General features: G+C 43.7%; 2 protein-coding genes across 3 annotated transcripts in view; both read right to left on the bottom strand.

The window, feature by feature from the left end:
- The window catches only part of SPP2 (secreted phosphoprotein 2), a 12,593-nt gene extending 6,716 nt beyond the window's left edge, over positions 1 to 5,877 (bottom strand). For both annotated transcript variants that reach the window (XM_075094143.1, XM_075094142.1), the window contains exons 1-6: positions 5,767 to 5,877; positions 5,538 to 5,662; positions 4,109 to 4,231; positions 2,467 to 2,577; positions 777 to 831; positions 283 to 390 (exon numbers count right to left, since the gene is read on the bottom strand). In XM_075094143.1, the coding sequence (XP_074950244.1) occupies positions 293 to 390; positions 777 to 831; positions 2,467 to 2,577; positions 4,109 to 4,231; positions 5,538 to 5,662; positions 5,767 to 5,815 (561 nt within the window). In that variant the 5' untranslated portion in view covers positions 5,816 to 5,877 and the 3' untranslated portion in view covers positions 283 to 292. The remainder of the gene's footprint in view (positions 1 to 282; positions 391 to 776; positions 832 to 2,466; positions 2,578 to 4,108; positions 4,232 to 5,537; positions 5,663 to 5,766) is intronic.
- Positions 5,878 to 24,080: 18,203 nt separating this feature from the next.
- On the bottom strand, positions 24,081 to 71,854 carry TRPM8 (transient receptor potential cation channel subfamily M member 8). The gene is made up of 25 exons (XM_075094140.1): positions 71,750 to 71,854; positions 70,042 to 70,115; positions 68,344 to 68,500; positions 63,422 to 63,599; positions 62,898 to 63,070; positions 61,592 to 61,766; positions 60,466 to 60,533; positions 55,199 to 55,396; positions 52,676 to 52,778; positions 51,575 to 51,693; positions 50,947 to 51,237; positions 49,709 to 49,804; positions 48,686 to 48,815; positions 46,086 to 46,231; positions 45,246 to 45,358; positions 42,867 to 43,083; positions 39,907 to 39,998; positions 38,786 to 38,927; positions 36,970 to 37,141; positions 36,552 to 36,729; positions 33,936 to 34,126; positions 31,452 to 31,551; positions 30,153 to 30,186; positions 27,893 to 27,979; positions 24,081 to 25,944 (listed from the first exon to the last, which is right to left on the bottom strand). Exons 1-24 carry the CDS (start codon positions 71,846 to 71,848, stop codon positions 27,929 to 27,931), a joined length of 3,297 nt encoding a protein of 1,098 aa, XP_074950241.1. The 5' UTR covers positions 71,849 to 71,854; the 3' UTR covers positions 24,081 to 25,944; positions 27,893 to 27,928.
- Positions 71,855 to 72,089: the final 235 nt, after the last annotated feature.

Raw genomic sequence — 72,089 nt, 5'->3', positions numbered from 1 at the left:
AACTGATGAGACCCTTGTTCTGAGAGACCTCCTGTAGGCACCAGAGGTTGCCACCCCATCCACATTTGTCGATGGTGCAGATAGTGCTGTTTGCACTCTGTGTCACTGAGTTTCCGCATAAGCAAGTCCTACAGACCCCCAGAGTAAAATGACTTTTAACATTCTCGCAGCCAAGAAGCACATTCCCAAAGAGGTCCTTTACCCTGAGCAGTCACTTCCCCACCCTGCTGCAAAACCTCCAGAACTAGGGTGCATAAAAGCTACACTTCGAATTGTACTCACCCAAACCATATTATTCAATCTTGTCACGACTGGAATAGCTGGGTTTATGCCAGCCTCCACGGCCACCACCTCTTCCCCTTGAAGGGAAGGCTTCAGGAGCAAAGACATCTTTTAAAAAAAGAACACAGAGACATACATGAGTGTTACGTACTTTCAAACATGTGTTTATTCAGCATTCTACACAACATCAAGACAACCTCAAGGATGCACACAAGCACTGGTTATGAGAGCACAAATCTGGCAATCCAGAACATGCTTACACAGAGTATACAAACCTCTGCATTGCCCTAACTTTGAGGACTAATGCCCTCACCACTTCCTCAATGAGGCCCCTGTCTGTCCAGGAGGAAACAGCTGGGCGTGACCCAAGCAAACTGTTGGCCTTCCATATTTTCTTCTCCCTCAGATGGATGACCTTCAGAAGGTCCAAGCAGATGATTCAAAGGGCAAACTAACATGTGCTAGGACAGTCTAGCATGGCAGAAATGGCTTACCTTCTCTGTGACTGCTGCCTCGCCTGTTGGGATTCATTATCGGCACATGCATCATCTGTAAATTAAAGACGATTCTTTAAAAAGCTAATCTGTCAAGAAGTCAGCTTCTCCTTTTTTCCTCAGGTACTATGTGATCAGAAGTAATTCCAGACTCCATTATTAACTTCTCTGAAACAAGATTACTGCTGATACTATTGCAGGAAGCCTGCAGTTGCAGGTAGGTTCTCAGGTCAACATCTTTCATATTTAATACTTCACCTGACCTTCCTGTAGTGCAGATAAAACCAGGAGAGCAGAGCCTGGAGAGCAGAGTTATTCTGTTGTGGTTACGCAGGGCACCTCTTTACTCATTTATCCCGAATTACTCTTTTAGAAAAGTTCTCTAGACTCTTTTTTTGTGGCCTCTATCCCAGTAATGTGATCCTAGCATCAGCCAATTTTAATTCCTTCTTCTATCCAAATGCTACCAGCACTACAGGAGCTACGCCAACACCATCCACAGTGAACCAGGCTGAGATCTCTTGAACTGAGTTACAGCTCTAAATCAAGATCTGCAGTGCACTTGCTGCAGCCCTCTGCAGAAAGAAATACTTTCCTTTTCATGTGCAATAATTCCCTTTGGCATTTATTCCTTATTAACATTGCAGGAAATATATTCCCCAGCAGGAATATTGGCAGCAGTACCGAATCTTAAGCGATGGTTAAAGATGACTTACAGGAAGATATCTGCTTGTAAAAGTAAGTGTTTATACCGAGTATCCTATTAAACAAGAGGTATGCCTAACCCACAGAGGACAGACTGAACATCCAAGACTACCTTACTTATTTCAGTACTTCACATGCAGTCTTTCTGCTCTGCAAATCAAGACTTCCTGTGGTGCATTCACTAGCTAGCTCTGAATAGATATTCTGAGCAAAACAAAACAAATTGCAAGCTAATTTGGCAATTGAAACCAAGAGAAGGTGACACAGAATCCTATTTGCTTCAAGTTTTTCATTTAGTCACCTGCACTTTCCAAAAATAAAAGCTGTCCATATCCTCTGGCACCTTGCTTATGAAACTATTTTTGGTCCCTGCATACAATCTTTGAGCACAACACCCACTGCAGATCTGTGCTGTAAGCACAGGCACCCAGTTTCAAATGCTAGTTAATGGAAAAAGTGGACACTGGCGTGATTTGAAAACAGCTAGCAGGAATTCACTGGTTGGGTTGGCATTTAATCACACCTTAAAAACGAAGTAAGAGCTCAAAAAAGGGAACACAAATCTCAGTAGAGCAACTGTTCTTCAGCTATACTGTGATTACATGCTCAGCTGAGAGCTGAGTTTGGTAACAGTGCCAGAGTCATCAGTATTTGTTTCTGTCTAAGATGTGCTAATCACTGTTCTCCAGGCACATACTTTATATGTCAATGAAGAAAGAGTGTCGGAGTTGTTGGATGTGCCGGACTGCCACAGAGATTCACACTCTCCCCAGGCATCCATCAAGCAAGGTCAGAGCTCTCAGCTGATGGAAAGCAAAGCATTACAGGAGATTGTGGATTTCAAACCACATTCAGTTTTCTGATCAAAACCTCCAACTGCAACAGGAGTCACTGTTTACACATATACACCTGACTTATCCTTAAAAGAAGATGAGCAGGATTTTTTCTCCCCCAGGCAGCAGAAATCAATTTTCCCCTTCCTTACCTCCTCACTGCTCATTGATTCAGAGCTGGATGTGCCACGATGGCACTGCACGATAATGTTTGAGATCACCTCATCGGAGACTTCCACAACACTTCTGCAGAAAGCTGTTGGCTGTAACAGATCAAAATAGAGAAAATATTGTAGAGCAAAGCTATAGGGCAAACCCTATCATGGGAGTTTGACTGGGGGTGGAAGCCTGTACAAATTCCAAAAGGAAGAAACTCAAGCAAGATTATACACCTTAAAAATTATTGGAGCAGACTGCAGCCAGATGAATATATTCTGGCACATACAACTACAAGTTATTGCTCCACAATTGCATGTTAGCTATATGAAGCCTTGAACCTGCTCAAGGTAGAAGAAAATCTCCAAATCCTTTTCGTGGCTCTGGCATCACTAAGCACAAACAGGAGAGCTGTGCAGGGCTATGCTGATGGCAGCTCCAGCTCTAGAAGTTAAACTACTTTTAAAAAAGTTGTCTCTACTGTTTGACAGAAGCTCCAGCAAAACCTGCAACCAAGTTTGGAAAACAGAGACCCTTGTTCTATATTTCATGACATATTACCCCAAGAAGAAAAGAGGAGGGATGGTATCTGTTTAGGATACAGTGATAACTTCACAGCAGCCAACCCTTGGGTCTTTAAAGAAAACCTAGCAACAACCATCAATTCCACATTGTCTCACCTAAACACACACAAGCTGCTTAGCTCAAGAGACATTTAACCCCCACCCCTTCATGGAGTAAATTACCTCCTGAGGAAGTAGCTATGAGGGAAGCCTTTGTGCTACCTGTTCAGTGCCTCCCCAGAATCCCTCCTCTTCCCTAAAGACTGTTCTCAGGAAGGACAGATAAGTGTGGTAGCCATTCACAGAGGAAAAAGACACGAGAAGAGCTCAGCTTGGAGCAGCACAAAGAACCAGAGATAATCTCAGTGGAACTCTGACACACAGTATGGCATCATTGCACACAGGGATTTAAGAGCTACTCCACATGCTTTGTAAGATATGTGCAAGCGGTTAGAACATAACCACTCAGAAGCTTGCAATGGGAGCCATGTTTCATCAAAAATAACTGTCTGGAGAAGTCCAGATTCAAAGATTATGTATTTACACCAAAGCTGGTCACCTATGAATCAGAGTGCAGCAAGAGCTGTATCAGGAGTGTGATCCATGTTTCTTTCAAGCTGAAAAGAGAGTTGAAAATCTGAAAGATTAGCACTGTCAGCACAGAGTGAGAATCTGACTATATAGGAAGATGAGCCTTTATCTGGTGCCCAGATGCATGATAGACAAAAGCACGTCAAACCTCAGTATTTCCACACTCTTATCTTGGAAAAGAAGCCGCACCTTCCTTACAGGATTTGGTCCCAAAGAACACAGACACTTTCACTACATGCTGCTCCAGGACACTCATCCTCTCTTTTCAGCTCCGAGCAATTTCTCTATTCCCCACTGACCAGGCAGAAGAGCTTCCCAGCAGTGACCCTTCCCATCTAACACCTAATCCATGATGTAGGTTGTATTTGTTTGGGTTTGGTTTTGTTTTCATAAAGCCAGTCATTCTTCAGCAGTAGTGTTTCAACATGCCCTGAGAACATCCTGCATGGAAGGGGGGTTTCACATTCACACCAGATGCACTTACCACAAAAGGCCCAATTTTGAAGTCACATGTGAACGGGTCTCTCCCTGAAGCTTTTGTGCACACAGTTTCACGGATGCTGAACTGCAGCTCTAGTCTATAAGCATTGCTGTTCCACATGTCAACCTGGTAAAAGGAAGGTCAACGCAACATCTAATTAGTGCCTGTCATTCTTATATGCCCACTACATGGTGATCTTGCTTCTTTGTAATGCAGAAGTAAGACATAAGGGCACTGTGGCTCAGTGTCCAATTTAGAGCAGATTACTGCATGTGAGAAAGGGTATTTTATTGTGGTCAGGAGTAACTCTTAGGCAGATTTGGTAACAGCAACATAGAACAGCTTTCCACAGGAGTTTCACTGAAACCCCACAGCCCAGTATGGGATCCTCCTACTGCTCAGAGTTAGTTGAGGGGACTATAGCTGTCAAAGGTAGATTACTCATGCATGCTACCCCCTCTTCTGTGGGAACCAGGGTGCTAACAGCTCTGTTTCGGATATCTAGGCTGCTGGGAAGTCTATTGCAAATACATGACTTGGAAAGTAAATCACGCAACTACAAGCAACTGAATTAACACAGTTTATAGAGTCGTCCCTGTCAGGTCGAGTGCCTCAATGAGCAGCGTGCATTGCTACACTGCAAGCTTCAGAGAGTTGCTTTTGTTGACACAGGATTTTCTTCTCTCCTTCTCTAATCCAGATGGGAGACTCAACAAAAAAATATAAACCACAAAACCCCCACTGCTTTTAAGCACATTTTTTTTCCAAACTAGATCAATCCAAAAGTCATCTTGTCATTCATTCTTGCAGAAGACGCCATCTATAGAAACAAAATGGTTCTGAGGATGCTCAGGAACATGGACATGCTAACTTTAAATTAGGAAGCTTTAACTCCTTAACTCTGAGCATGCAATATAATTCATAGCAACACAAATGGATAAGGGTTTCCTGCCTGCATTTAGACACTAGTAGATTCAAACCAGAATTGATGTGTAGAGAGAGGCAGATGATGTAAACACAGATTAGAGAAAAGAATCCTAAAGCTGTCTGTGGTGGCATTTAATTAACAGTGCAGACATTCAGCTGAGACCTTCAGATAAACCAGGTTACTTTATGCCCAAAGCAAAGCTGTTAGCTGGAGGTATTTAAAAACAGCAGTTTTGAACAAAATCTTACAAGACATTTCACAAAGTTTTCTACTCTAGAGGTGCAAAATTTGAACTCCTCAATAATTTTTTAATTACAAACCAACATACAAAGAATGTTTAGGTTCCTAAAGCGATAGCTTCAGACAATGCCCCAAACCCACCCTCATCCAAGCAACATCAGAAAACCCCAACTAAATCTGGGTTTCCAGGGTTGGGTGAAAAAGAGTTTTGCACCACAGCAAAGCATACTTCAGGTAAAGGATCTCCGTTGTCTGCGCACTTACTCTTGTGACATGGCTCCTGACAACACCGTACAGGTTTGTCCCCCAAGACTGAGAATTGACCCTTGCAATGGAAGCATTGAGAGCCTCTTCTGTGACAGGGAGTTCGTAGTCGTACACTGGAAACCCTGAGACAGAGGCATAGTTCCATTAGAAGTTTGGTGTAGTCTTGTACTTTTCCTTCCTAAACCATCGTAAGAAAGAGGATGTGGTTCCATTCTAAGCAACTTACCTGAACACGAGAAAATGCTCACTGTGAGGACAAAAATTAAGATACTCATGGCGTGACTTTCAAAATCCTCTGGTCTTTTCCTTTTCTAAGCTAGGGTTTCCAGTGCATATTCCTCTGGCTTTATATAAATGCAGCCTTGATCCTACACCTGACCTTCCTGTGTTCAAGCTCTGCTACAAACATTGCACTTTAAACAGAATTGATCTGAGAGTAAATATTTGCTGTCAGCTTTTCTCCATTTAGAGGTAGTTCTCTGATAAGAGATGGGCTGCAGTGTTGTTTTCCTGATATCTCCATAGCCAAAGGCAAAACCTAGTTATTTTGTTCATTGTTAGCCATTAGTTATACTTTTAAAGCTGGTGAGTGAACTCCTTCCTTAGCACTGGACTGGTACCTTTGTGTCTTGGAAGCAACTGACAGCACTTACAAGCTGGCATTCCCCGAGGAGGGGGCGATTCCCCGGCATGGAATGGGAATCCACCCATGTGGACTGGTCTGACACCACCACCCTGCAGGCTCAAGCATCCAGCAGAAGCCCCCCTGACACAAGGCACACAGCAGACCATTGGGTCACCCCAGGTCTCTTTGTCTTGCAAGCTCCTGGAACCTCTGCTGTTTGGTACAAGCCAGAGAGCTTGTACCAAATTGCTTTGGCTCTTGCCAAGGCTGAGCCCAGCAAACCAAACAAGTGAGTGGCTGTGGACACTTGGTTTCCCCTGTCAGATCCCCTTGATGCTCAAGCTTCAGTTTCAGCACAGAAATTAATGGGATTTTTTGGAAAATTACAGCATGACTACAGTACTGAAAACATCATAAGGATGAGCTGGACATGACACCTCAGCACTTAGCTAACCAGAACCAGACTGCAATGGGGCAAAGTGTTCGCTATACCCTCTCCAACACACAGCACTTGCTAGTCTTGGTTTCCAGATACAGGCAGCCTACCTTATTGCTCTACCACAACTACCCCACAACAGAGCCACTGAAACACTTCTAGCAAGATTCAGAGATGCATCTGGGTTTTAAGTGCCTAAACGTTGTCCACGGGAGTCAGGAGGGAAACAGCTGTCTTCAAACAAGTTGACCCATTGCTGACAGTTCACAAGGCAGAGATGCATCTAACCATATTCATTTTGAAGATCCCCTGCGTGAAATTCCTTCATTAACCTTCAAATCACAGTTCTACTTGAATTATATAGCACAGGGTCATTTCAAGAACTTTCCAAATGACAAGCACTCAAGGAAAGACCGGGACTCAGGTTTAATAAGGATGAGGATAAAGTTGCTCTGGTTGTTAGGTTGTCAGATTGCAGGATGGCAGCCAATCACAAGGTTGCACACTGTGGGGATCTGACTCCTTGGTTGACTGATGGAGTCGGGTATGTATCACTCACACTGCAAGTACTTTAAGGCAAAGACCCATAAAGGCAGCACTTTTCTAAGGCACAATACCAACCACAGCCCAGATGTGGACCTTGATGGTCAGGGGATTCATTCCCCATTGTTGCTGCAAGATCCTAGAAAAGGAACCTGTTGAGCCATGGTACGCTCAACAGGTTTGTGTGTTGAGCGGAAAGAGTTTCTGTGCCAGTTGGTAGAGCTGCACATGAGGACAAAGACCGTGGTAGGAACAAGCTGTGCCTGGGGCGGGACAAGCAGACACAGTGCCAAACAGGAACCTTGCCAGGGCCACATTACTGGCTAGTACCACACCACATGTGTGCCATTCCACCCAAGCACTGCTTTGAGAGAGGTGGATGTGGGCGCATATTCCAAAAAGGGGTGGGCATTTTTTACCAGCCAACTTGGATTTCAGCACTGGGAACATGATCAAAAGCACCGATTGAAACTTTGGTCGGTCAAAAGCCAGAGCCTCTTCTGTACGTTCATTCTCCTTGCTCACTGCAGCTGAAGACACTCTCTCCTGGCTTTTGGACACACTCATCTGTAGCCAGAAAGGTCTGCCCTTCTGCTTCCCAGTTATCCTCAACTGCTGTCTGTGCCACGGGGAGGCCAGTAATATTCTTTTGTGTCTACAGCCACACCAAAGCACCACAATGCGGAGGATTTAAAACGAGCTGGAGATACTCAAGAACAGAGCCTGTTGTGCTATGCCCAGTTTTTCTGCAACAAGTGCCAAGACCACACTCTCTCAGATCAAGGAGGAAAACCTTCTGATACACTGTTTGACCTGCTTCTGTGGTGGTTTCTCTGCAATCAGTCGTGCTGCTGTTGTGGTAATGAGACACAAGAATGAGATAGCTCAAACAACTTGAATGGAAACAACTTGACATTTGGAGCACCAAGGTCCGTATTGTTTTCCTGCACCCTTCACCACCAACTCACTGTGGTAGTTTGGGTAACATTTAGCTTTCAACTTCATCCTTAGAAAAGGAACCATCTGCCTCCTGCATGCAGGGACCAGTTAATATTCCAACAGAACCTGAATATGTAAAATTGCTTCCTAACTGCCAAGCCACAGCATTGTAGCCAGTTCAGGAGTGATTTTAACTATTGAGAACAGGGTTTAAAGATTTTCCTCTTAGAGCAGCTACTAGGAAATGCTGCCAGCAGGATTGTAGTATTCTGAGTGGGGCTTAAAAATAAAATTGTTTAATAAAATGAAAGTTCCTCTGCAGAGCTCTGGCTTTGCTTTGCGGCATCCAGAGAATGGAGATATTTGCTATTCCGCTTCTCTGAATCCTCCTCATTAAGTCTGTAATGCACTTGGTAAATATTTCTCCTATCTCTCCACAGATACATTATACACTCCAGTCAATTCATGTTACAGCAAAATTGGCTTCATTCACGGTGTCAGAGGCTGGGTTGAGGGTGCTCAACCTAAGCAGAGTCAGGACCTGGGGAAGAGGTAGAAGCTGGGGCTGGGCAGGATGGGAACAGGGAAGAGGGAAAGTCTGTGAAGAAAGCAGGCTCAGGCACATGCCAGCAAGAGGAAAGGCAAGCCTAAGCAGGGTGCAGCACTGTCCCCACTCACAGGTAATACGTCTCTGCAGCTACCACCTACCTAGTGCTAATGGACCAGTCACAGCCAACAGGAGAAGGATGGGGTATTTTCCTTTGGGGCAGGTGTTTGAAAAGCAGGATTCTTGGGTAATCTCTGCTTTCAGTAGATTTAAGCAACGGAACCATTTTCAGACCTGAAGTGGCCCAAGTTCTGGGTTTCTGAGGCGGTCCAAGATTTTCAATTTGGACTGGAGACTGTAACTTGTGAGGAGCGACTGGAATTAAACCTGAAATTCAATACTTTGCAGAAAGCCTCTGAGGTCAAGTTCCTGAAGCCAAGAGACTCTTCATTTATCAGCACATTCAGAACAGAGAGATGTCATTTCATTTGTGCTAAGGAAACAACAGGCATGGCAGCACAGTCCAAGGACAACATGCTATTGAAAGAGCAAAGCATCCTTCCCTTCCTCTAGAGATCAGCTCCTGGCATTGGCTGATAAGGACCGTGCCACAAATTACTAGGTACTACACGCCATTTTGGTGAATGGTGCCTGGAGAAATGACGAAAGGGGAAAGCCTTTGCCTCAAACTGAAAACAGGGCACAACAAAATTGAGAAAGTGCAAAACATGAGACAATAAGTGTTTCTGACATGTTGCCTGCTGCCTTCCACATCCCCAGGAATAATAGAGGCTTTCATGGGAAGACAACCCAGACACCACACAGCACTGGGAAGAAGCCACAAATTTCATCGGCAGTTTTATGAAGGCTTCTGGCTGCAACAGTAGCAGCAGAGCTCACAATGTCTCTGATCAGGATAACATTTTTTCCCACCTGATTAATCAGACAGAAGAACTTTGAGAAGATTTTCAGAGAGAGCTTGCAGAGCAGACAGAAAAAGCATATGGGGCACATACATACACATCTTTTTAGAAAGAACAAATGTTATAGTTAAATCCCCCAAAATACAAAAAATTTTGAAACTTGAGAGGGGGCAAGATGGAGAAATTTAAGGACTAAACGTTGACCCTACTACCAGCAAACTCCAGATGTCAAGCACCTTGGGGCAGAGGGAGGGGGTTTGTATTCAATTTAATCTACACTGCAAACAGACAGGCACCATTTAAGAAAGAGGAAATTAAAGACCTTCTGTCAGATTACTATTTGCAGACCACTTTCACTCCCAGCAATCAAGTCAGCTCTGTTCCCAGACAACTAAGAGAATAATAATTTCTTTTTGAGAGTGAAATTTTGATAATTAAAAGTTGTGTTTTAATTTAAAATGTAAATTGTCCAGTATCATCATATGCCTGTATGCTGAAAACAGTCTAAACAGCATCCCAGGCACTGAGTGCTATTCCTGATCCCTTGTTTCCTGGACATTCAGATGACAGATTAAAGTTAATGATGTCCCTTCAGATAAAAGAAAACCTGACTAAATTCAAAGCAGCATGTTCTTTTTTTTTTTTTTTTTTTAACCCCTAGCCCCCTCAACAGGGCACTGGCTAAAACAAAAGGCTCCCTAAAAGTTATTCTATATGGATAACTTCACACATGCAGAAGACTTTTATTGACATCAGCTGATAGAGGTAGGAGAAAGGCTGCTATACTTTGCTCAGACTAACAGAGGCTTTGAGACCTGATCACAACCACCACAAGAGACTTAGTTTTCATTCCCTTCAGATCTTTTCTGCATGTCCCTCAAGAAACTATTCAATCATACAGCCAGTGCAGACACTGATTGTGGGCTGCTGAATGTTTTCCAGCCCTTGACCACCTGGGATGGAGAATTAGTCTTTGTTCTTCCAATTTCTCTAATTGCTCTCACAGTCTTACAAGATGGTACCCTCTGCCATGCTGGCTGCATTTCTCAACCCTACGTAGAGCTTTACACTGCAAAGCTCTTGAAGATTTGGTGGTCAAAAAGAGAGTAAAGTGAAGACAGGCAAATAAAGTGACACCTCAGCCTCCCGCACCCACAGTATTAAGGATGAAACCAGACGCATTTCATAAGTCTAGAGTTTATACCATGGCAGTTTCATACTCTGCAAGGGTTGCTGATGCTCTAGGAGAACTCACCGAGTTCTGTGTCAACACTGAAAAGAATTGGGGCTGATGTCTTAACAGTAATTTTACAAAGATTAAAGGAAGCATTTCAGTAAGCTCCTACAGGTAGCACCTTACCCCCTTTGCACTGCACCTCCGAGGTACCCCATACACGCTGGTCTAATGAAGGCAATCTAAACCTACAGAGTTTCTGCTGCTGTTGCTGGAAGTGGACTTTGAGAGTGAAGCAACAGAAAGCACACATTGCAGCAAACAAAACCTGCATAACACGCACTGGATGACTGTTCTGAAACACCACAGGCTGCAGCAGAATCTCAGAGGTCTCACTTCACTACTTTGAGCCTTTGAAACTTTAAATATTTATATTCCCTGTGTCTGCCAGGTCAGCAGTAATAGTTCTTACAGGGTCACTGGCACAACTTTGTAGCTGATGCAAGGCAAACATTACCTCCAGACCCAAAGACTGTTACCTGAAAAGCCAAAAAGCTATATCTGATTTTACTTTTATTTCTTTTTGTTTTGTTTTGTTTTTTAACTTTTGCTCACCATACTGGTAATTTTCAAGGTTTTCTCCCTATCCCTAGGGCACATTCTCAGACAGTTCCACTGTTACATCCTTTCGCATTCTTAGTGAAAGATACTTGCAACCACCAGTCAAACCAAGTCCTGGAAAAATTTGAAATTCTAGGTGAAACCAGGCAAAACATTCACCTTCAGCTTCTGAAGGCATCAACTGTCAAGTACAGACAGCCACCGGTGTCATATGCTGTCCTTTGTGACCCTCATGCTGCTGATGTAAAATAGTGTGTTTAGACTTTGAAACTAACACCTGAGAATTTTAACAAGGTAGTAAATAACGCTTAGGCCAGATAAGAGGGTATTAGCAATGCATGCCTCACTAACGAGTGCTTCCTCAAAGGAATACAAATCAGTAGAACTCCAGGGACTGATGGTGGAAACATCCTGCTACAAAGAAGGCTGTGAAGATAAGGGAAGGCCACAAATCAGTCAGCAGTCATAAAAGGGAACTTCCTTCCCCAGAAGGCGCGACCACCAACTCAGTTGAGGGATGAAAAGACTTCCCTCCCCCACACTGACTCCTCTTGATCATGCGCACTGAATTAATATCACACTGTAGCTTTGAATTTAAGCGAAGAAGATACAGGCCAATGGAATAAGAGGAGGCTCAGTCAGGTATATGATTATATATTAGACAGGTGTTCTAACTGTCATGTATAAATGTAAAAATGAACTTTAGTAGGTGTGCAGGCTAGGCGGAGAGATGCCCCATGCACCCAATGCCAAATAAAGTAACACCTGCTCTTTAATACGCCCAGTGTTAAGGAGTTTTATTCCTGGTTTTCAGTGACACTGTCATTTACTGAGAGTGGCTTCCACTGCTGAAGTAGGCTCAGCCTTTCTGGTATTCAGTCACATTGCCAGCATTTCCATTTAATGCTATTTCAACCTCAGCCCTCAGCATTCAACACAAAGAGTTGTTTCTGGCTGCAACTCATGAGAAGGTGAGTATTCAGAGGAACATAAGTCATGAATTTTTAGAAATTACTTTTCTTTTTAGTTCATGCTAAGTTACAATCTTTCTCTCAATAAAAATATCTAGTATCTATTTTTGTGATTTACCAGAGGCAGTAAGATCCAAACCAGAAAAAGCAGAAGTCCAAACAAGCTTCAAGGATTCTTAAATACTGAAGCTGTCATTTTCATCTCTATTTTTCTGAGTATCTGAGCAGTTACACAAGGTTTCAGAAATTAGATAAAAAGTCACTGGCGGTGAGCTCAAGCTTTACATCAGCATCTATTTTACATTATTGCTTTAGTCATGAGCAACAAAACCAAGAATTAGCCAAACAGGCAATTCCAGGCGCTGTTTTGTCTCATGTCCTGCACAGCAGCAGTCTGGCATTTAGCAAGGGATGCAAAAGTCTCAGGGTACATATGAAACCACAAAGAGTTTCAGATGCTGAAAGACACCAATCTGGTGCCTGAGGTTGGACTGGACAGTATACTGAAGCAAAGGAAAACAATGAAATTGCTTCTGGTCCTGGTTCAACAGATGGTACATAGCCACAGTTTCTGTAAAAAATCCCACCACCAACACGAGGGATGCAGGCAGCCATTATGCTCATTAGAAACACTCCTAGAAACAGCTCACTTGGGATCACACTAAGAGGCAGAGGCACTGACTGCAGAAATTGTTTACCTGAGAACAGGGAGAACAAATAAGTGCAAATAGTAGAAAGAGGATCTAAAAAAGATGTACAAGGAAAGAGCACCGCAGCATTCCAGTCCCTCAGAGCACACCACACGATGGAGGCCCTCTGCAAACCCATCTCTTGAGGGGAAGCCCTCAAACACAAAAATCAGGTACCCATCCCTCCTCCTCCACATACACATATGCCTCCGGGCAACCACTCAGCAAAAGCACAGTTAGGAGTGGACAGGAAACTCAGCAACAGCTTGATAGCTCCTTCCACCCTGTCCGAACTAGTCTGAATCCCACCACCAAGCATTGCCCCAGCCACCCCTTTCCCACAGCATTGAGAACAGCACAGACCCTGCCTTCCAGATTAGACATTGCATGACATGCAGTCCCAGCTGCCATCTCCTACCTGTGCTACAGCCTCCTCCTGCCCACCCATTACTGAGATAGCCACAGTGGGGAGCAAGCGCCCTGGCTGTTAGCCCCTCGGCAGCTGGAGCACTGGAGCATAGAGCGCTAATCCTGTGCACTACCTGTGCAAAAGTGACAAGATACAGAGCACTGCATGATGCAGACAGGCCATGGGGCTGGCCAGCTGCTCCCCACATCTCAAGTCCTCGTTTCTGATAGACTCCCTGGACCACTTGGCCCCAGTGGGCGTTGGTCCTTCCTGCAACAAAGTTAACAGTGTTTCTTGGTCGCAGCTACAGGAGGAACCTCAGCTACTCAGCAAGTACAGGAAAGGAAAGCAAGATGAGCTATTATAGAGTCCAAACAACCTGTAGTGATTACCTACACCCACACAGGAGAAAGCAACAGTACAGAAAAGAGCTGCTGAACCTCTTATGTGTCTCTCATTATAGATTTATAGAGCAAACCATCTCCAGGATTGAACCACAGCAGAAAAGGCCTGAGCAGGAAAGCCATGGCACACGTGCCGCAGCCCTGTGCCCTGTCAGTCTACCCTCCTGTCAGTATCTCACAGGCAAAAACCATCCAAACTAGACACAGCCCGGTGTCCTGCAGGGGAGAGGTCATGGATCCAGCTCTCTGTGAGCCCAGGCAGCAGGTTCACAGCAACTGGGACCACTCCTGATAAATACCTGTACCCTACGGCCCACCTGGGGACCCAGAGTACATCCTGGCTGATCATAGTCAGTAGGCACTTTGCTCAATCACCACCCTTCTGAGACAGCGCTGCAAAGTCTGTATCTTAAATTCTTGTAGCTCTACTGTTATCATCAACCCCCCCTTGTACATGCATGTACACAAAGCTTAAAACCCCACCTCCTGCAGCACCACTAAGGGAACAGGAATCTGATCTAGGTTCCCTATCATGTAACACATCTTTTGCACCCCGTCTGCAGAAAGCTAACTGATCCTCCCTGGTTCACAGAGTTACTGCAACACTTCTTCCTCCATTTACACTTGGAGGAAACCCTTGAACCCTTTGGTCTGATTTCGCAACAAACTCACAAAAGTTTATCTGCAAGCATCTGTCAGCATCTTCAAGCATCATTCATCACCCCCTTCAAGTCTGCTTCCAGCCAAACTGAGCAACCATTTCTAAGCGAATTCTCCATTTCATCACTTGCAGTCTCTTCTTAGGTATATAATTCATTTCATCAAGTTTATTTAAATGTGCAGCTTGCTGTTTCAAATAATAAATTGCTGTACTGGGTTTGGCTGGGACAGAGTCAGTGTTCTTCAAAGCAGCCAGCATAGTGCTGTGTTTCAGATCAGCCACCAAAAGAATGTTGGCAACACAAGGATGTTTCAGCTATTGCTGAGCAGTGCTTGCACAGCGTCAAGGACTTCTCTGCTTCTCATGCTGTGTCCCCAGCAAGTGGGCTGGGCAACAGACCGGGAGGGGACACAGCTGGGAGAGCCAACCCCAACTGACCAAAGGGACGTTCCGTGCCATATGACACCATGCTCAGCAATAAAACTGGGGGGAGTTTTTCAAAAGTAGCCATTGGTCAGGGACTGGCCAGGCTGGTGGCGAGTAACTGCTTTTGCATTGCTATTTTTCTTTTTTTTTTTTTTTTTACCCTTCACTTACTAAACTGTCTTTATCTCAGTCCAGAAGAGTTTTTTTCTTGCTTTTGCCCTTCACATTTTCTCCATCATCCCACTAGGGGCAGGGGTGAGCAAGCGAGTGGGTAGGGACTTAGCTGCCAGCTGGGGTCAACCTGCCACACTCATTCAGTACATTCATTGCAATCCATCACCAACCATGTGATACTGCCTCTGTTCCCCAAGCGGCTGCATTTAGCAGACAAACCCGATTGCAATGGCCAGCTCTAAGAAACAAATACAGTTACTTTCCTGATGTACTGAGTGCATGAACAAATATCCTAAGGGCATTCACACTAGCAAAATGCAATCATGTGGCACTGGCAGAAAACACAAAGATATGCATTAACATGGATAAGCCAACTCCAACAGTGACACGAGTGGTGCTCCTGAAGCATTTTCTGCAGCATTAAGTACTCCCTGATTCAACAGTTTTGTAGCATTGGAGTTCCTCTGCCGCTTGAGGGTTCAGTGCCTGGAACAGCATCAAAGTCATCACTGACACCAGTGATTCTTAGCATTCAAATATTTGACCATCAAACCCCAGAAAGCTAAAAGACCAGAAAAAATTATAGAATAGGTAAAGATTGTTGTCTTCAGATTTGTAGATTTTGTAGCTGAAATTTGTGACTTGCTGGCCATATGAAGGGCTTGCAGCAAGCTTTAGGTTTTTTCTTGCTTTTAAGTGGAGATTCCCAAACTGCAAGAGGCAGGGCCTTAAGGGAAACACACTGTCACAGGTCTTAGAGCAAAAGTTAATCCAAAACAAATAATTCTACACAAGTACAGCTCCAGCAAGGTAGGAACACTTCATGTGTTCAAGTTTCCCTGAAAAACATCTGTGGGATTCAGCTATCAAGTGTTCCCAATCTAAGCCCATCAGCAAGTATTTAGAGATTAAGTTTTACAGTTACGCTCCAGCGTAAGCACAAGGACCTCATCAGCACATGTAGGTGACCCAAGTACAAAACACTGCACAAATGTCCTGAACACTTTGTAGCTCAAATTCTACACTGATACCAGTCACAAACCAAAACACATTTCTAATATCTAAACGAACCCTCCTGGGAGCAGAAAAGGAAAGAAAGATGAAGCTTGTGAATAAATTATTCATTACAAATTAGCCCTTTCTTTTAGCAACTGGGTGCACTCCAGCCAAAAGTAGGCAAAAGGGTTTCTTGTAGAAACCCAGAAACACTTCATCTCTAGCAGTTCTGCTGCAGGCAATACAGCCACGTAGTTACAACCTCATTCTGCATTTTTGTTCTTGCTGAAACAATCTGGTATTTATGAATCTGAGATTTCACAGAAAGCAAATTTATTGCAATCAAGATTTAATTACAGCCCATGATTAATTTCTAAATTACATAAATCCTTTTTCACAATATCTGCATACCAGCCACCAGCCTAGGCAAGCAGAACACTTTCAGACTTCACTGACTCATATATCCTTGCTTGAGCCAATATTTTTAACTGTATGTCATTTTAGTGTCTCCCAGACCAAGCCCACATTGCAGATAAAACAGTGTTTTTCAGCTATTTACCATAAAGATCAAATCTACATCTTTTAAACAAATACATCTTAAAAAAAAGGCATTGTATATGATCTCATTAAAATTCCTTTTCACAAGAAAGATTTCCTGATAGCAGAAAACTCATATCATATATCAACAGAGAGATTAATAGATTTACATGTTTCTTAGATGACAGTTTAACAATGTTGTTATTGAAAATACATTAACATCCTACACACAAAAAGAATAATAGGAATAGCATAAAGCAAGAGCTACTACCCACTTATACTGGGGATGCAGGAAAATAACTCGACACAAAGTTGCCTTGAGACAGTATCATATCAACAATTTTAAATCAAATTAATAATGGAAAAGCAGGAAACAGCCAGAGGCAAAAAACATATAAGCCACCTCCTCTGTGAGGAAATACAGACTGCCTTATTTACAACACTCAGGCACTGCTTTTGTGCTGAGATTCCTATGGCAGTGCATGTATCGCTCCTCACCAAAAGGCACAGCCTCAGGCACTGCCTGCTCCTCCAGGAGCCTCGAATACCAGCAGTAGGCTATGATGCATCCTTTTGACCCTGCAGCTCTCCATCCCATGCCAGGGCCCCCACCCCTGGGGACAGATGTAGGACATCTCCACAGGAAAGCAACTTGTACCACAAGATGTGGAAAGCATCCGTCAGGTTAGGGGAGACCCAGCAGGACAAGTATGTCCTGAAGGATATCTGAAGGAACATCGTTGTGCTTGATGTGTAGGTGCCCATGCAAGATTAAAGTCAGCTGCCTCGATGTCCAGGACAGCCCAGTCCTGACCAGCATCCATACATGGATGGAGGACAGCTAGAAGGTCTTGCCGGGACAGAGGGTGCCAGGACTGGCTGCCTAAAGGCTGACTTGTGTATACACAGTACCCCCTCACATACCTACAACAGTCTAGTATCATCCTGAAACCAGAAAAATGCTTACAGGTCAAGAGAGAAGAGCAACAGGTCCTTTCAGGGCATGTACATTGTTCAAGAACATGCCCCAGTTTTAAGGTCTCTTAATGCCCAGCAGTAACAGTTGCCAAAAATGCCTACCTCATTCTCTTCAAGATGCACAGAAAGGGTCAATTAGCAGGAAGCTTTGGGAGCCAAACCTTCCAACCTGTTCCTGAGGCCAGGGACACATCAAGGAAGGACAATCCAAGGTGCATGGCCCATGTATCTCAGCTCTGTGCAGGCTCTGGGCCAGAGCAGCTTCCACCAAGGAAGAGGCTGTGACTAACTCTCCATCTGTCTGCAACCATCTCCACCTGCACGAAGAGGCAGCACAGGCCTAGAGAGATTAGGCACTAAAATATCATACACATAAATTTATGCATCCCCAGCTTAGATTATTGTGTAAGGGAAGTAAAAAGAAGGATAGATCCATCATCTCTCAGGGCACAGCAGCAAAAGCCAGGCAAACACATATTGCCATGGATTAAAAAAGCTTAAGTAGACAGATGTGCTTGTGTGAGGTAAAGGCCTTTTAATCCACAGCTCTCACTGCTGTACTGAAGAGACCACATCCCAGGAGGTAGCCAGCCACCATGACAGTGTATTTAATGTTGAATAATTCACTGACAATAAAGCAGTCATTTCATCCAGCATGATTTCTTTTGTTGTGACAGGGTTTGCGTGTCCCCCTTGCTTTGGGGCTCTCAGCTGGGCGGAGATACTCCCGCTCAGACCTCAGCTGAAAGGCAGGTAACAGACCCTGCTGGCAGGTGCTTGGGATGGACCATGTTTAGACATGAGTTTGTCTCTGTGATTGCAGGGAGAACGCAAGCCTGCTCTTCACAGCAGCAGCTGTGAAAAGCCTTCTCCCTTCCTCTGCCCCTCTCTAAAGTGCAAAGGCCCAGAAGGAGCGAAAGGACCACAGAGAGATCCAAAGCAAGACATTTATACCTAACTCACTGGGAACTTTTTGGCAAGAGCTTTCCTTGGGAAGCAAACCCTTTTCTTCCAAAATGATTTACCCCAATTAGTAGTTTTCTTGGGGAAAACAAACACATACTTAAGCCCTAGCAAGACTGAATTACTCACAGTCCTTTCAGAACAGACATTCCAGCTCTTACTTCTCCAAGCCTGTTTCCAGGCGTAGGTTCAGATTTAAAGCCCCAAGCCCTCTGCAAACACAAGCTGGCTGCTGTCTTCTTCACATCTCTGAACTCCTGCCTCCAGTCATCAGAGGAAAAACAGTCTGTTCTCAGTGACAGAGACACCAGATCCCTTTTCACATAGGATACTCTTTAAGCAATATCCAGGACTCTCCACTGTGCATTTTTCATCTTGCTCTGAACAGTCTTTGGAAAATGGAGCACAACCTGGCTCAAATCCACTGTTGGCAAACCCCAAACATTGGTGGAGGAAGAAGCAGCAGCTGCATCTTCAGCTGTTTTGCAGTACTGTCCAAGACAGACTAGAATGGTCCTCTACCTCTGGTCTCATTTTGTTTGATTTCTGACTGGCTTACGCGGCGATGGGGATTCTTGATTTCTGAGGATCTGAATTGGACACTACTCCAGGTGCTGCTTGACAAGTGCTATGTAGAGTTGGATGATCGCACACCTGTGCCTGCTAGTAATGCCCCTGCGGATGCAGCCCAGGATCTAACTTGCTGTTACTGCAGCAGCGCACTGCTGACTCACATTCAGCTTGCTGTCCACCAGGACTCTTGGGTCCCTTTCAGCACAGCTGCTCCCCAGCCACACAGACCCTAGCCTGTACTGTGCTCCTCGGCTAATCTATCCCAGGTGCTGGACTTTGCACTTATCTTTGTTCAACTTCATACTGTTCTTGCTGGCCCACTCTTCCAGCCTGTCCAGGTCCCTCTGTAAGATGGCTCTCCCTTCTGACATGTTCACATCACTACCCAGTTTGGTGGCACCAGCAAACTTGGTGAGGGTGCTTTTATTCCCATCATCCATGATGTTGAACAGCATGGGGCCCAGTATTAATCCCTGGGAACCCCACTTGTGACAGGCTGCCAGCCTGAGTAAAGCCATTACCACCCTCCGAGCATGACCTGTTATCCAGTTTCCTACCCATCACCCAGACCACCCATCCAATCTGTTTCTTGCCAGTTTGTCCAGAGAAGGCTGTGGAAAAGTGTCAAACACTTTGCCAAAGTCCAGGTAAACAACATCCACTGCTCTGCCCATGTCAACAGATGTTGTTTTGTTGTAGAAGGTGATCAGGTTAGTCTGGCACTGTTTGCCCTTTATAAATCCATGCTGGCTTTTCCCAGTCACCTGCTTCATTTGGCTAGTAAAAGTTTCTAGGAGGTTCCATTACTTTCCCAGGGACTAAAGTGAGACTAATGGGCCTTTCTTGTAGATGGGTATGACATTCACCCTCTTCCAGACATCAGGGACATTCCCTGATCCCCACAACTTTTCAAATATTATAGATAGTGGCCTTGTAACAATGTCAGCCACTTCTCTCAATGCCCTAGAATGCATTCCATCCAGGCCCACAGATTTATGTGGGTTCAGTCCTTGCAAGAGCTCACAGATCAGTCCTTCCTCCACTACTGGTGGGTCAACACATTCGTTATCATAGCTACTTGATCTTGTGATCTGGGGGCCACCTATGCTGGTAATGACAGAGGCAAAGAGGGTATTGGGAATGTCTGCCTTGTCAGCATTATTAGTGACTAGCTTCTCTGTCATGTTTAGTAATAGGCCTATGTCTTTGCTGTTTCTGCTTACTGCTCATGCATCTGAAGAACACTCTTTTGCACTTGACATCTTTGGCCAATTTCCTAGGTCAGCCTTAGCCTTCCTGACTGTACCTCTGCAAGCTCTAGCAAGGTTCTTGTGGTCCTCCATGGCCATTGGCTGCCTTTTCACAGCCAGTATGTTTTTTTTTTTCACTTTCAAGCACACCTAAGCCTCATTGTTAAGCCAGGGAGCCAGGGTGGTCTCTGGTTCTGCCTTCTTCTTTCCCTTTCTAGGGGATGGACTGTTCCTGTGATTTCAGAAGGATGTTCTTAAATTCACAAGCTCCTTTACCCTCTGTGGATGCTTCCCATGGAATTTCTTGCAGCTGGGATCTGAGCATATTGAAGTTGGCTCTTCTAAAATCCAGGGTCTTTGTCCTACTGCTGGTCTTCAGTGTGCTCAGCAAGAGCTTAAACTCCGCAATGTTACAGTTGCTGTATCCAGGGTTAACACAGGTAATTATGTTATCAAGTAAATTTTGGTTTGTGAGCAGTAAATCTAGCAATGCACTGTTCCTAGTCAGCATGTCCAGAATCCGTACCAGGACATAGTCCTCAATGTATTCCAGGAATCTGATGGATACCTTGTACACAGCTGTATTGTTTTCCCCAACAAATGTCCAAGTAACTGAAGTCACCCATGAAGACCAGGTTCTGCTGGCCCACATGGAAAAAGAAGTAGAGTCCAGCAGTCCATGTTTTTTTAACAGTTGTGACAGTCTCTCTGTGATATCCCAGATCTTGGCTCCTGGCAAGCAGCAAACTTCCTTTGACTGTATATCAGGCCAGCAGGTGGGTGCCTCAGTGCCTCTCAGCAGAGAGTCACCCACTAGCAACACTCAATGTTTCCTTTTGCAGCTTTTAGTACATGCTGGTGGTGCAGTTTCTCCCTGTGAATCTTGCTCATTGGTTTTGTCCGCTGTCAAGGCTTCATATGTCTTGCTGGTTGGTACATGTGAAGAAGAGGAGTGAAGTGATATCCTGGCCTATAGGTCACCAGAGACCATGGTCCTGTCTGTTCACTGTTGAAGCTTTTTGCCTGATGGTCCTTACAGGTCAGTGCCAAAGGGCCCTAGTATTTCTTCCTGCAAAGCCTTGAATAATACTTTATTTCTTGTTCACCCCCACTAATACAGCATAGTCTGCCAATTTCCTCCTGCAGCTCCTCCACCCGCTGCCCGAGTGATTCCACCAGAGCACACCTTGCACGGGTGCAGCATCCACACAGGACGGAGGGTGCAGTCTCTGCAGCCCTCCACCTGGACAGCAGCTTCCCTGGCAGAAAGCTCTGTCTGGGTGGCCACCTCCACCCATCCCAGGCTAGCCTGCTCAGGTAGCTGATTCCTGTCTGCTTCAGAGCACAGCCCTTGCCTCGTCTCTACCACCATGCCCCCCAAAACCTTAAACCACTGCCTAATAAGCCTAATTCTCAAGAGACCTTAAGCTTCTGGGTAGGCTTGTACAGCCACCAGCTAGCTAGGGTGCCCATCAGCAACTGCAGGAGAACCTGCCCTGTAAGGAAATACTGAAGGAGTTAGCTCTCTTATCCCTGGAGATGAGAAGGCTTGGGGTGGATAACTCGTCACAATACTTAAAGGGTAGCTGCAAAGAGGATGCAGGCCCTTTCTTCACAAGGAGCCATATGAAGAAGACAATGGGCAATGGGTACAAGGTGCGCTGGGAGAGGTTTAATCTCTGTAGTGCTGCCCTGGGGAGCTGGGGCAGCCGCTGTGTCCTGAGAATTGTCCTTGGTCACCCTTTGGTGATCCCTGCAGCAGCAAGCCTAGCTGGGCTCCTGAGCAATGAATGCTCTCTGCAGGTCCAGCTGCTATCTGAGATGGTGGCCCCAACCAGCTAGTGGATGGGTGAGCAGGAGATGAAATAGCAGTTATTCTCAGCAATAAACACCTGGGAAATATGCAGGGAAGCACAGGAATAAAGCTCCAGGACTTCCTTCTCCAAGGCAGGCATCCCCTAGCTCAGCACCCCAACCCATCTGCCCCTGTGTGGAGAAGGCCATTCTCCTAAAATCCATTGCCAGCTTTCTCCTCTTCAACGTTGAGACCCAGGCCAGATAGAGAAAGATCCTCTTGTGTCTGTGCAGGTGTCAGGACCCTAACAACAGGGACTGACTCTGCTGGAAGACATTTCTACCGTGAACTGCCCTTGTTCCTCTCCATCTCTGCATGCAGCACATGGGGGAAAAAAAAAAAAAAAAAAGGCCTGTGCGCTTCAGGGCCCAAGTTTTCTGCTGTTTCATTTCCACAAAGACAAGACATGCAGATAAGGTGAAGAAGCCAGACTGTTTATTTGCAGAAGGCCAGGCAGAGGGATGACCTGGGAGCACATGAAGAGGACAGAAAGGACCCGAGGGCTGGAGCTGTTCCATGGGCCAGGAGCCACCCAGCCTTCTGCGCATGCTTAGCTGTGCCCAGGACCAGCTCTGTGCAGAGCTCCAGCAGCACAGAAAGATGGTGCGTGGGAGAGAAGGTCTCCTCCTCCTCTGTGTCCTCCAGAGCTGTTCTTGGAGCACTGCTAGTCTAAAACCAGAAGACAACTTTCTCTCTGCAGGTCTTAGGACAAACAGGGTTTGAGCCTTGAAGGGCTGGGACAGAGACAGAGGCAAGGCCAGAACCTGGATCTGCAGGTGCCCTAGGAACCCCTCGTGCCAGGGCCACCCCACCCAGCCCTTCGCATGGCCAGGAGGGAGCAGGGGCCAACAGGATGAGCTGGAAGGCGCTGGCCACAAATACTCAACGTGCCCCTGAAATCTCTCTCCTCTCTGCCCCTCGTCCGTGCAGGGAGCACAGCCCTCTCCAGCCGGGGCAGGGATTGCAGCTCCCTGCTCAGGGACTTTCCTCCTCCCCACCAGACCCCGCCGACACCCCGCTGCCCTCACTCACCCTCGTAGATGACCTGCAGCTTCTGCTCCTGCTGACCCCTCACATGCCACCCAGCAAGCCCTGGGAGCACACAGCCCATCACAAACCCCACTAGCCTCAGCAGCACAGCCTCCCCACACCAGCTCAGCTACACGCTTTCCTCCCCTCAGCAGGGCCAAGCCTGGGGCGATCCCCGAGGGTGATGCCCGAGGGCAGGGGTGGGAGAGGGCAGCAGGGAGCCCCGTGGGCACCCTTGACCCGGCATCAGGTAGTCGAGGCTCCACAGCCACCGGGGCAATTCCTGCTGCCAGTACAGCAGCCGGGGCTGGGGCTAAGCTGCAGTGGGGCAGGGAGGGACCCCCGGGGGGTTGTGGCTCACCAATGAACCTGACGGCCGCCTCTCGCACGGACTCCTGTGGGCTCTGCAGGTGCAGCAGGGACTGGCGCAGGTACTCATCTGCTCTGCTGCTGTGCTCTGCCAGCTGGAGAGAGCGGAAGGGGACGGAGGGAAGGGTTGGTGCAGAGCCTCCCCCTGCACCCAGGACTGGCCTTTGCTGCCAGGAGACCCATCAGGCCCAGGCAAGAGCTCCCCGGGGAGCTGTGGTGCTGCTCTGCCGCCAAAGCCCAGCTGGGACAGGGCTCCATCAGCACCCCGGGCTTGGGGAGGGAGAGGAGCCTGGAGAAGATCCCATGGGGCCGCCCACCCGAGGGACAGGAGCATATGTGGGGTGCAGTCTGGTGGTGATGGGCTGCAGCAGTGGGCAGGGGCAGACCCTGGGGTTTTGGTCCAAAGTTATACTCCCCATTTTACAAGAGAACAGATCACTAGAGCTACTGGCAAGTATATGGCAGGTTTTATATAGGAAAGGAATGAACTAAATGCACAATTTTCACATTCAAGATATACAAATTACATAGAAAAAAACAGTTTCTAGAAAGGAAACTTGTCTTAATTTATGATGCAACCCAACTGCCACAGAAGTCAATGAAAGCCTGAGTCCTTTATAAACTTTTTAACAGAAAACCACAAATATTTCCACATGTAAGCAAGTATCACTGCTATTGGTAGTGCTATATCCCCGAGGATCGTGTAATGCACAGCATAAAGTTAGGTAATGTGAAGCAGCAAGAAAAGAGTAGTAGCCTTTCTGATAATGCCTCATCACTGTTTTGCCTGTAAAACTGTTCAATTTTCAGCTACAAAGACAAGCAGAGCAGCAGCTCCAGTAAACGACACATGCCTGTGCTGGCCTCCTCAGTCAGTAAGTTGCACCTCAATCAGCCACATCCTTAAGTAGAAAGACTTCAAAACTAGAAGTTTTCATTAGAAACACGGAACAAACAAGTCTTGTCTTCACCATCTTGAACCAACATGTACAGCATACACGGACTGGAACATGCTGTTGTGCACAGAGGTGGGCCTGCACACAGTCACTGGTTTCTAGCCAGGCAGCAGACGGCTGTATTTCCTCTCGTCAAGGTGACTCACCTGGGGAGTGTTCTGCTTCAGCAGAAATTATCTCTCCATCTACCTAACTACTTACCAGGAGACCTCATGTGGCACCCATGTAAGCACCCATATATTATGCCTGACAGCCCTCAGACTAGCTGCAAGTCATGGTAAAGTGTATGGACTATGATAGCCATTGCCAGCAAAAGGAAAATACCTAAACCTTCAAAAATCAAACATCTCAGGAGATTGTTCCTAGACACTGGGGATGAAGATGGATACAATGCTTTGCAAAGTAAGTAAGTGCCATTTGTAGTGGTTTCCCTTCAGTTGGTAATGCATCCAGTTATACCACACAAAATGCCACAAGATTCAGCTGCTATTTCAGACAGAAAGCAAAAAGAGCAACCTCACCATAGCAAGCATCACAATAGTTAAAGCTGGCCAGCAATCTCTTCTCCATTTCAAAATGCAAACATCTGCAAACAGATGTTTGAAGAAATTAAATGAATTGCAATGCTCCAAGTACACAAAACAAGCAAGGATTAGACATGAGGCTTTTGGAAACACTTTCTAGATGAACTAAGTCTCTCCCGTGCAGGGTTGTAAAGTTGAGCTTCTGCATTGCTGCACGGTTCCAGGTAGAGCAGGAAGAAATGCACGCTGTTCATGTAGAGTCTGGGATGTGGGTGCATGGTTGGACCAAAGGCTGTCTTTCCTCTGGAGCATGATGCTGAAATACACTATATTCTGGCATGCCGGCACTACAGACCTCAGCAGGTCTGACAGACAGACCGTGCAAGTAATGAGCTAGATCTGGCTACTACATGTAGGAAAGGGAAGGGAGATTGATTCATTAAGTCAAGCAATTAGTGGCTAAAGGAAACTCATGAACAGGTCCCTTTGAGTTGAAACTGAAAAGCAAAGTGATCTTAGCAGCAGCACTCTTGGAATTAGGAGTGTGTTATAACAGCAGCTGACAAGGACTAATTGCTGCCATTGAACATCAGGGGAGATGAGGAAAAAGGAGAGCTTGGGTAACATGGGAGTCCTGCCAGGAGATAAACAGTCATCTTAATGTTTTACCATCATCTTGCAACAAGCAAAAAGGGCTGTTCTATAAAAAAAAAAAAACCCACAGAAAAAATCCTAGTAAGTCCTGCTGAGACTTTGACACTCTGGTGGATCAGTTACCGTTTGCTTGGTGGTTACTGCCAGCTCAGAGAAATTATTCTTGATGAATCAGTACCTGTGTGAGCAAAAGAAAAATTTTAGAGTAGAGCTCCTAGCCCATCCCAGCATTTTGCTTTCATCCTCATGACATCAGCTCAGAAAATTGGATATCTTGTGCAATACTGAGGATTGAGGAGCTCTGTGTGGCACCCATCCAGAACGTGCTGTCTTAGCAGAATAGCAGAGATATTACTTGTCAGGAGGTGAAAGCAAATGAAACACCTGCATGGAAAGTACCTGGAACAGCCAATCCAGCATCTCGTATTGAAGATGGTCAGTGCAGATACAAGCACTCCCTTTCAGATGAGATCTGCTTCCTGTGAGACACTAACCTCTCTGTTCACACCATGATGTTAGTACTGCGGACTGCCAAGGCTCAGCTTCAGAGTCAGGACAGCTCAAACGCAAAACAGTTTGATTACAACCAGGACACCACCTAGGTAGTTTACCAGGCACAAACTGGAAAGGGACTCCATTTTTTTAAGGCACTTATTATATATAATGAGAGGCTGTTTCCACCAGTTCCATCATAAATAAGTACCTTCTTTCCCAGGCTAGCTAACCATAATTCATTAATTTCTTTCTACAGATTATATTGTTAAGACTTGCAGTTCCTCTTGTCACTGCTTTGAACACTCTCCAGCCATTCCGTTGTCTTCCTTGAAACTTAGTGCTAACACTGGATGCTGTACCCAACAGAGGATTCTTTGCACTATAAACAGCAGGAGGATTACTTTGTACTTCTCAGAGACAACAAAACACTAGCTATTTAATATTCCGTTTCAGACACTTTTCTGCAGAACTACTGTCTCACCAGATTTCCCCCCATTTTGTGCCTGTGTAGCCAGTAATTCCCAGGTAACTCTCAAATTTGCATTTGTTCTTACTGAATTGCCACCTATTTTTCCGCCAAACTGCAGCTACCTTTGATCTGAGCCGGCACTGTTTTGTGTGGGGACAGACTGGATGACCTCCAGACTTCCATTATTCTACAGCTTATTCTCTAGGTGACTTGGAGTTTCCTGCATCCAAGAAAACGCCCAGTAACTGGTGACCCATGTCAATTTTATTAGGTGGTTGCAAGCCATTTATAACTAAAGTGAACTTCAGGATAAGTGAATATGAAGTTATCCCTAAAAACAAAAGAAATGATGAGACAACTGATTCAAGAACGTTTGGCACAGGTATAAACTATCTTGCAGAAAAACCCACTATGGGAGAAGGAGCCAGGCTCTAATGTTCAGGCTAATCAAGTTGTTCCAGATTATCCTTGACAACAGCTACACTTCTTAACTTGCTGTTTTTAAAGAAGACAAAGAGTTCTCTGTGTCCCTCTGCATTTTGCCTGGCTTTTACATCCCACTGGTACCTGTGGCTCCACCCCAGTTCTTCTGCAGAACTTGATGAAAAAGGACACAAGGCTCATGACCAGACACTGAACTGCAGCTCTGGAGACTTTGGGCCAACTCTTCACTCTGCAGTTTAATCATATAGGACATATGAAGGCTATAGCGATCTGCCATAATACCGCACTTTGACAGTAAGAAGATAAACCTTATTCCTACCCACAATTCTGTCTTTTCTGTTTGGTTTGTATGTTCTTCAGAGTTAAAATGAACCAACTGTAAAGGATCCAGCACAGCAGCTCCTAATTTTCCAGAGGACCTCCAGCACAAAGACAACTAAAATAACTTTGGGTTGTTCACAGTTTTTCAAAGGCAAGGGAGCAAAATTAGATATTTTAAACCACACCAAAACTTCTTAGAAACGCCAGATGGAAAATTATATTTTCAGAAAAAACCACAATGACGAAGAGAATTTAGCTCTTATTTCTTTTCCAATATTAGACAACATCAATATAAGCATCAATAATTAATACTAACCCTTCTTCCAGACACACACCAATTTAACATCAGATGCTGAAAACTTATTCAAGTCAGAGAATGGATTTAAAGAGGGCTTACCCTGCTCAAGTAGCTGCTCTCAGGTTTCAGCTGCATTCATTTGATTTTGCTGGAAATCTCTTTCAGCAGGCCTTTCAAATCAGAGAGCTTAAGAAATAATAAAAAAAAAAAGAAGCTATGTTTAAAGTCAGTCTAACTCATTCTAACAGATGATCGCAGCTTGGGATGAAGGGAAATGAAGAGAACATAACAAGCAAGCAGTAGTAAAGACCTTAAAATACCCTAGAACATACATACCCTAGAAAATACATTACCTCTTCAGCAACAACAGGCATAAAAACCCCTTATCTGAACTCCTGCCTCCCTGACCACCCTGCGAATGCCAGCCACTAATTCAAAAGCAATAACCAACTCCTTTTTGTATTCAGCAGTCACACCATAGTGGCAAATGAAGCAGCATTAATAGTGCTTTTCACAGGAAAGCAATGCTAATAAGTAATATGAGTAACAAGTAATTGCCTCTTCAAATATTATACCAAATGCAACAGTGCTTGAAAGGACACTCCCAATTACACTTTTCATCAACACAATTAATGCAGTGAGTCCTCATGCATATGTATTTCACCTAGTTCACAAGCAGGCATCACGACAGCTCCGAGCTCCCATTTACACTCCATCTTTTTGTGCTCCTTCAAAGCAGAGATTGCAGATCAGTGGAGTTTTGTGGAGCATTCATTCTGACACATGGAGCTGCCTTCAAACCCTCCCTGTGCCATAACTGGAGTCCATTATTCCTCGGGACAGCCGCATCAACTCTAAAGAAAAGTTTACCCCATGGTCAAGGCTCATGCCTAGGACTCAGTTAAATCCTCAGACTTGTTTTTAGGACATCGCGGCAAGTGAAAGCCAGTGAGAAATCCCTGAAGTGCCTTGCTCTCAAGGGCACCACTCCTAAACCCTGGCCTCAGTACATTTCTGTCATTAAAGCTGGAGGGATGAATAGAAAAAACAAGCTTGCTGTAAGGTATTCTCTCACAGAATATGAGGTACACTTTTCAGCAGAGAATTAAAGTTATGGTATTTCCTTTCAGTGTTAAGAGGAGCATCACTGGACACACACTTGGTCGCTCACCATTTCCATCTCAGTCTTGAAAGCAAGCTATTATTTTGTAATCTACATTATTTGACAGCAATCAAAAGCAGCATTTTTAAGTATACGTGGGCCTTTTCACCTTTGGACTTGTAAAAACTCTGTTCTTCACACCAAAGCAACTCCCCACTTCAGAGGAAAAATACATAAGTCAATCAAGCTCTCAAAAAAATACCCATTATGAAGGTCTTTTCAGTATCACAATCATAAAAAGTATACTTGTCTGACAATTCTGATAATGATGGGCTCTCTAGTAGCTTGGTAGCATTATATTACTTCAGCACAGGATGTTTCTGTGAATTGGATGAGAATTGGTCATTTTAATCATAACTAAAGGTCTTCCTACCCTGCAATATGTATGTGTTGCTGTACGCTTCTATGGGAGAACTTATCTTGGGCCGCATATCTCCGGGACACAGGGCTCTACCCACCCTGGGGACAGTGATGCACAGACATCAATATGATGGATACAAAATGTCCGTTTATTTAGCTGCGTCACACGCTTATATAGCTCTTGCACTTCCCGTTCCTGCCACTCCTATGGGGAGGAGTCTATCTTTCCGTCACATCCCGTGATCTTCCGGTCGCCGATCCCTGTCTATTCCCCTACATGTATGGAGCATCCTTTCTTTACCTAGCAGGTGTTGCCTGTGCTATCTGAAGCACCCCCAGACTTTCCACAATATATCTGAACTGCCACTTTGTTTTATAAGCAGGAGGTTAAACAAACAAAAAGGTAGGATTTATTACGTCATGCCTTCAGCTCTAGAGGCTAAACTTGACAGAACACGTGTTTGAGAAGGGGATACTCTAAAGTGTGTAATGCCCTTTCTTTCCATCAGTGTTCTATGGGCCTGTTACACAGCAAAATACTGCAGTTTTATAAGACAGACATTATTTTTACTTCTATTCCATCCAATAAGGAATACTGAGAAACACTTCTTCAGTGCTAAGTGAGTGTCTCTCTACTTCATCTTCCAGCACAATATGAAGCTACATATGGAATCAAAGGTGCAAAGGAGCACATTTAAAAAGCCCAATTAAAGAGGGGTCCTGGTGACAGTTACAAAGACTGCATGTGACTCTTGGTGATGCTCATTTTCTTTATGGACCGCTACCTGCTTCACCAGTCAGAGGTACATCCCCCAGAGAAGTCTGAAACACAAGTACCTTTGCATCCAGTTGTCTAAATCGATGCACCATCCTGAAAACAAAAACGACAGAAGACTGAGTTGGGTAAGAGAGAAGCCTTAGCTATCCCGCTTCCCCTCTTTGCAAAACTGTGCAGACCTGCTTTGCAGAAGTCTGTCTGGAGCTAAGAGATCTAGTCCTCATCTTTGGCCAAAGAACGGAGCTAAGGCAATTAGAATCTGAAGTTGCCAGAAGATTGCCCTCTTTGCACATAGTCAGAGGCTGGTTACAAAACAGATGGTCTGCAGACGCCCCTGCTGGGGAACACCAGCCTTTCATCCTTCCAAGATGGCAGGGCTGCAGGTGGCTTGCCATTGTTGTTTTTATAAGTATATTAACTAACATATGAATTACTGTTAGTGCTGCACTATTCCGTTTTCCTTGTCAAGACTCCTCTGCTTCCAGTATAAAAGCTATTTTTTTGCATTTGTTTGGCTTCTTATCCGATGCTGAGTGCCTCTGGGTAGTTTTAGCAAGCACTTGTGAACAGCAACATCTACAGAGGCAGAGGGGCATGGAGGAGTCTGGTCTTTCCTACTCATTCTTATCAGCTCTTCCCTTACATAATTAAATGTAAGTTTAATTATGTAAATGTAAGTGGTGTTTTCACTCTGAAAACACCAAGACAGATCCCAAAGATTAAGTGTCATGATCTGGCAGTCAAAGAAGAGTAGTCCAAGTCACCAACCTTCAAATACCATCATTCCAAATATTGTCTTCCCTTCTTCAGAGGTTTTTCCTACTCGTGTTATTAAGTACAGACCTCCATATAGACTGATACCACGGCAATGCCTGATATCCCAGGTCTAACAGTAAATATTCTCTGCTAACTGCATACTATTACAAAACTAGTCAGCTATCGCACTGCTTTCCATGATGAGACCTCAAAACACTATAGGAAGACAACATTTTCTCCTCTGGTGGTAAAATAGAAAGACTCAAGTACAGGAAGGTGAAATCATTTGAGAAATACTGTGATGGACATTTGGAGCAACTATGTTCAATACATCTACCCAGCCACTGTGTGCATAATATGCCATTATAATCCTTGCAATATTGCCATTAGCATTTTACCAGCCCAATCAATTATTTCTAAAGGCAGTCTGCAGCAGCTGACAAAAAAAAAAGCCATCATTTTACTTAAAAAGCAAAGGCGCATTTATGCTGAGTTTATTTATCTTCTCATTCATTTGTAAACATTTAGAGCTGCAGAAAACCTGCCTTCACTAAAAATATTCAACAAGTTAAGAGAATGAAGACAAAGAAGGGCAGACATACTCTTCTGATGAATCATTTGCTTTGGTATTGATTTTGACAAGGTAATTTTCCTTCATGACAGCTTCCCATGCCAGAATTTCATTGTCCTCATTTTTTGAGCCTGGAAAATGTATGTGAAGAAAAACAACAACACTAGATTCAGTTCATTTGTCTTTCCAATGCTAAGATGCAAAAAGGCTGGGTTAGTGCTCACATACAGAGGCTAATGATTGCCTCCTCTGCACCCAGAGCATTCACAGCCCCACTTCCCACGTGTGACACAGCTCTGATAAACATGACATAAATGCATTTTACTGTATGCCCCTGGCAACCAGAGTTGGTTAAAAAAAACAAAACAAAATATGAACAAAAAACCCAACAAGCTCCAAGTGTCTTCCTGGAATTTTTCTGAGTCCTGGTTAACGCTAGTGCTTTGTGAAATTGCAGCTGCTTCAAAAGACATGGGACATTCCAGAAAGTTCCTATCTGGGTTTAAGCTTTCCATTTGCTCCGACATTATCCCATATTGGATCTTTAAGAGTAACACGTCTTAAGAACCGTGTTGTACGACTTAGCACTGAACTAAAGCATTTCGAAATGATGAAGCATCATCTTCTCTAACAAGCACCTCATGTTGATGCTGTACATTAGAGTGACACAGAGCAAACTACTTTGAGACATCAAAGTACTCCAGGATAATACTTCTGCATTTCTGCATTTTATCCTGTTCCCACAGGACAACACAAACCACATAGGTTTTAATTAATTAATTAATTAAATAAACCACAAAGGTTAGCCAAGACAAAAGAAGCCCATAGCTGGCAAATGACTGAAGTCCCATTTCCTCCACTCAGTGCTCCACTGACCTCACACAGGCTCCCTTGTTCTCCTAGATATGAACAGGCATTTAAGGACCCAAATCCCAACCATTTCCATAAGAGTTAAGTGGAACAGCCAGGATTTTGCAATAGTCAATACATTAGTATACTTTCTCCGTGCAGTTCTCAGTTCCTATCACTAGCTCAACCACAATGATATTCTGTCTCTAATTAATTCTTTAATTTCCTTTTAGAACTGCAGCATCAGCTGTGCATCACTTGGGCAGAAATGTCTTCAACCAGAAACAACCTCTCCAGCAAGGATACCAAACAGTGATTTGGACAGCCAGAATGATTTAGTCAGTGCTAGGGAATTTTATATCCCAAAGCAGGCATCTTTCTCCTAAACTAATAAGAAATCCAGCCTGTGCTGCAGGGCAGCAGTCAGGTTGCTGATGGATGAGAATAAGTCTGTCAATTAGCTCAATTTATCCTCTCTCATCTGCTTCTGAATGGCACTTAAAAAATGAGAAAACACTCCATTTGTTGGGGGAAGAAAAAAATCTTGTTAAAAACAATTTGTATCTGTGCCTTCTGACAGAGTAAATAAGGGGGAAATAGCTACAGGACTGAATCAGCCACTTCTTCATTTTTGAGGCAGGTCACCCATTTGACCATGTCCAGAGCGCCAGGAGACTCTGCTTTCTCTTTCAGTCACTCACCAGAAGGCATAAGAGCCTCTGAAGACAATTGTCTTGTCTGCTAGGCAGACCAGCCTGCTAGGCTGCCCTAGCAGCCACTAGCTGTATTAGTTGGGAGACTGTAATGGAAGGACAAAAAGAAATGCAATTCCAGAAGGTAAAGCGGCAAGCAGAGACTAAGACCACCTCTTGAACGGTTTACCTAAACGTTCAGAGCGTGCAAGATCAGGGATCTCTGCCACCTGGGAGCAGTGCAGGAAGGATGCACTATCAGATGCTAATGACAAATGGGATTGTTTACATTTTTCATGCAGACCATGAAGATGAATTTCAGCTGCTGCAGGCTCTGGGTGAATTTATTCAGTGCTCTAATACAAAAAAAAAAAAAAAAAAAAAAAAAAAAAAAAGAGAGAGAGAGAGAGAGAGAAATCCCTTTCAAAGCTAGGAAGCAGCATAGGCAGCCCTAAACTGATAGGATTAATTTGAAGACTTAATCAATTTACATACATGAGGTATGCTTCAAAATTGTCTTGGACAGGAAAGCACCAGATAACTCTGCACAGTACTCAAGCAAAGCAGGTCTCATGGTAGAACACAAAAGCTCTCTAACCAGACCAAAACCAAAGCTATTGAAAGGTTGGGATCACAATGATGCTCAATTGGAATTTTAGCATAGGGAGTTAATATAATTCCCCATATCTCAGAGAATGTGCACCTTGAGTACTGAAGGAAGATTATGGCTGAGAAGCAGCCAGGGGCTTTGATTTGAATCTGATCGAAGAGATTTCCAGCAGTGGTTTTGCATTTGATGGAGAATAAGAATGAGCTGCTCCTCATTTCCCAGTACAACCACCTCCTCCAAGGTCCACGTTGCCCTTGAAAATTTCCCAAAACACTGACTGGTTTAAGCACACCACACCATGGAAGAGTTGCAATGCACCTGCCACATATCTGGCCTGTAGGCAATAAGGAATAATCCTACTCACAACAAATAGATGGCTCTTTACTTTCTTTCTTACAGCAGCATTTGAAACATTTCCTCATCACCATGAATATGTAGGCAAAGATGACAAAAGGGAAGGGGATAGTCAAGCGACTGCAATATTCCTGCACCAAGAAGTAACGCTGGAATTTCCACACCTGGTCATTGTTCTCTTGTACTGATCCAACAGTGTAACTAACAGGCAAAGAAAGAGAAAAATACATACAGCATTAGTTATTCACCAGAGAACTCCATCTCAGAGCCAAGTAACACAGCATTTGTCTTTATTATACCAGGGCACATTTTTGTAAAGTCATCCCGGAGCTGGTAATTTTTACTGATTAGTGAGTTTGTCCTCTGTTTTAGAGAGAAATACGAAAATGGGACAGTAGGAAAAAAAAAAACCCCAAACTAAAGTTATGAATAAACTGGAAAAACTAGGAACAGGGAGAAAATATTCCACATACTTTCACTACCTTAGCTCTAGGCAATTTTCTTCCTGCCTACACACATAAGAACGAGATGCTTCTTTGCAAGATACTGTGTCTCATTAATTCATCAGCTAATGTCTTTCTAAGCAAACAAAAAAATTCTCACAAACAAACCACCTAAAAATAGAACATTTACAAAAACTGAAAATTTCCTGACATTTTTAGTGGAAGCATTAAGAATGGTCCAGGCATGGATCAAACCTACTGTACTAAGCACTGTACAAACCCAGCAAAGCAACAACCATGAGAGCAAACAGCTCACGCTGCCAGGCTTTTCATTGCTGACATTAAAAGGTAGATGGATGTTTCCAAAATGTTGGTCATGAGATCCTAACTGACCCTTATACAAGATAAGCTAAAACCTTCAGCTGGTGGAAATTATCTATTGTTTTAGAAGATAAATACAATCCTGAATTTCAGAAGTATCTAAAATGTAATATTCATCATTTTCAGCTAATGAGTATTGGATGCAAAGAAAAAGTTGGATTCTCTGTTTTTAAAATTAATATATCATTGTAAATAGAACATATAGAGATACTGATTGGACTGGTGTCTAATAGACATCAGCATTATTAAAGATTGACAAATACTACATACACAGCTCTAGGGTAGAGCTGGCTTACTTTCCTTTATTAATGTGGATAGCTTTCACCCTTTCTAGGGAGCATAAGCATTGTCTTCTGCCCCCAGGTCCTGTGCAGGTTAGTAAAACACACATACAGTCAATAGATACGCTGCTCCAGTCCTAGCTGCCTTGCCAAAAGTCACATTTCTGATTGTCTTTGGAGCCCAGGTCAGCCTGGGAAGAAAGGTTTAGAGCAGAAGGGAGAGCAGATCCCAAAGCTAATACATCTTATCTCAGGCCAGGAAAAATTGGCACTGGCATTCAGAAGGAAGATCCTCGTAAGGCAAACAGAGAGTCCTTAACAGTTCCTGTAAGTACTCTTATTGCCAAAGCAAATTCCTGCCCAGCCTGTCACTGCCAAAGTACCATCAAAACATGCAAAAATGAATATAGCGGACCTCGAGAATGATGCTAAGAGGTTGTAATTATTTCTGTCAGGCTGCATGGGAGTGTAAAGCACAAAAGAAGCAGGGTTGGGGAGAAGAAAAAGGCCACAGCACTGATCCAACTGTATTCACAAGTCAGAAGTGAGACAGAAGGGGCACACACTCCCGAAGTCTGTTATGAAGGACTTCGCATTTTTAACTCAACTCTGTGTCAAAGCTTGCAGTGTAAACACCAGAGGTTTCTGGAAGAATCTGAGGAAACTTTTCCCTGAGGACCAGTTATGGTTTGATTTTGCTGGTGCCAATACAGTCAATATATATTTGATAATGTGCACAACAGGAACAGCTTGTATTTGGCAAATCAGTGCTTGCTATGTGATACAGTCAGCAGTTACCAGCACCACATTTCAGGTGTCTGATCCATCTGCATGGTGTAACACCTCACAAGATGCCAGAATAGGCCTCCTGACTGGTACACTCACAGACAGACAAATTACAATACAAAAACAGAGGCGCCGGCGTTTTTCAAGACAAAGTTGGTTTGTATGCCCCAAAGAGATGTGGCCCATTGCCTGTGGTATCAGACAGAATGATAAACAGCATGTCCACCAGAGCAGTAACACACACATCATCATCACACAGCAGTTCTGGTTAATAAAACCATAGTGTCATAAAAAGACTCTGATAACAACCCATTTATTCAATCTATCAAGGCCAGTTGGGCAGCAACTCAAACTCGGTAAAGCACTGACCCAGCTATCACCCCCTCTGTGAACCACAGGGGTTTGTACTAAGCCTACTGTGCAAAGGTTGTTTAGAGAAGCAGTAAAAGGACAGGCAGCAATCCATCCCCAGGACATCGTACCAGTTTTGATCAGATTGCTGTGAGAAACACTGAATAACCTTGCCTTTGTTCATCTTCCCATACCACACCCTAAACATGAGAGGTCTGTTTCAAGCTGGGAACCCTGTCCAAAATGCTCCCAGCAATTCCTCTGCAAAAGACACAGGCAGAGTCCAAGGCCTGGCTTCATGCTGTTTTCCACGACTTCATTCTCTTTCTCAGAGAGACATTGATACAGACATCACAAGCAAGAGTTTTCTCCTTTATTACGTACCCAAACATGGCCACCAGCAGGTTCACAAGAAGAATGTTAGTTGAGAGCATATAAATGCAGACAAGGGGAATGGTAATCCACTCTGGGAAGCGGGGTTGGTTGTTGGCATCCAGCTCCACACACAAGGGCTTGGATTCGTTCCCAGAAAAGGTGCAGCGGTCAAAGTTGTAGGTGGTACCTCAGAGGGTGAGAGCAGAGAGCAACCAGTGAGCCCTCTTCCCCTCTTTCTGTTGGGTCCAGCCCCAGGTACAGCCTCTGGCCACAATATGTCTGGCCTTCTCCTTCCCCGCCTGCCCATCAGACATAAAACCTTGCCTTGTTGCTTCTTGGAAGAAAGGAGTTAACACAGGACTGGACAACCACTGAAAGGACAGAGCCTTCCACCCACCCAGGACAGCTTCCCACAGAAGATAGCTACCATCAACATCATCAGGGTACTGGCCAAACATAGCCAGGTATGGCTCGTAGATGACGGATCGAAATATCCACTCCCAGCGGTGCTCATTCTTCCTCAGGATGCCTTGTCTGGCCACACCAAAGGCCACCATCCACACAGCAAAGAGGAAGAGGAAGAAGAAGACATCTATCATCTGAAAAAGGACAACAAGTAAACACATCAGTGCCCCTCTGTGTGCCTGTTGCAAGCCACACAAGGTTTTTTTTTCTCCCTGATTTGATATTAGGGTGGAGAACAAACATTAGAAAAGCCTACACAGTCAGCACCATTTTAATGCAACTTTTCAGATAGTTGCTCCATAAATGTATGGCCACCAACACACATATGCAAATAATTGACCATTCCCACTCAGGGAACTTCAAAAATGCTTACAGAACCATAAAACCAAGACACATTTCAGAATATAGGATATCCTGTTGGCATCACACAGGCTGCACCCACAAGAGTGAGATCCACATACAAAGACTATTTATACAGCAGGTGCAGCTGCAGACCCTGCAGCCAAGTGTCAGGTGAAAGCAGCCACCACTTCTGAAAATGCCACTCTGGATGGCTTCAAAGCAGCATTTATAGTCCAGACACTGGCTAACAGTTTCATTAATTTCTGGCTTGTAACAACATACAGATAACTGAAGACTGATAATATCCCAGCTGAGCTTTCCCATTTGTTGCAGACCCATCTCCACCAAGATCTGCCCTTCCACTAGCCCCAGGCATCTTTATTATTAGACTTACTCAAAAACTTGTCCCTTCTGAAGAAGGTCAAATAAAAGAAAAATGTACAGGAAACAATCCTGTGGTGTTGCTTCCATATCATAAGGCACTCTAGGACCAGGTAATCTCTAAACTTCAGCTTTGCAGCTGTGGTACAAGGCAAAACAAAGGCTTTCTGGGTAAGCTGCAGACCACGCTATTACTCCCATTTGTTACCACACAGATGGTTTTTAAATTCCATATATGCCAATCCTTTGCTATGGCACAAGATAACCCAACCACTGCAGAAATGCAGAAAGACAGCGAAAAGCTCTCCTAAAGACATCTAACAACACTCACTTCACATGCCCTTTGATTCCCATTCCCCAAATGCTCTCCATGTTGAGTACACTTCAAATCTTTTTTCTTTGGAGTCTATGTGTGTGAGCATGCAGAGGTAGCCCTGGAGGGAAGATCAGCTCCAGGTGATGTGCACAGATTCAAGCAGACATACTCCAGCTCTCCAGTGTTCCTCATTCCCACACCTACAGCAAGCCACATCTGTATTATATGGAACTCCACTCTCTTCCTGTTATCTTTCCTACTCTCCTAACAACATTCCCTCTAGCTACAAAGGACAGAATCAGCCAGGCTACTCCACGAGAGGCTCCTCATGGAGCCTCCTTCTCCAGTTACTTGTGTGATGGATGCAGTGGAACACAAAAATCCTCCTTCTATACCATTTATTATCATTGTCTTTTCTGGGGAATGTTCACATGAGCAACAAGAGTGATGGAAAATACCACTGAAACATTTGAGACGCGTAAGACAAGAGCTACTGGGAAGCAATCTTCTGTTCTTCAGCCTGATCTTTATTCTGTCCCTGCACAGAGGGAGAAAAAAGGGCCCTGCTCTTAATTAGGTCCTATTTAAATCTTAATTAATCCTGTTTAGCATGTTTAAGAGAAGGAGAAAACTTGCTGCCATCATCAGAACCATGGTGATTTTCACTCTTAAGGGAAAAAAAAAAAAAAGGTGTCACATCATTTATTTAGACTCTCTTGAATAGCTGCCAGAATCTTACCATCCTCTGCAGCATAATAATTTTGGGTCCTAGATTCCTGCTTACTGTGAAAATATGGATCAGCCTCAGAGTAAAAACTATGTAGTCCAAACAGAAAATTACTCTCCCAGAATACCAAGAGCTTTCATCAGATGAGTGAAGCCTGATGGAGACAGTAAAAGAAAATTAAGAGAAGCATTGGGTAAAGCATGTAGAAGTCAGGTGAAAATATACTGAAACACTGAAATGGGGAGTGGACAGTGAGTAACTGGAAAACAGTGCATAGCTATCCAGGGCCCCATGTCCTCTCCCACCCACTCCCACCTGATGACAGACGGTAGAACTGGTTAATGCACACCTTGTTTACACCCTTCCAATCTTACCTACATCAGCTCTAAAACTATTAACAGCAAAGAAATCTTGTACCTTTAGATACTCCCACAGCCCTCCAAAAAAATAACCATTCTGCAACAAGAACTAAGTTACATCTGACTGAACAACTACACTGTAAAATGTGCTTCCATAATTTCTTTGTCATGGTTGTTAACTCACCCATTCATGTAAAACAGTTTATGTGAGCTAATGACATTCTGTTAGATTGCTGTAGGTACATACAATTACAGTCTCCTTAAATACAACACGCTAAAGCTCAGAGAGTCCAGATTACCACCCTAAATAGTCAGCAACAGGGGCCAGGGAAAATCCCAAAGAACTTCTGACTCTGAGATATCAGCCACCTTACCCTGCAAGTTTTTCTGATATGCTCTATATAGCCAGTTTCTTGTCATTAAACCTAAGCCCATTTCAAACATCATCATCTAAAACACGCTCATGACAGACAACCTAAGCATTAAGGGCTGTCTTGCTGGCCCATAAAGATCTGAGTTCAGGAAAGCCACCTTTGATTTCAGGGATAGACTCAACTTCCATTAAACAAAAAAGAGAAAATATTGCATGCAGATGTTCTCCCAATCACTTCATTTTATTTATTGATTTGATTTTAAAGATTTAGTGTCAAGATTTGGCTTCATAAAGAACAGAGGGTTTCACATGTCATTTCCCAAAATCTCGTTACCCATTGTAGTCAAAACCCAGAAAGGAAGCAAAGCCATAACATGGCCACAAGAAAAGATACTGCTTACCTGAACACAATCCCTGCTATGAAGTAGAAGATTGCTAGTGTATCCATAACATTCCACGGATCTGAGAAATACTTACTGCCATTCATGTACCACTGGAAAGGAAAAAAAGCAGAAAGTAACCACCACACATGCTTTTGATCAAAGATGCAGATTTAATTTATTCTTTTAAGTACCTGGCTCTCTATTTCTGAATTGTAAGTCTAGTGAGAATCTCTGCCCATTCCCAGACTGACTGGTACTGCACCCTGGATCCAGAGTTTGCGCAAGAACCAACTTCTGGATACAAGTCATTAGGACGAGTAACTTAACCGGGAGAAACCTCCACCAGGCCTGAAGAAATAGACCAAGTCCCTAATAATGGTTTTAATTTTAATTGAAATAACCAAAGCCTAGTAGAGTATTGATCAGTGAATCTCAGTCATATGCAAGGAAGACAGTTCTGCTCTCAGTACTTTTATGGGAACTGAGATTGAGGGGAGTTTTTTTCTAATTGCAGAAGGAGCTGTGAGTAGAGCACCCCACTTTGCTATTCCATTTGCACAACTGTTGCATCTTCTTCACATGATGATATGTGTCACATGATGGACAGATGCAGCACTACCAAGGTGTCAGGCTAAAGATATTACCAGATACTATTTCAGCATCTTGGGATCCACACACACCTTTCTTACTACTTAAGGTACCAAAGGTTGAGCACTGAGTGGGGACAGCGTGTCTTGACACCAGTGACATTGGATTGTTTCTGTTTAAATCACACATAAGTTGTCTTGCAATACCTGAGAGCGAAGTGGTGTTTTATGTGAACAACTAGATGCATAGGGTCCAAATGTCTTTCACAAAGCAATAAGCATATCACTGCAGTACAGCTGTATTAAATGCAGCAGGTTTAAGCCTGATGCTTCCTCTATTAAAGGCACAGTTGCGGATGAAGGAAAGGAAACAGGTTTTGGTCTAAAGCAGGAAGTGAGAAAAGAGAGGCAGCCGCATGCAAACAGGTGAGAACAACCAAGATTGCAGTGCAGTTCAGTCTTTCAAATATCAAGTAGTTCCCACGGCTAAAGCTTAATATGCACAGAGGTTCTGTCCAGATTCCTTCTCTGAGAAAAAGGGGGGTTTCCTGCACACCCCACAAGTCTACCCACTCACCAGGCTGGAGGCTACATCCATGTGGCTAAGAAGATAGCAGGAAAAAGACATCTCCAATTTCGCTATGGCCATGACAGCTCTAAATGGGATATCAGAAAGTAGCTCCAGCTAGTTGAAAATCTCTAGGACCATCAGAAGTGAAAACGGGCCTGAGCCAGTGCCTTATGGTTCAGATACGGTTCAGTTCTCCTGGATGGTGAAACAATCTGCTTTAAATTTGGAACAATTTCCAGTAGCTGTCACCTCCACAGACACACCATTCTAATCAGAGGGCTGATTTCTCCCCAAAACTAGTTATCTGACTACAGCAGCTACAGCAGGACCCCAGGCAATGTTACTTTTACTTTTCCTTTGATCTGAAAACAAAATCTGAAACATTACTCCTTTTTTTTTATACATATATTAGGGACACAGATATTATTTTGATTACAGAGTTAGACCAATGGACGCCCAACTTATCTCAGGGAAGCCAGGGAGAAAGTTTCCTGAGAAGCCTAGAGGACTGGGACATTGCTCTGTGTTTTGCTCCTTAGCAAAATAGGTTTGAAGCCAGGACACTGGCTTAAGATAACTTTAAATCTTCTATGAAGTTTCTGTTTTAGCTGCCTCCACTCCCACAATCAAACTGGGACAGTCTAGCCACCAGCTATTAATAGGAGTGCTGTGATCTGATGTTTTTCTACCTGCTCAGGGTAGTGAGAAATAGTGACACTGGTAGGAAAAATAAAGGTTTCTATGACTAAGGCTTTCCCCAGGACTTTTGCTGGGTACACACGGGAAATGTAAGAACAGGTCCAGAGACACCAGAACCTAAATCAGCAGAAACAAACGCTCCATTAGTGTTTTCATTGCAACAGCGTCTTTTACTTTTCCCCCATTTTCCACAGCAAGTACAGTTGCCTTAAAGAAGGTACCACCTTGACTATTAGAAAGGAAAAAGACCACACAGCAAGTTATGCAGAGTAACATCAGCACTTGGCCATGTCATTAGAGCTCATGCAAGAAATGTTGCTGCAGGGTAGTCTGATCCAGCAGATCACCCACAAACCCTCATGTGGAGACTAAAGCCTTACAGGACACCCAGAAAGCAGCACTGCACTGAAACCACACACCCATTTCTCTTCTGATTTCCCTAGCATCTTCCCACTATTCTGAACACTGGTAGACACCAGCTTGCCCAAAAACCAACATATTTTATATGTCCCCTTAGATATGAAGTGAGAAGAATATCAACTATGCGGCTGGCTATAAAGGCAGTCCTGCACGCTCTTCCCACACCACGCCAGCACAAGAATGCAGGCAGTCCAAAGCTGGTCCTTGGGACTATGTGAAACTAGCAAAAAACGGTATTTATGATTAAAAGATAAACAGAAATACATAATATGTTGCTTATTGGTTAAAAAACAAAAAGGGGGTGGGATGTGGAGAAGAGAGGCAGGAATCACTTGATCTAGAGATATACATCCAGATAAATGTGCTAAATCTAACCTGATCTCAACTGCTTTGGCAATCCAAGCCAAGCATTCCTGAGAAATATCTCCACTGGCATCAGTTTATCCACACAGCCTCAAAGTCAGTACACACTCCTGTCAGTGCATGGACACTGCAGCTATTGGGGTATAAATAGGAATTAAATATTGGGGGAAAAAAGTAAAAAATACCCATTGTGCCTTGGGTTGCCTGAACATATCTACCAAGATGTGATTCTCCTGTAACTTAGAAGCAGCCCACACTGCCTTATGCAACTAGGAGGGGAAGAACCACAAGGCTTTTAATCTAGCACTAAACATTTTTGGTTTGCAAGCGCTGCCTACTTGTCTCACTTCATCACAAAGCAGAATGAAGACCAGCACGTAAAGGATTATCTCCAGGATGGTAGGTTCCTTCTGGAAATCCATAAGCAACACGTAGGCGAAGAGCAACAGGAAAGCAATGTAGAAGATGACATTCCAGGAGAAGACCACAAAGGGGGAGGTGAAGAAAGACACATAATACAAGATGAGTTTCTTGCTCTTCTCCACAGGCTTTTTCCTGAGGAATTAAGAGAAGGAAAAGGGATCAAAGCACAGCTTTTATGCCTGGAAATATTTGTGCTATTTGTCAAAGTGAAAATTAGAGAGGTGCAAAGCCTAGCGGAGGACATTACTTTAAACGCAATGCCCTTCTGCATCCACTAACTTCAGGCACACAAGTAAATTAGCACATCTTAACTCCAGATCGGAGTGAGGATGGGATCTGTCAAAAGCTCATTCAGCCATTAAATATCTTCATTTGAGAGCGATTGAACACTGGAACAGGTTCCCAGAGCAGCTATGGAACCCCCATCCTTGGAGGTACTCAAAACCCAACTGGACAGTCATCACAGAATCACAGGTTGGAAGGGACCTCAGGGATCATCCAGTCCAACCTTTCTAGGAAAAGCACAGTCTAGACAAGATGGCCCAGCACCCTGTCCAGACAACTCTTAAAGGTGTCCAATGTGGCCGAGTCAACCACTTCCCTGGGGAGATTATTCCAATGGGTGACCGTCCTCACTGTGAAAAATTTCCCCCTCGTGTCCAATCAGAATCTCTCCAAGAGCAACTTGTGTCCATTCCCCCTTGTCCTCTCCATGTGACTCCTTGTAAAAAGGGAGTCTCCATCTTCTTTGTAGCTGCCCCTGAAGTACTGGTACATGGTGATGAGATCCCCTCTAAGCCTCCTTTTCTCAAGGCTGAACAAACCCAGCTCTCCCAGCCTATCCTCGTATGGCAGGCTTCCCAGTCCTTTGATCATCTTGGTGGCCCCTCTCTGGACCCTTTCCAGCCTGTCCACATCCTTTTTGTACAGTGGGGACCAGAAATGTACGCAGTACTCCAGGTGTGGCCTGACAAGCTCTGAGTAGAGAGGGATAATGACTTCTTTATCTCTGCAGGTGATGCCCTTTTTGATGCAACCCAGTATCCTGTTGCCCTTCCTGGCCACAGCAGCACACTGTTCCCTCGTGTTGAACTTCGTGTCCACCAGGACCCCCAGATCCCTTTCCACAGAGCTGCTCTCCAGCCAGGTGGATCCCAGTCTGTGCTGCACTCCCGGATTATGTTTTCCCAGGTGCAAGACCTTGCACTTCTCCTTGTTGAACTTCATAAGGTTCTTGTTGGCCCACTCTTCCAGCCTATCCAGATCTTCCTGCAAAGCAGCTCTCCCTTCTGGAGTGTCTACTTCCCCACTCAATTTGGTGTCATCCGCAAAATTCATCAGGCTACACTTGATGCCGTTATCCAGATCATTTATAAAGATGTTGAATAACGTCGGGCCCAATATTGATTCCTGGGGGACCCCACCTGTGACAGGTTGCCACTTGGAAAAGGAGCTATTTACCACCACCCTTTGGGTGCGGCCTGTTAGCCAATTCCCCACCCACTGCACAGACCACTTGTCTAGGCCATAACACATTAATTTCTCCAGGAGGAGATTGTGGGGACTGTATCAAAGGCTTTGGAGAAGTCCAGGTAGACAATGTCCACTGCCCACCCCATGTCAGCCAGGCAAGTCACTTTGTCATAGAAGGCCACCGGGTTTGTCAAGCATGATCTGCCCTTAGTGAAGCCATGTTGGCTTTTCCCAATCACATGCTTCATTCAACTTGTGATGGCCCCCAGGAAGATTCGTTCCATAACTTTCCCAGGGATTGCAGTAAGGCTGATGGGCCTATAGTTACCCAGATCCTCCCTTGAGCCCTTCTCGTAGATAGGGGTAACATTTGCCTTCCTCCAGTCCTCTGGGACATCCCCCATTCTCCACAACTTCTCGAAGATTATGGAGAGTGGCCTTGCAATGAGACAGCTGGCTGACATCAACACCCTTGGGTGATGGCATCAGGGCCCATAGATTTGTAGGGGTCAAGGTCCTGTAATAATTCATGTACTAACTCATCCTTCACTGATGGTGGGTCGGTGTTTGGATCAACCAGGAATTTCATTCCCAAAGCACAGGACCTGGCAGTGCTGGTAAAGACAGAAGTGAAGAAAGTGTTGAGGATCTCTGCCTTTTCAGCATTGTTGGTGAAAAGGGCAATCTGCTCTAACCGACCCTGCTTTGAGAGCAGGGTTGGACTGGATGATCTCCAGAGGTTCTTTCTAGCCTGAATTGCTCTATGGTACTGTGACTAATTGACTAGCTATACTTCTGCTAATGAGAAGCCAGCTGATTACCTGAACGAGATGAAACCACAGCCTATTAAAGGGAAAAAGAACAGACAGAGTATAATCTTCCAATTCTTAGTATCTCTTGAAATCTCTCCATACCACTGCTTGGAAAGGAAATTCTGCAGGGAAGAAGAACATATCCTCATTTGTTCTAGCAGCAGCAAAATAATCTAGGAATGCTATTAGAGAACATTTGATTTAGAAAAAAATAAAACACACCACTTCGAGATTTCAATCAAAATAACTGGGATTCCTGTTTCAACAATACAGAAAGCTTTCTGGATCTGTAACACTGTGCTGGTTCCTTAGTCCAGCCATTCTCCATTCTACATGACAAGGACTTCAAAGTGAGGCTGAGCAGGACTTGACCTGATTTATAAGGCACTTGATGCTGGGCAATACATCCACCCTGTGCATACAAGGGAGTTGTGCCAAGGGAGAAGCCACTTCAGGCAGTCTTTATCATCTGGTTCATTATGATTTACAGCTCTAAACCAAGTCTTTCCCTCCTGACTTAGCATTTGCAGGCAAATCAGCCACCTCCTGTTTCAAGAAGAAGAGCCACACACCCTGCCCCCCACCAGCCAGAGTCAGCATTTCACAGCACTGCAGATGCTAGTTTTGTGAGCATGCTGCAGGACACTGTTATGCTGCCACTGTGCAAAGCTCAGCATTCACAGGGCTGGGAAACCTCGCCCAGAGGCTCTCACTTCCATGAGGACAGTGTCAGAGCATTGGCCTTTCATAGACTGTTCATGTGGATGTAGCATTTTCACCTTTTTTTTTAAAGCTACATGGATCGCAAGAGTTACAGTAATCAGTGCACCTTCTTTTCATTGACATTACCTGCACCCCTGGCTGTGCAATGAACTGCTGGTCTTTAGCTTCCACTGCTAGTTCCAGACAATTGCTCCCTCCCCAGGCTTCACAGGAATAGGTCAGCAGCTGCTCAGCTAGATCTTCGTCATTGCTGTAGCACTCGGTGAACAGCTCTGGAGGAAAGAGGCAACCCCACACTGAGCTCCAACTTCACACTCAATTTCCCACCAACTCGGATGCAATTGTCTTCAGTGACTTCCAGAGTATAATATTTATAATATTAAAGCATACAGAGACAAGAACTCTTTCCACATTTTCAGCATAGTAAAACAACGTGTGCATTCCTTTACAACGCCGCTTGCCTGAAAAACTGTAATACTAAATCAGCTCACAGAGAGAGAGCATTAAGCTGAGTTCTGCACTGAAAAATTGCATTAAAAATATGAACTTCTACTCAAATGACTCAGTGTATCTGCTCATTTCATCTTCTTTTCATTCATTTAGCACTGATCTAATGAGTTATAGTCAGTCTCAGTAGTCCCATATTAACAGTAGGATTGAACAAGAAGGGCGGAATCTGGTGCTTTTTCATTGGGAAACACATTGCAAACATAGTTGTTTTAGAAAAGTCACAAGCATCTTATTCTGCCCATAGATTTTTGCCCCTAACAATGTTCTTGTATCTGTGACAGAGCACAAGCGTCCTGAAGAACAATCCAGACTCTTTGAAAATACACCAGCCTTCATTTGAGTAACTTCTCTCCAACAGTGCACTTCCCCAAGCATTTCACAAACAGCTGTGTCACTGTGACTGCAAAGATGCACAAATACAGAGATACTTTCAGGTGGTATTACCACATACACTGCAATATGTGGATAGATCTTGAGAGACAGAGTCCAATGGGACCTGTTCCTTTCTAAATGTCTTGCTAAATAATCATGCCTGAGGGATGCAGAGACCTTTAAGAAAGTCTATTTTAGCAGTCTTTGCCGTATGAAATAGGAGTTACTTTCTGGTATCAAGCAAAATATTTTCAGCGTTGCCATGTGCCACTTCTTAGTGGCTAGTGAAATAGCTTTGTAGTCATTCTGATATACACACAAATAAAAATAAAGTTAGAAGTTCAACAGGTCCATCTAGTCTCCATGAGCCCCAGAAAAGGAACAAACAAGGTCTGCTTTTAGAAGCAGTAAAACAATATCCATCTGTGGAGATTTTCAAGATTTGGCTAAATGAAACCATGGCTGAACTGATTTAGTCCTGGTGGTAACACCACCTCAATGAGAAGATTGGACCAGAGGCCTCCATAGCCTTTTCCAGCAACATTTCTATAGCTTCCCTACTCAACCTGCAGGGCTATTGCACTTTAACTGTCACCTAATCTGACTGATGGTGATGACGGCAGATTGCTGGGTAGCAGTGCTGTTACAGATCCACTGTTGTCTGCATCAGGCAAGAGAACAAGGCTATAATCTGCAATAAAGCCCCAGAGGCAACACTGTAATCTATCTCCTTCCAAGTTAAGGAACCAAGGTCCTGCTCCACAGGGTGCACCACAGGTAAGCTTGAATTTATAAATTGTGGATGCTACAAATTCATCCCTGTCCTGGTATCTGCCAACTGGCTTCCATTTGCATGTTTCTCTGAATAATTTGCAGGATAACTAGACACTGAGAAAACACTAGCATTATTGCTCAGGAAATGGAAGTCCTAAAAAAAAAAAAAATCCCTCTACTCTCCTGTCACCTATCATTAAAGAAGAAACTATTTGCCATTTCACACTTCAGCCTACAAGACGCAGGGCTCAGTTCTGAATTATTGACAGTCCTTACAATAGGAGAAACTGAAGGTCTTACAAAGGAAGAAAAATAACTGAGCTAGATCTCCATTCTCAGTGAGCGACAGCATTGCTTGTCATCTTAGAAGGAAGGTGTGTGATTTTGCATTCCAGAATTTAGGAATCCAATCCACTTTTTACCTCAAATTTATTCTTATGCCCCAAACATACTCCTGCTGCAAATTTGAAGGGTGGCTTTTCTCAACCTGAATATTATCAGCACTCATGCAGAGAGCCTCTCTTATTCTATACTCTCCTTCCTATTTCTGGGCACCCTCTTCAGCCTTGCCATTAGAGCTGGGTAGCTTTTCTTCCCAATGAAAGGAACTCTCTACCCCCCCAAAAAAAAACCACAACACCCACTTTTTGAGGCAAGCTGTTCAGACAGGACACACAGCTTCTACTGGGAACAGATGGTGTGGAAGAGATTTCCAAGCAGTAAAACACATTTTGACATTAAAGGGAAGCATTTAATATTGGATATCTAGTTTTCTAAAGTTCTCTTTCTACTTCCTTTTGAGATGTCATTCCTCTTCTTTAAAATTCAGGCTGGATTTCTGGGCAACTTTTCAGGCAAATTGAATGAATTATCTTGCCTTGCATTTTGGTGAACAAAACTAGCAGAGTTATCAGTTCTGCTTTGCACAAAATAAACACATTACTATGCAATCATTGGTACACACCAGACCCGGGCATCATTAAAACAAGTAATGTTCCAAAAACGGAAACAGTTTCCTGACCTCTGACCCATCCTATTAAATTTCTAAAGGATCTAAAGAAGGCACTTACCTACTGCTCTTGTCTCATACTCATTAGCGAGTTCCTCAGACTCACCAGCAGCATTTATATCATTCTTCACCTTTGCCATGCTTTTCAGGAGCTTACTGGCCCCGAGGGCTGCCAAAGTGCAACCTCTGGTCTATGGAGAGAGAGTTAAGTCATGCAAAGTCCTCTGCAAAGGGAATGTGATATTTAAAAATTATCCCCCTGTTTTTTTGCAGCTGCTCAGTTCCCGGTCAAGACTGACAAAGGAAGATACAGTTCCACAAAACAAAACAGTGTACTGGTTTGATAACAACTTTGTGACCAGGCTGAAGATGTCCGGTGTTTGATAATTCTACATCAGCTTTGCACCTCTGGTTGAAGAGTCACAAACAAGGGTCTCGTCTGTCACAAATTACACTACCATTTGCACTGTCCACTAATCTTGACCAGTTGGGTGTACCCAGAACTGCCCAGACTACATTAATCCATTCCATTCAAAACATCTACACGTGCTGGGAAGAAGCACTGTTTTGGACACGCAGACCAATGTGCATCTACATGTACAGGGAAGACAACACACTGTTTCAGACTTGAAAACCAACACGAGAAGGAACATCCATTAGCTTTGCTTGCATTAGCCTCACATTTGCAGCCTGCAAACTACATATTTGATAAATTCATCAATAAATATACCACCTAATCAAAATTAGAAATGAATTTCAAACAAATACCTGGGATCAGAACACATCCATATCGTGGAATGGGTGGGAACTCAGCACCCAAGCTTGAACACAGATGAGAACACACAACTATAGGTAAATGCTAGCTTGGATGGCTGACTCATGCATGACATCATGAAAGGAAAATACAAAATCCACACCCAAACACAAAATGGGTAATATTAAACCTACTTACAGACCCATCTAGCAATTATCTCTTGCACGTTTGTGTTTGAAGATGGATCCAGAGCCTTCAAAGGCCTCAAGCCAAAGACAAGGAACACCACTGCACTGCTTGCAAAGAGGAAGACAGAAGAATTCAACTTACTTGCTCCCAAATGACTTTAGACAACTCTTTCTTGTTCTGAAGAACTGACCAAATAAACAGAGCTTGCAATGGGTGCCTTGTGATAGGACACTCATCCTGAAAGAAAAAGCAGCAACTCCTCAGAGCTAAGGTCACCAAACTGTTTTCAACTGGAACAAATCCTAGCCTGCCACTCTCCTGTTTTCATATTTTCTTCCTTTTACAGCCAGCCCACCGATCCCCTCTCGGCTATCTGGCACTTGTCACACACTCATGTTAAGTTAGGTTATACTTTACATTTATACTAAATCCTTATATTTTCCTATTTGATGTGGAAGAATCAGCCTCCCTGTTTTTTCTAAATGGGCATTAAAGGACATTTGGGCCAAAGTCACTTTCTGCTTTAACCCATGGGGTTCAGATAGCCTCATTCACAGCTTGACTTTGTGTTTAGAGAACACAGATTAACATCCTCTAAAAGGAATAATAACTTTATACCAATATGCCTTTTGTGTTTAAGCGAGACCCTGACCTTCACAAAATCTTAAACAGAGAGGAATTTCTATACCACCATCGTTGCGTTAGAGCAATTAGCTCCTGGGAACGGCAAAGTCATGACAAAATGGCTCCTGAACAACAAAACTTTTAAGAACCACAGGCTTTGGTGGAAAAATCTCAAAGCTAACCAGCATTTTCAAACCAAGCTTCCCCTGAATGTCACATGTGTTGCATTGCATCTCTGAAGTCAACAAGTGCCTTCAAAAGTTTCCTATCTGATGCCCGAGCTCCAGTTTTGAAACTCAGATCTGGATCTGATGTTTGGACCTACTGTGCCATAATAACTACGAAGTCTGGTAATACCTGACAATGAGATACAAGTCCAAAAGGTGCTTGACACCCTTGCAACAAGCAAGGTTTAAGGTACAGGAGTCCATACCAAAATATAACAGTCAAAATTCCTCATACCCAGCTGGCACCCCTCTACCAGACTGAATTTATATTGGTATAAATTGCAAGCATAACTAGAGCATTGATTGCTCTAATAGAAAATATTTCAACTCAACACCCAAGCTCACCCATTTCTCTTGTAATTAAATGACCCTTACATGCATTTGTAAAATGGGGCAGTATCTTAAATGTACAACAAGGCTGAGATTGGTATAGTAGGATTTGCTTTAACAGAAACAAAGTAAAATTCTTGTTGTTTTTTTTTTTCCTTTCAGGGGACACACAGTGGAATCAAACTGTTCATCACTTACTGAAAGAGGTATCTCCATCTCATCCTTGCTATTTTTGTCATCTCTTTTGAGACCTCTTCGGAAGTCTTCAACCATCTTCCACGCAAATGTGAGGAGTGCATCATTATAAGAGTTCTTTGCGATCTGCAGGTTCTTGAACACCAGGCTGCTGAAGTTGTTTGTATATAGCTCTCTAAGGACCTCTGTGGTAAGGAACTTCCTCAGATTCAAGCCATTTTCCAGGAAGAGACGGACAAATTTGGGCCGGTCTTTCACTAGGGCTGTGAACATGACATCCTGTAGGTCAGCAGACTAGGAAGAAACAGAAAAGCAAATATTAGGGAGTACATGAGACACGTAAAACTTAGCTAAGGGCCCAACACGTAGCTAAATGCCACATTTTCCTTCATGCTGCCACATTTTCAACAAAATAAGTTTATCCTGTGTGCAATTGCCTTTGTTGGACAGCCTAGAGTACTTCTGGCATGGGCAGATAATGTTTGCAATAAGTGATGTCAGTGCAAGGAGGAATAGACACTCTTACTTATGATCACAGTGGTTGGGGTGCTGAGATAGTGGCTGCTGTTACGATATCTCTGTTCCCACTGCTCCCCTGTCCCACATCACAGTACTCAGAAGCGGTCTCTACCTCCCAGTTTCGGTCATTGGTGAAGATCTCATCACTGGCCAGGTCCAACTGGTTCCACTCAAGCAGCAGCTTCAGCTGCCCATTCCAGTTATCTCTGTCGTGTTCATTGGTGCTGAAAGCTGCAGAGGAGGAACAATCCTCTAGGTAAAAGACCAGAGACAGAAGAGCTTCTTGGCATACTTGTTCATCTCTACATTTCACACCCTACCTGACAAGACCCCTACCATGTGTCTTTTCTGAAATTCATGCACATCTTCCTGATTGGTTTTTAGAGGGTGCTGGAGGCTTAGAGAAACATCCAACATAGGCCACAAATGAGCTGATAGGAGTACCTCATCAACCAAATTCAGCACACCATTTCTTTCATGCTCCTCAGTGTCCTGCATCCTCTACGCAAAAGAAATTCTGTAGGATTCCCCATGGGGCCCTACACAAGACATGTCATGAGAAGCTGCAATGTTCATAGGCTTTCTCTATGCAGAGACAAGAAAATGAGTTCAGCCCAGCAACTTTCACTGAGTAGCACTTCTGCTCTGCTGGAGTAGTAGAGAGCCCAGGTCTGAATTAATCATGGTAGCAAGCCACTGGATTTGAAAGAGTTAGGAAGCAACCCTGCACACTGACTGTTAATTAACTGGCTGCTTCTCTCCCTGATGAATGCTGGTCAAACCTCTCCAGTCCACATATATACCAAAAGACACTTGATTTTACATTGCAGGATGTTGAGTAATCCACTTCTGCAGTTTAACCAGAAAAGATCCTTTGCTTGGCTTCCTGACAGCTTGTTGTGTTGCATACTTATGTGCTACTCTGAGATGCTAACCCAGCATCCCTGAACCTCTGCTAAACACCTTCCCAATTATCTGGACTGGGTTTTGATGTCACCTACACTAACAGATCCCATAATGCTGCTGTAGCTTGTCCACAACACTTCAGATTAAGATAAGCTCCACACTGGCAGGAGCTTAACTCTAGAGCCATGCCATGTCTCTAAGGAAGGCTGTTCTAGGAAATAAATAGCCATTTTTCCACCTATTAAAAAACCCCAAACAAATAAACAAACAAAAACCCCACAATCAAAACAGAAAAACAATTACTTGCCTTTGTACAGAGCAAAAGAAATGGCATTGCTCACAATTTCATCTCCAGCTTCTTCTATTTTGATAACTGTTAGTAAATGAGGGTTCTCAAGGACTTCCTTGATCTACAAAAAGAAAGAGTTCCATTTCAAAGCAATCTAGGCCATTTAGTAGTTGATCTCCTAGACCATCTTTAAAAGAAATTTCCCATCACACTGTAGCAAAGCTGCTTCTCAGTCCTATTTCCACATACAGTTAAAATTTAATCAAGTCCAGATAGAAGTAGATAATGAGATTTAAAGTCACCAAAGTACAAGATTAATTATCCTCTGAACATACTGCAGATAACTGCGATTCCCCTATGCAGAACTTCATAACCAAAAAGATATAATCTCAGTAATGAGAAACTACTTAAAAAGAAAAAAAACAGATTGTGACAGCACAAGTTTTGACAAATGTCTAGCAGCTTATTACAGAACAATTTCTACCTCCTTGTGCTTTGTCAGAAACAGAGGTCATTTCTCACAAAACCAAGCCTTATAAAATTACTTTCATTCTACCACATAGAAAACAAGTCGTTCTTGATTGCAGGAGGAGGTATGCCCCAAGGCAGCTCAGCAGAAGCTGTGAGGAGTGTGGCCAGGTGACCAAACAGGGAAAACTGCCTTCAGCAGTTCCACACTCCCCAGTGCAGAGCTCCTTCTGGAAACCAGAGGCTCATGGTCTGCTCAGAGGGCAGTTCTTCCTCTTTAGGTTTCAACGCCACAGCGCCCAGGCTCAAAGTGTAAGTTCAGTCGCAGTGTTTGCAGGACTGTCTCTGCAAAAGGCCATGCCCTGTTCCTGCCCTTTTTCCTGTAAGCTTCTTATTACAGAGGAGAAAATTGTTGAGGTTAGAAGATAGCTCTGGAGATCTAGTCCAAGCCCACTGCTCAAAACAGGATCAAGTGTAGGAGGCTGCGCAGTGGAACTTGCAGGTTGTCCCATGGACTCACTCTGCCAAGCTCTGACCAAGAGATTTGACTCAGGCCTTCCCAGAGACAACAGCTGCTTAAACTTCAGTACCAGAAGCTTTGTGTGGTTTATGTCAAAGAAAACACACAGAAGAGTTTGAGCATCTGAATTCCTCTCTGGGGCCTGTAAACAACTTGCAATGGTACAGTCATAAAAAAAAAAAAAAAAAATAAATTTTAAAAGTTAGGGACAGGGGGTGGAAAGCTGAAAGAAGGGACCTCAAGTGTACAGGAAGCAATATAATATTTTCCATTCCCCATTATGAACTTTCACTGAGGTTTGAATATGCAATCACTCCCCACTCGCTGCTCCCCACTGTGAGCGTGGGTAGGAGATAATTAACCAGGAGAGGAAAACAGAATGAGACCCCAGGATAAAGCATTGGGCAGTTAATTGACAAAGTTAATTAGCTCAAGTTAATGGATTGTTTGGTGAGCTGAAGTGTTGTTGGAACTAAAACTTCTGAAAAAATAACAGACCATTAAGATTTTTCCGGAGCTCCATTTTCTTCTGTTCCTATTAAGGAGAGCAGAAGTGTACCTAAAATCAGGTCCATCTGAAGGTCAGATAACCAGAGAGTTACAACAATTTCCTGAGACTGGCCCAAGCAACCCAAAATAGCAGATGCTGTCCTTAGTTCTCCAGTTTCCCCGATCTCCAAAAAACACTCTTGTAATAGAGTTACGTATGGGATCCCAGTGGTGACTACATCCTGAAGGCTCTATCTCTGGTCAAAGAGGCAAAGCAAAGCAAAAGAAGAATTTGCTGGTGTATGCACAGTGCTGTATCTTCAACTGCATCCCATGTACACAGTACTAGTAATTCAATGCTTTATTTAGCAACAGTGTCCCAATGGAGACAGTGTAAGGATGCTGCTGTGACGAAATATTGACCAAGTAAGCTGCTAGTCCTAAAGGACCTGCTCCTAGTCTGTAAGGGAAATCTGTCCTGCCTGATATCTTAAGGAATTCAAGAATACAGACAAAAACTTTTGGAACAAATGACAGAATCCTAGAGTAGATTCACTAAAATGTGAAAGTCCATCAGGTAGCAGTGATAACCTTTTTTCCCTGAGCAATCCTGCAGGATTTAGCAGCGCGAGGCCTGATTCAGCAAATATCCAACTTCTCCACCTTCACAAAGTGTGCAAGGGAATTGCAACACAAACCAACACATCAGCCAAGAGACACATGCAGCAAGAATTGCAAGCAGACTATTACAAAGCATCTGGCCTTCGCTCTCCTGTGCCCAAACCTAAACCCAGACATGTGCTGCCTTTCCAAAATAATGCCATTCCCCACCCCTTTTGTTCCAATCCCTATAAAATAGTACAGTTTGGAATTTTGCTTTTTTAAATCCTGTTAAACGCACACCTCATGGATACATCACGGCAAAGAGCCCTGCATATCCTACAGGTATCACCAGACAGTAACATCCCTGATTTGGAAGCCACTGGCTGCTCCTGACCTCCTGGTTCCTCTACCCTTCTCCCAACTTTCAGCCTACTTAGCTCCCTACAGTGGCAGACACTTACCCATTTGATCCAGCTTTCAGTCTCCTCTTCTGAGAGTCTTGAAATGGTGCGAGGCAGATACCTGAGCAAGCTCTCCTTGACACATGAAGAAGCAAGAGTGCCTTCTGCCTCCATCAAGCTAGCAATAACATCAGCAATCCGGCCAGAGCCTTCCACCACAACACAGGGAATCTTACTCTTGATGGCCACATTGATAGACTGGGAAGCCAAAGAGGGAGACGTGAACACTTGAAGTATCACTGTGTTACTAGAGCCTACTATTCAGTGAGAAAGCCTAGAGACTGTAGGTTTGACTTAGGTGAGAAAAAACAGAAACCCATGATCCAGAGTAGTATTTTTATTACTACCCACTGATACCTTACCAATGACAACTCTTTAAAACAGCATTTCTCTAATGACAGAGGGCTATGAAGAGCTCCACAGAAATTGAGGGACAGAAATCACCATCTGGCAAATTTTAGAGTTGAGTACCAGATTAGGAAAATTGCCAAGTGGAAATAGCATTCAGGACATATTGCAACACTGCATAGCTACAGTCACTGCTGTTTTATGGCACAGCATTGCTCAAGTATCACCACCACTGAGTACAAGGACTCTCGCTTTATTTCCTGGAGATGCAAGCAGCAGGTTTTTTTTACACAGAGATCAATTCTGTACCATTAGAACATCAAACTCCAATGTTAACATCTCCAAAGTAGCTATTTATGTGATTTTTCACACAGCAATGTTGCACAGGGCTAATCGGCAAGAAAAAAAAAAAGGTATTGTGTTGAAATAATGATGGAAGGACCATTAGAGCTCCGGTTGCAAAGACCACAACAGGAGACACTTATTTCATTTTCATCACTACCACTGAGAACACAGTCACCAGAATATAAACTGTCTGCCAGCAAATTGTACAAAAGGAATCAATGCAAGTTATCGTCAAACACTGGAAAGACAGAACATCTATTAGCTATCTGAAGAGACAACAACAACAAAAAAATCATCCTGGAGTCATCAAAACTGTGAGCATATTACTCCTGTCAATTGGACAGCAGGTCTGTGACAAAAGCACAATGTTTTTTCATGCTGGAAATAGTCTAGGAGATTACTGGTGTGTGGAATATAACTGGTGTGTGAGACAACTAGGGAAGGTGCCCTCCTGGACCTGCTGTTTGTGACCAAAGGACTTGTGGGTGGTATGACAGTTGGAGGCCATCTTGGGCACAATGATCACAAAATGACAGTTTTCAATTCTTGGAGAAGTAAGGAGGGGGGTCAACTGAACTGCCACCTTGGAATTCTGGAGGGCAGACTTTGGCCTGTTTAGGGGCCTGGCTGAGGCAGCCCTGAAGGGCAAAGGAGTCCAAGAAGGCTGGGCATTCTTGAAGAAGGAAATCTTAAAGTTGCAGGAGCAGGCTGTCCCCATGTGCCAAAAGATGAGCCAGCGGGGAAGACCAGCCTGGCTGAAAAGAGAGCTTTGGCTGGAACTCAGGAAAAAAAGGAGAGTTTATGACCTTTGGAAGAAGGGGCAGACAAGTCAGGAGGACTACAAGGTTGTCATGAGGTTATGCAGGGAGAAAATTAAAAGGGCGAAAGACCAACACAGAACTTAACCGAGCTACTGTTGTGAAAGACAGTTAAAAAAAGGTTTCTATAAATACCTTAGCAACAAAAGGAGGGCTAGGGAGAATCTCCATCCTTTATTGCATGCAGAGGGAAAACATAATGACAAATGATGAGGAAAAGGCTGAGGTACTTAATGCCTTCTTTGCCTCAGTCTTTAACAGTAAGACCAGTTGTTCTTGGGGTACCGAGCCCTCCGAGCTGGAAGACAGGGAGCAGAATGAAGCCCCCATAATCCAAGGGGAAACTCTTTGTGACCTGTTACACCACCTAGACACACATGAGTCTATGGGGCCGGATGGGATCCACCCAAGGAGCTGAGGGACCTTGGAGGAAGTGCTCACCAAGCCACTTTCCATCATCGATCAACAGTCCTGGCTAACCGGGGAGGTCTTAGTTGACTGGAGGTTAGCAAATGTGACACCCATCTACAAGAAGAGCCAGAAGGAGGATCTGGGGAACTACAGGGCTGTCAGTCTGACCTCAGTGCCAGGGAAGGTTATGGAACAGAGTGTCTTGAGTGCCATTACATGGCATGTACAGGACAACCAGGTGATCAGGCCCAGTCAGCTTGGGTTTATGAAAGGCAGGTCCTGCTTAACTAACCTGATCTCCTTCTGTGACAAGATGACCCACTTAGTGGATGAGGGACAGGCTGTGGATGTTGTTTACTTGGACTTTAGTGAAGCCTTTGACACCATTTCCCACCACATCCTCCTGGAAAAACTGGCTACTCTTGGCTTGGACAGGCATACACTTTGCTGGGTAAAAAACTGGCTGGGTGGCCAGGCCCAAAGAGCTGTGGTGAGGAGAGCTAAATCCAGTTGGTGGCCAGCCACAAGTGGTGTTCCCCAGGGCTCAGGGTTGGGGCCAGTTCTGTCTAATGTCTTCATCAGTGATCTGGATGAGAGGATTGAGTGTGCCCTCAGTAAGTTTGCAGATGACACCAAGCTGTGCAGGAATGTTGATCTGCTCAAGGGTAGGAAGGCTCTGCAGAGGGACCTGGACAGGCTGGATCGATGGGCCGGGGCCAATTGTGTGAGGTTTAACAAGGCCTCACTTTGTCACAACAACCCCATGCAACGCTACAGGCTTGGGGAGGAGTAGCTGGAGAGCTCTCCAGAGGAAAAGGACCCAGGGGTGCTGGTTGACAGCTGCCTGAACACGAACCAGCAGTGTGCTCAGGTGGCCAAGAGCACCCTGGCTTGTATCAGGGATAGTGTGGCCAGCAGGAGCAGGGAAGTGATCGTGCCCCTGTACTCAGCACTGGTGAGGCCACACCTCAAATACTGTGTTCAGTTTTGGGCCCCTCACTACAAGAAGGACATTGAGGTGCTGGAGCGTATCCAGAGAAGGGCTGCAAAGCTAGTGAAGGGTCTGGAGAACAAGTCTGATGAGGAGCAGCTGAGGGAATGGGGATTATTTAATATGGAGAGAAGGAGGCTGAGGGGAGACCTTATCACTCTCTACAACTACCTGAAAGGAGGTTGTAATGAGGTCAGTGTTGGTCTCTTCTTCCAAGTTACTAGTGATAGGAAATCACCTCAAGTTGCAACAGGGGAAGTTTAGACTGGATATTAGGAGAAACTTCTTCACCGAAAGGGTTGTCAAACATTGGAACAGGCTGCCCAGGGAAGTGGTTGAGTCACCGTCCCTGGAGGTATTTAAAAGAAGGGTAGAGGTGACGCTTAGGGACATGGTGTAGTGGTGGACTTGGCAGTGCTGGGTTAACAGTTGGACTTGATGATCTTAAAGGTCTTTTCCAACCTGAACAATTCTATGATTCTTACCAACTAGATCAAAGTAGTTTTCTTAAGAACGGTCCAGCTAAAGTGCATGTTTTATAGCACAGTGAGTTTAAAAAACAGAAGCTTGAAACAGTTTTACTTCTCCTCTGCTGAAGCTGATTCCTGTCATCATGCAGAAGTCACAGAAGCTGAGAAAAAGGGAGTCTTTCTTCACCAACACCACTAAGATTAAGGCATGGGAAGGACAGATGTTCACAGCATGGAACCTGCTATGTCACTTTGGGTTTGGGCTGAACAGAGACTATTTACTCCTTGAGAAGGTGGCTTCACCTACAAATGATGCAGACACGAATATCTCCATGTAATAGTAACACTGATAAATAGCCAAGAGACCAGCATGAACCCTTAATTGAACTATCATCCAGTTACTTTTCAGAAAGCACTCTTCCCAGGAATTATACCTTGATTTACCAAGGTTTTTATTCACTCTGATTAGATGGCTAGTAAGTCTGTGTTATATATCATTTCTTAACAGTGAGTTTGAGGTAATCAATGCTGCCCAAGTAACTACATATGGTTTCTATATGCATGGCATATAGAAACAGCTCCTTCAATGACGGTCAAATCCTCTCTTAAACATTGGTAATTTGGAACTAAAAGGACAGATAGGCATATTCAACATGTCACTTTCAGCAATGCTTTGCTCTAAACCTGAATGGATGCTTTAGTTTCATCTTAGGACCTCTGATTAACACATTGAGCTCTGCATCTGTATTCATCTACAATCTACCCATATGCAAAGCTAAAATTCATGATGTGAATAGAACCAAAACACCCAGGAAACATACACAGAGGCTGGGATAATGATCTGAAGTTGCACGGAGTGTTTCAGACTAATTGATTAATGGTAGCAATGAAGTGGTAACAGAGACTGTTCTTTGGATTCACATTGATTGTCATCCTGACAGGCAAACCAGTTTGATTAGCCTCAATGTTAACAGCATAGCTCTGGTAAGAACAGGTAGTACCAAGATCACCACTTCAAGATAGATAATTATAAATAGCACCCTGCTTCAATTTTACCGACTCAAACACTGACATACTCCCTTCATTGCACCCTACCCTCTTGCAAAACCCAGCCTTCTTCCCAGCTCCTTATCAAGGCCCTTCAGCCCAGGCTACATCAGCTCCTCTTCTCACTGTTAGTCAGAATCATCTCCTCAGCCTCACTGTTATTGTTCCCTTCCCTTCCCACAGAGCCTGATTGCACATCCCCTCACTTTGAAATCCCTGGTGCCAGGTCCCTTTGTTCCCTCCCCTTCTAGGGGTCAGAGTCAGCAGAACCCTCCTGCCTTGCTCAGCTGCCTAGATTTCAACTAGGTGCAGCCCACAGGTCTCAGGGGCAGCCATCGCAAGCCAGTCCACGCAAGCTCTGAGCTGATGTATCTCCAGCACAAGCTGATCTACCCTGTATATTACAAGAGAGCACTGATCTCCACTGAGCATAGGCAAGCCAAGTTTTCTCAAACCACAGTTAAGGCAAACTGGTATAAAAAGGATCAAGAGCTACATGGCTGACAAACGCTCTTCTGATTGCTGCTCAAATAAACACAAGAAACATACATTTTTGTGCTGGATTTGTTATGGAAGAACCAAAACAACTGAACTGTCCAGCCAAAAGTTTTCCAGTATGTCAGCCTGAGGTAGAAATTTTGCACAGAAAATTTTAACTGAAACAAACTTCATAAGATTAAATGCAACTGCAAGAAAGATCTTTCTATAGCAAGTGATGGGTAAGCTTCAGTAAATAGTAGGACAGTCTATCATGTTGCTTGTAGAGTAATCTGTCTTAAATATTAGAGCAACATCCCTAGTGTTGCTCCTGGAAATAAGTAAAAGAAATAAACTTACTTTCAAAGTCTCTTTCCCTCCACCTTGGGCAAAACACACAATTGGAATCTTCCCACCATAATTAGATTCTGTGAAACATGCCAAAAAGAAAAAAGGGGAAAGATTCAACGCATTAGTGCAGTTTCAACAACTTATTTTTCCCTGAGTTCAGCAAAGAATTTCCAAGCAGTTAATGCAGACACTCCCTAACCATGTTGATTTTGCCAAATCTATTAACAGCTCTTCCTGTTTTTAACAAAAACTCAGTTTTAGCTAACATTCTGCATAGCTGGCTTCAGACTCCTTTTCCAACAGATGCTTTTTTTCCTCCCAACAATCATAATTTTTACTAAAATTAGTTACAAAACATGTGATTTTATTGTATTTACTTACTGCTTTGACTATTTTGAGTCTAGGTATAAGGTTCTTATCACAAGTTGAAGATTCAGAACCTCTGACTTCACATTTTCAGTTGTAAGGGAAAGCTAAGAATCCTGTAACTCTAGGAACTAGCGTTTAAGAGACATACCAAATTTCATAAAGATTCTGGGTGCTTCATCATGGCTAACAGCAAGTATGCTTCAGCTGAGGTATACAGTAAAAAAAAAAAATAAAATCAACCAAACAAAAAAAAAACCCTAAGAATTTGCTGACAAGGCTTTTGGGGTTTTTTCCTATTTTGACAAAGAAGGGGCTGAAAGAGAAATTATTTAGATGCAGGTTGCAGACGGATCAATCACCCTCACAAATGAATATTTTGTGAAAAGCCTAATTTCACCTCCTGTGTAGTTGTGCTTCAGCTACCTGGAATTCAGTGCCTGGTAGGAAATATGTAGAAGGGTCAACTTCTAACAGATGGCCCATCAGGAAGAAAGGGAAGGGCTGTATTGCTGAAATGGGTCATCTGCTGTGTCCCACAAAGGACTGTTGTCACATACAGAAAGGAAGATGAGGGGAGGAGTATTCCTCTGAAGAAGCCTGGTTGTTCCTGAAAGTGCTCAAGATGCAACACAGTTAACACATCCCTTCCAGCTCAGCATCCAAGGGATGCTACCACTACCCTGTTGTTCCCAGAGAATCGCTGTGCATCCGCCCCAAAGCACACAAGGACTAATAAGGAATTCTGCAACCTGATGCCCACACCTACCTGGGATAACCCGCTCCGAAATGTACTTTTCTAACTGAGTTCGTACTTTTGCCTCTATCGTGGGGTGTCCATGGGTACCATTATCAACCAGTAAGAGATGGGTATGATTATTATCCAGGCAATAGAGGGGGTCTTTCTGGAGATCATCCATTATGTAGTGGGCCAAATAGTACCCCTAGAAGCACAAGCACAGCATTTAACAGACATCCAAGGACAGAGCATGCACAAGCCTTCAAGGACAAGGCAGCAACAGCTGAACCCCTAGCCATCAACTATTCCTTGTTAGTTAGGAGTCTGGACTTTCTGACTCAAGACAGTGCTCATGGCAGTCCCAACAGCAACAAAAGGCAGTGAGAGAAACCCCATACAAGACCACAGCATAAATATTTGCAGATATACTTTTTCTTTACAAAAGCAGCCTGATTTGAGATGATCCTCTCATAACTTCACCTCAGCCAATGGAAGAGTGGAAGTTATTTGCAAGTTGAGTCCTTTCAGAGATACTGTTAGGCAATGCATGCTTCCTTCAGCCACCAGAAATATTAAATCTGTGGGAAACTTATTTTCAACACCTCACAGAACCACCAAATTTTTTAGGTTTAAAAGGACATCTTGAGATGATCTAGTTCAAACCTCAAAGCTCCTTAGAACCCTCAGTAAACTAAACTGCTTTTCTTTATCTAGCAGAATAATTTTTAGACATGTTCTGTAACATCTAGAGGACAGAAGTCAAGGGATCTGACAGACAGGACAACAGTATCGATAAGCAAGATTCTTACAGCAGGAGCAGGTACAACGTGTCTTAGCTCATGGGAATCCCCACTACAGGCTACTGTGTAGAGATTTCACAGCAGCTAGAATAACAATGGAAGAGGTTATTCCCTAATGCTTTGTCAGATATTAAATTAGGGCAGCTGAACTTACACATAGACATGCTAAGCCCACAGCTGAAACCACATGTGGGTCCCCCCACCAGGCCTGACATGTGCAACCATCTCAAATATGAGAAGACTTTAGTCTCCTCCTGTTCTGGGAGGAGCACCTAATGTTTCATCTCAGTGCTACATACATTGTGGAAAACCTGGTCCCAGGTTGAATCGTTTAGGATAAAGTAGATCAGTCTAAGCAGACAGACACCTTACTATGTTACCATCGCACTGGAAAGCATTCTACTGAGTTCTGCTTCACCAGAGCCTAGCGCAGATACTGTTATTGCTAAGGGCAGTAGTCAGTCAGGGACATAATTTGTATAACTGACCGCCGAGCCTCCTTTTCGTTTCCCCACCAACCCGTATGCACTTCTTACATCATTATCACCACTGCGAATCAGACTTTCTCGGTTCGAAATCATGCCCCAGGCTGCTATGCCAATAGCCACCACGTTCTCCTCTGAGCTCCGACTGATGGTGTTGTCTCTGACCACTTCCCCAATGTACTTCATCAATCCGTAATGTGTGCCTCCTGTGAAAATCCAGGCACCTGGGGACAACATGCAATAACCTGGGAGAATGTAGTGGAATACCCACCCCGCTGATGCTTTAAGATACAACAACCCAATCCCCTCTCTCAAGGCCTTACCTCAGAAGAGGCATTTATTCTTCAATTAAATACAAACGATATGCTACACAACTTACCTTACGTTATCATGGGCATCCTGACAACTAGCTCTTAACCCTGTTACTTCCACACTGTTAGGTCACATTTGCCCCATGTGCACCAGCCGAGCAGAAACAAACCAAATGCTCTGCTGCCCTGCTGACCCTTTGAGCTGCTCTTGCCAACAACATTAAGCAGCAATAAAATAATACAGGCACATATGCAGGTCTTTACCTTTGGACTGGGCAATGTAGATCAGCCTGCTGAATATCTTGCGCATCCGGGGCTTGAGTGCAAAGTTCTTCGCACCCCCAGTGACAGAGATGACAAGGTTAGGGGTTTTCAGGTGCCAATGCTGGGTCATGAGATCATAGAGTGTTTCGGAGTCTGTATCACATGACAAACGGATGTACTTGGGCAAGAGAAAAGAGGAGAAACAAGTAAGCAAGAGATAAATAACAACAGCTGTGAACAGACCAGGAATTGTATTTCCTTCTCTAATGTACGCTTTTATTCCAGCAACAGGTAGAAAAGGGTAAAGTGATGATGAACCAGAGCTTAAGTCTTTGTTTCTTTCTCATCTTTACGCTCCCCCTACAACGAGACACTCATAACTAGGACTTGCAACGTGATCTCCGCTCTTGACAGCTCAGTGCTCAGGTCCAGAGATAAGGCACAGTCTTACTGCAAGCAGAACAAAAGTACTTGTCTTGGATCAGCAGCATAGTGAAGAACATAACTGCTGGCTCTAAGATCTTCCGGCTCCACCATTTCCAGGTTCCGCCCAAAACTACAACCTGCACCTCCAGCACCCTGGTCTGTCAGGTCAGTGGGTAGTGCAGTGCACAGGTTACACTACCATGTTCCGCCACGTACATCTTTAGTTTGTCAGCAGCAAAATTGTGCAGCCCTGGAAATACAATTTTTGCCATTACCAGTAAAAGTCCACAGGCTTTGTACTGAACGGAGAGTGCAGATTTTCAGGATGTTTGGCCTGAGCTGAGTACAGCTGTGATGGCAGTCGCCTAGCAGTGTAACAACTATTGTCTGCATTTGATTTGCTTTAGGTTATAACAGTAACAAATAGTTATTCTGCAGGGATTGAACAATTTATGGCCAGAATAAAAGGTGGCATGGAATAATGCAGACAAAAATGACAGATGCCCCAGTCTGTAAAAACAAATCACAAAGGCCAGTAATGGTCATTATTTGAGTGCAACTTTGTGAATCAGGTAAAACTATTTTTAAAAATAACAAATACAACCAAAAGAATTGTATAATTCAGAACCACTGAAAAGAAAAGAGCATAAGCAAACTGTCTTGAGAGAAATCTCTAGAAAGAACTCCAAGCAAGGATGGGATCCCTGTGATCAGTACTGAAAACATCCCTTCAAAGACCTCAGAAGTCAGCATAAAGCCTCCAAATCCTCATTCCACTAGAAGAAGACAAGAGCACTGGCCTTGGGATTCAGAAGAGCCTTGGAAGGATGAATACAACACCAGGGAGGCTTACGGTATAACAACTTTAACTGTAACAAAGCTGTTTGTAGCTTGGATTATGGATTAGTGGTAGCACTGTTGTAAGTGAATTACTAATAATTACAGTCTTATTTTGATTACACTATTAAAGCCTTAATTTGACTAGCTACAAATTCCAGGCACCATGAGCATGGCATACTCATCACAACACATACCCACAACAGCATCTTAAGTTAATACATCACAAATTTATCAAACTCGTAGTAAAACTTTAACGCTGTACAAGGATGCCGTAAAGCACACTAGAGAGATAAGCTGGCTTCAGATGGACCTACCATCTCTCCATTTATGTAAAAGGTTCTCTGGCTTTTTTGCTACGCTATTTAAGAGCCCCTTTGCAATTTCATCACTGTTAATAGTTTAGTGCAATGGACTTTTGGAAGACAGTCATGGCTATACAACCCATACCAGGGGATGAAAAGGAGTAACTTGGACCTGAATCGTAGTGGATTTTTTATAGATTGCCCGCTATTTGGAGGAGAGTTAAACTAAGGGGTTAGTCTGAGGAAGAAATGTCCTGTCTTGAGAGGCATTTAACTTGAACTAAAGAACATATTAATCTGTTTCAGGAGGGGTTCCCAGGAGTAGTCATTGCATCTGGCTCAGAACAGCACACCACAGAGGAAGCCTCACAGGCTCCAGCAGCTACAAAGGAGAGCTAAGGGACTCTCACAGCTTCTGCTCTCAGAAGCATCAGACGCATGCAGCCTTGGTTGTTTTTCAGGAGAGGATCCCCCATAAGAGAGGGGGGCCTGACAGAAATATTAACTGCTCCAGAACTGGTAAGCTACCTCCACAGCAAATCTTATTAGCTCTGTAGTTAGAGGGCATTTCTCCTAAACCCTACTGATAACGCAAAGTACCTCGTACCTGTATGACTGCCTTTGTTCCATCAACAGGTACCGGCTTCCAGTTGAATGACTTGTTTTCATCTATACAAGTCATTTTCATCTAAAAAGCAAGTACCAAATAAAAGATGCCGAAGCTGACTTGCCGAAGCTGACTTGCCCGTACAGCTTATCTCGTTCTCTTGTACATCACAATAATGTGCAATTGCAAACACACTTCAGTTACACCTAGGTTTCATTCAATGTACCAGCAACTATACCTCTGGCACTTGCCACCTCCAGAGTCCTTTGCAGGCTCTGTTCATGGCAATGAACCCCTGGGTTCAGCCACTTCCTTTCTCCGAGGTACAACGGTGCCATCTCCTGGTACAGCCTGCTGGTGCACCCCAACCGTCACTGATCCAGCCCTCAAACACAGGCGATGCCAAGTGTTACAGTAGCTGAACTCAGAAAGGTATTCCAAAGAAGCATTTTTCAGATTGAGGGCTACCAGAACATAAAATACAGCAATTGCAGCGTCCTTGGATGTTACAGGATCCGAGCAACACTGCAAAAATAAGCGAGTGCAAACAGGATTTATTAAATGTAGAGATTTTATTGGTCTGTTTACATCTAATGTTTCTGCTCAGGACTTTTTAGTACTTATCCATCCTAAAAAGTAAAATGTGGGGTATAAAACTCCCATCCCTCATGGATAATAATCTGCTGCTCTTAAGTTACCTTAAGTTTACAGTTTTCCCCACTGTGCACAAGATCAAGAGAAAATATTTTGCGAAGTTTAAGACCAGCAGGTACCTTGCAATATAGGGAATGAGAATGTGGAACAGACACATAACTCCAGCCAATGTGCTGAATGGATGGATTAGCAGACTTACATTTGAACAAACTATGCTCTGAAATATGCACAGTGGCATTGAGAGCCCTCATGAAACAACTATGGGCACACAAACCAACTTCCAGGGTGGGAAGTGGGACATAACATGAAGAAAGGACATTTAAGCTTTGAGAACTCAGAAATTTGGGATAGAATTAAAAAATTTCTTCTTTCAGTAAAGATACACAGCAGCTTACAACACAGCAGTATGAAGCTAAAATATGCTTATCAACAAATATGTGAAGTGCTTGGATCAGTTTAAACATGATTCAAAACCTTCGGTCTTACTTCCCACCCAAATGCCTCTTTTCTGCTACTTTGCATAAAACAAACCCAGTTAATTTACATAGCATGCTCTGATTTTTCCTCATTTATTTTGATTGTCTTAAGCAAGCAGTGCTGACAGTAAATATCAGTCATTCAGAAGAGGCAGATGAGCTCAGCCACATGTGACTTCTCACACAGTATCAGTATAAATTATCAGAAACAACAAGAGCAGCTATTTTTTTCTTTCTGCCCCTCTGCTATCCTCACACCAAGGGTAAACAGAAGAAAAAAAAAAAAAAAGAAAAAACCCAAACAGAATAAAACTTCTGAAGTTCCACTGGTATCTTACATCCCCATTGAATTTACTGTCATTGTAGGATCTCCAGGGAAATACTATATTCAATTTGTTATGAGCCTGAGCAAGCTGGTCTCTGTGGGTATGCTTTGAGCAAGAGTTTTGGCTAGAAAACACTGGAGAGCCCTGCCAAACAAAATTACTCTATGAGGGTGTGGGGCACACAAGCCCATTCCAACATCCCACAACATCCTTCAGAATGTCCAGTCCAAGGCATAAGATACAACTGTATGGAAAGGAGGAACACTGTACATCCACAGACTGCAACGGCCTGCACATAGAACAGCTAGGAACGAAGGGCATACAGGTCAGCAAGTTCTGTAGGCAGGCGTTGGATGATGTGCTGTGCAATGTTAAAGCCATTAAGAAGCACAGGTGATGGTTTTATGGAGTAGCATGCCAGTACCTGCAGCTTCTGCACTGAAAAGTACAGACCCTCTGAAGAAAGGTCTTACCTCCCTACAGATATGAAATCCCTATGGTTATCACCTCACGGATCCTGCTGCATCTTCAAAGTCAAAGCATGTTACACGTGATCCTCTCCCAAGAGTTGCACCGGTGCACACCCTCACACCATTTTCTTTCTAAAGCATAAGTTAGTCCACACTAGAAAGGTGCAATGTTCCAAAAAAACAGCCTTGTCTTGGCATTAAAGTCAGGAACAAAACATCTTTATCAGGAGCTTGATCATTTGGGCTCTTAAGCTTATCATGTTGGCTTCATCACTGAAGATGGGTAAAAGGGTAGTAAGTTGCGCCTCAACACCATGACATTTCAGTATACATGGGGACTACAAAACAGCCACTGTAACTTCACACTGAAATAGTCCTTCGGGGACCCAACTTCCATACAAATCGTTCCACTGAAAACAGAGTCCCAGTGAAAGACATCACAGATCTAGTTTAAAATTATTTCCTCCTAGCCCAAGACCTTTAGAATTGTATTACAAGGCAAGTACAGTAGAACTAGCTACAAGAAAAATAATAATCAAGCACCATCCTCATTCACCCATTCTTTTGCCATGCCTGGAAATAGATAACCTCTTTTCACTCCCATTGTTGGCCTATGAAACAAACTTTGTTACCTGTTATCAAGGCTTGAGAAATCAGCATGTCTCCTTCAGAGCCAAACTCCTTCCATTCCCATTAGAATAAAATCAACTTCAGCTGCACCTTCCCTACTTTGCAAGGGCTTCCGCTGGCATTGGATTCAGGACTCCGAATACAGCTCACCCAACAAGGGCCTGATGCATACCTTTAGTACAACCACTTACCTTTCCTCTTTTTCCCATGTTTTCAAACTGAATGTCCCCAAAGGCATCAGTAGGAAGTTCCTTAGTGTGCTTCTTGTAATTCCATTTTTCATTGGTATTAATCTGAGTGCCCTCTACGTGTTGATTTTCAGCGTATCCACATTTACATAAGTTACTCCTGAAAGAAGAGTGAAAAGGCACAAAACCCCACAGTTATAATCTTAAGCACAGAAAAGTAAGCTCCGATATATTTATTAACAAGAGAGAAACTTTTCACAGCTGAAACCTTCTGTTCAATCAGGACTTCTCTAAGAAGTGTTATTCGGCAGCAAACCTAGAGCCTGTAGAATACAGGGTGCCTACCATAGCACTCCCGTCCAGTGCAAATTCTGGGAGCACGGCTGTACAAACACAGCAAACCAAGCAGCAGGTGGAGCTATGGAACTAGCTGTGCATGGGACTCTACTTGGATTTGACAAATTAACAGCAAAGAGGAGCCAACTCTCAGCTGAGACCAGCACCTAATCATGCTTGCTCCTCCTATGATCTGCTTCTCTCTAGCAGTCTGTGCTGAGAGATGGGCAGACACTTCTGGATGGGCCGTACCTGTGTGACCTCTTTCATTATCACACACCAAGAATCTGCACTTTAGTTGTGCAGGACTAGTTGGGAACCTAGGAGAACTCTTTTCCCAGGAAGAGCTGCAGCACAGACCTTGAAGTCTTCTGCATAGCCAAATCCCTGCTTCCTCAGAGGGCATGGAAAAAGGGTCCTTGCTTATGAAAAGACAGGGCTGACTGACAGCAGAGTAAGCATTATCAAGAGCAGTAGGAGGGAGCAAGTGGGGCCCCTGCAGTCTGAGTTAACAAGGAACATCAGGTAAACACTTGCACAATGTTAGTTTTGCTAAAGCACAAAGAAAAGTAGATGGGGAGACAAAGCAAGAGGAGCAATGCTATTAACAGCACTGTGCAATTTGGCAATATACGGGGAGAGGGGGATGCATTGGCCCAAAAGGATTAAGATGAGGAATTAATTTGTGTGCTTACAGTGACCTTTAGAGCTAGCTTACAGACTGCAAACATGAGACTGAGTGCTCCCCTGCGAAGACTGTTGTAAAGGTAAGTCACAGCATGCCTCTCTGAAGGAGAGAAAACTTATATGGTTCCTTCCACTCTGCTGTAGCTTGCAAATAAAACCAGTGTACCTTAAAAATAGATAGACAAAAATCCCAGCATTAAGTAAACTAAAAAAAATTAAAAATAGTGTTTTTCACCTTTATGTCATCCTTTTTTAATTGCTATTTTTCGTGTTTTATAAAGTACATAGTATCAGTAGAGTAGTAGATATACATAGTTTATAAATAAACATATATTGGGGGGTATGCTCAAAATTTTTTTACTGATGGGGGTGTCCAGTCAAAATAGTTTGGAGAGCACTGGTCTAGAGCTGGAAGAAGCACTCCAGGGTGCCTGTCCAACTTCCATTTTTTTGACCATGACAGCAGAATACCCCAGGCATATGCAAACAAGCAGCGACAGCGCAGGGACTTGTACAAGTGAGGCTGAGGTGAGGTGGCCCTGCTAGATTCAGACTCTTATGAAAAAAAACCAAAAACTTTGCTCCCCACCCAACCCCTGTCACATTTCTTAGTGGGCAGAAATACCCTCACCTCCCAGCCCCCCACACCTGTAAAACAGGAGTAAAAAGTCTGCTTACATTGACTTGGTGTCTTTTGTAAAAAAGACACATTCTCTCTTCTTAAAGTTTTCTTGAATGAAGTTGACCAAATCCTTGGGAAAAAAAATACTTCAGATAACTCATAAACAGGAAAAACCTCAGAAACAGCATAGTCAGTTTAAACACAAAGTAAAACCAGTGCAAATTCACAAGTCTCATTTCTCAAAGCGGATGGTGGGAGGCAACTAGAAAGTACTGGTGGGAGCCAACAGGACACAAAACACTACTTAAAATCATAAATAGGCATTCCAAAAAAACACGTGATATCTGTATTTTCATATCTGTCAAGTGCAATATATACTAAAGAGACAAAAGATATGGCTTTCCCCTCAAAAAAAAAAACCTCTTGAACAGCAAAGCAGATTTGATACCCTAAGAGTTGCTGGAGATCCTATTTTAATTTCAGCTTTTAATCCAAAAGACCGACACAGAAAACATCTTACTTGAATTCAGTGGCACAATACGGTAGCTGTAGACTGCAGAGCATTTCTATTTGCATGCATTGTCATGTTTTCAAATAATTTGCAGCACTGACAATATTTTTCAAACAGTGGTTAACTCTAGGCTAGATGCTGCTTAAAAGACTATGGCAAACACTTTTTCCCAAGAAAAAAACCCAAACCACCACCATCAACAGCAACAACAACAACAAAATACATTAACGTCCTCTCGGGGAGGGGCTATTTTAATTCAACACAAAAAGACCCCAGCAGGAGACCTGACCAACTGAAGTCATGCTTTATGTGAGCTCAATGGAATGCAAAGCCTCTCCAGTTTGTTTAACCATTAACTCTCATATTAACCTTGAAATTCCACAAGTGCAGGGGGAACTTTCAAACCGGGGAGATGCAAATTCACTCTTAATCTGCCTCTGCAAACTAGCAAAGCACGAAAAGTTTCTCACTTGCTGATAAAGGTTTGGAGATTTGGGTTTTTTGTTAGTTTTTAAGCACAACTTGGATTTGCAAGGCAAGATTTAGCTTGGGATGAAAAGGGAAGACTTACAGCTACAGTTAAGTCTACCATTTTGACTGCACATTGTAGTTAAACAGCAGTTAGAAGAAGTTATTCCAATTGGAAAAGCATTCTTTGAAAAGGACTATAATATCCAAAACAAAGAAAATGAAAAGGAACATAATGAGCCAGTAAAAGCCACAATGATACAAGACCAAAAAAATAAAACGGAGGAGGAACCACTTGCTAAAGACCTAAGAGCTAGTCATTAGGCCTCTTGCGTGCCCATCAGAAGCAAGAAATCTGCCAGACAATCGCTGTGATCAGCAAATGATTGAGGCTTTTCAAGGGATGTTTACCATAATTATACGTTGTCTGCCTTTGCTATCAAGTTCTGTGAAGAGGTTGGGGTGGTTCTTTATAAAGACTGAGGATTTGTCTCTAACCAAAATATGAAAAAGGATTTAAAACCAGAAGGGGCTAAGAATGTACAATAAAGAGTTACAGGGATCAAAAGGAATGCAATACATCCTTAGACTTTCACCAAGTCAACAAAGCACTGCTACTGCTTGATGGGTCACTGGCTAGAAAGACTTCTCCATAAAGGGGAAACTGGGGTGGGGGGGGTGGGACAAACAAAATCATCCCTCTCCTGACATGACCTAAATCATAACCCTTGGGGGCCACACCCAAGACAACACCCAAGTTTATCAAGGATGTAGCAGATACTCACAGCATCACTGCAGGACACATCTATGCTGCGAGACATGCTGGAATAGAGGAGTCTGGAACTCTCAAAATTGCCGTTTCTTCGGTGTCGCATGGTGCCCATGGAAACCTGAAAGAGTACAGGGGAGAGGGAGATGAAGAAGCAACGGTCATTTCTTTCACTAGATAAAATACAGCAAGGACACTTAGTGCCCTTGGAAGGCAAGGGAGATGATATTCAAATCCAGCATAAAGAATTAGGATGTGTATTGATTCCTTAAATGTGAAACTAACATCCAGAACAAATATTTTCTCTTATTTCATACCACAAAGAGACTTTCCTCTTTCTTTCCCACTCCAATAAC

This window comes from Phalacrocorax aristotelis, chromosome 5, assembly GCF_949628215.1.
Source record: "Phalacrocorax aristotelis chromosome 5, bGulAri2.1, whole genome shotgun sequence".
NCBI classification, from domain to species: Eukaryota; Metazoa; Chordata; class Aves; order Suliformes; family Phalacrocoracidae; genus Phalacrocorax; species Phalacrocorax aristotelis.
Note: the sequence above shows the minus strand (reverse complement) of the source record. Positions and strands in the feature narration are given on the sequence as shown.

Excerpts from the sequence above, each read along its gene's own strand:
- TRPM8 (XM_075094140.1), bottom strand. The coding sequence starts at position 71,848 with ATGGGCACCATGCGACACCGAAGAAACGGCAATTTTGAGAGTTCCAGA. Across the intron at positions 68,501-70,041 it reads ACAAAAGACACCAAGTCAAT|GAGTAACTTATGTAAATGTG; the intron begins GTAAGCAGACTT and ends CTCTTCTTTCAG. Across the intron at positions 51,238-51,574 it reads CCAATGACCGAAACTGGGAG|TCTGCTGACCTACAGGATGT; the intron begins GTAGAGACCGCT and ends GTTTCTTCCTAG.